At 33.4% G+C, this 72,089-nt stretch overlaps 1 protein-coding gene and 1 long non-coding RNA gene across 2 annotated transcripts; both read right to left on the reverse strand.

The window, feature by feature from the left end:
- Positions 1–6,837: 6,837 nt before the first annotated feature.
- On the reverse strand, positions 6,838–11,418 carry LOC127861426 (uncharacterized). Its single transcript, XR_008040211.1, has 5 exons — positions 11,291–11,418; positions 10,562–10,676; positions 7,643–7,749; positions 7,305–7,427; positions 6,838–6,982 (listed from the first exon to the last, which is right to left on the reverse strand). It is a non-coding gene; the product is annotated as an uncharacterized LOC127861426 (long non-coding RNA).
- Positions 11,419–17,845: 6,427 nt separating this feature from the next.
- On the reverse strand, positions 17,846–29,890 carry LOC127861787 (gamma-aminobutyric acid type B receptor subunit 1-like). Its single transcript, XM_052400468.1, has 6 exons — positions 29,849–29,890; positions 28,779–28,949; positions 28,251–28,352; positions 24,753–24,948; positions 18,857–19,003; positions 17,846–17,940 (listed from the first exon to the last, which is right to left on the reverse strand). The coding sequence occupies exons 1-6, from the start codon at positions 29,888–29,890 to the stop codon at positions 17,846–17,848; spliced, it is 753 nt and encodes a 250-aa protein (XP_052256428.1).
- Between the last annotated feature and the right edge of the window lie 42,199 nt (positions 29,891–72,089).

Raw genomic sequence — 72,089 nt, forward strand, 5'->3', positions numbered from 1 at the left:
AAACGACCATGGCTCATTTAGTGTCCCGTAGTTTTATCGGTCAATCGTCTCATGCAAACGATAAGCCACTACAGTAGAATTAGGTTAGAGTTAGGCACAGGATCAAACCTGCCACCGCTTAGTTTTGGCGCCAGCATGCTATTAATTAGACCACCGATGCACACACATTTCTACAAGTGTACACACGTATCTGAGTGTAATAGGATCCCTTCGAAATACTGGGTAGTTTGATGCGTTAGGCATTGTCGATGTTTCAAGCAGCTTCTTATTTACAACGCTATATAGTAAGAACTATTTTAACAAACAATGCCACACCAACCCAAACGAAATTAATTTAGGCACTTATACAAATAACCGCGTGATTGACACCACTGCCGAAACTGATATATACAACGTAATACACTGTCATGTTATCTTGATTCAATAATTTGAATTGTATCGTCACGTAATATATCCATCTTAAAACATGTCCATGTATTTTACTTTGCTAAAATATTTCATCTATCATGAAATAGCTAATCCGGTTAACAACATACTATGCATACATCATGAAAACCGTCTTAAGCGTGTCGTTAAGTTTGAAATCGAAGTATGTTATCAAAGTAAGTAACGAAAAAGTAAGTACGATTACTCCTGATTAGTTGTAAACACAGTTGCTTTTTCTCTTTCACGTGAACATGTATTTTTCAAACTGCTTTGAAATAAACACATGTAGCGAATACGCTGAAGTTCGCCTAACTAAACGATCCGTTTAATGTAAGTGACCGGCAAGTCCACGGCATTCAGTTTAAACTGTATTTGAATCGAACTTTTTGTCCTTGAAAACGGTTTGCACAAACCCACCTCATATTGTTTTGCAAAAGACACAGCAAAACAGATCTGCCTTGGAACTTTGGAATACATACATTTATTATACATTATTAAATTTAATTAATAAGGGAATTTTGAAATTGTGAATATGTTCATTGGACATTATTATGTATGAATAAAATAATTTAATTTAGAAAATTATTAAAAGATGTTAAATTATGAAGAATAAAATACAATAAAATAAAATAAAATAAAAATGATGAACAAAATCGCAAAACATTAAAAAATAAATACAAAAAGCATACCCTAATATGTTAACTATTTGATTTGTCAACATTCTCCTAAGGCTGTATACATAATAGATGCCAAAACGGCTAGAATATGTAATATATGTCAACATGATTGCTTATCAAATGTAATTTCCTTGCCTCGAGAATTATATTCTTATCGACCATCAAAAACTTCCGTCACGGTTGCCTTAGGTGTATGCCGTACACTGTCCCGCCGATGGCCTGCTCTATCTCTAAAAATATGTGGGGTATGGCGTTTTAGCGCACACATAACAAATAATATCCCGCCTTGTTGAACTGACCTACTTACGATTAAAAAACGGTAATCCTTTGCATGTTTTGTATGTGCATCGTTTAATCTTATCATTTGACTGAATGACCACTATGGTCAAACTTAAATAAAACGCTATAGATAACACAATCCGGGTTCCGAGAGACACTCTTTTTTTCCCTCTCTTAAGCTGTAATCATATGCCGACTACGCGATAAGTCGCAAACGCATACACATGTACGTACTTCCAATCACAAGTGGAAGATGCAAAAAGTGCGAAGACGGGTCCGGATCATCTCCCCACAGTGCTCCCCTAACACAGAGAACGCGTATATAAAGTGTAAATAATGTTTTATTTAAATATCTGATATATTTAAGATTCCGAAAATAGGTACATATATTATATTGTATTGGGTAGAAGGGCAGGTGGCCACTTCCATCACGCCCGCGCACTTTGGCCCTTATGCCATGACCTACTGAATATAACATAAAACGAATGGTTGCGGTTTTCTATTGTCTGTCACATGTTCTCTCGTATTTATATGCCCCCCCCCCTTCGAAGTAGAGTGGATATATTGTTTTGCTCATGTCAGTCCGTATGTCCGTACGTCCGTATGTCTCTATGTCCGTATGTCCGTCCACCAGATGGTTTCCGGATGATAACTCAAGAACGCTTAGGCCGAGGATCATGAAACTTCATAGGTGCATTTATCATGACTCGCAGATGACCCATAATGATTTTGAGATCACTAGATCAAAGGTCAAGGTCACAGTTACCCGAAATATTTAAATGGTTTCCGGATGATAACTCAAAAACGCTTATGCCTAGGATAAGAAACTTCATTGGTACATTGATCATGACTGGCAGATGACCCCTATCGATTTTCAGTTTACTAGGTCAAAGGTCAAGGTGACGGTGACCCGAAATAGTAAAATGGTTTCCGGATGATAACTCAAGAACGCTTAAACATACAATCATGAAACTTCATAGGTACATTGATCATGACTCGCAGATGACCCGTATTGATTTTGAGGTCACTAGGTCAAAGGTCAAGGCCACAGTGCCAAAAACGTATTCACACAATGGCTGCCCCTACAACTGACAGCCCATATGGGGGCATGCATGTTTTACAAACAGCCCTTTTTCTTATTATTTGGTCAACAGTGCATGATGTTTGTTTAATGGGCGACTAGTAAACAGTATAATTAAGTATGGAAACTGTATACCGACTCTTCATGTTTCTCTCAAAAGACAAAGAGCGAGACTTGTTTAATATCATAACATGTCTGCATATAACTGGTTCAATGCCCCCATTGAAATATAAGACTGCATGTCCTTGATTTTATCCGTGTTCGAGTATTGAATTATATTGACGGACACTGACATTAATAATACTCAATTCAATCACATCCTCTAATTACTTCGAAACCGTGACATCTTAGTCTCATCATGCTAGTATGTATTGCAAGGTTTTCGTTCACTACTAATATATATGGTTGTAAGATTTTGTGTGAATTGGTTGAACTAACACTGTAAATACTAACGTAATTGACTAACATGTCTTTCGCGAGGTACATTAAACGGGGATGAAGTGTATCAGTGCTCTACACCGGACACTTAAAAGAACAAGGGACGTCTCTGGAATCGGGGCGATTCCTGAATCCCGCTCGAACCCCCACTAACACCTCTCATGGTGCGGAAAGCACAGTAAAACACAGCCAATTTAATACACAAACTATAAACAATCACTCATAAATAATAATAATGGCGGTAAAACTTATATTAATACTAATAATAATGATAGTGGTGTTGACGGTAATACAGTGTAGTACTAATAATACTACGAATAATAATGATGATGATGATGGTGATGATGGTAGTGAACATTAAGATCTCATTGGCCACCGTGCACTGGTGTATTTGTATAAACAAATATTTTTGTCGTCGAAAACCCGAGAAGACGGCGTAAATTTGACCTACTTTGGCTAAAAATGAAATACTTCTAAATAAATAAACACGTACAAATAACAACTGCAAAATTATTGCACCACATGTCTCGGCTATCATCACGTGGTTGGTTAACACAGCAGGGATCTGATCCGCCATGCTGGTTCGAGTCAAATCTCTGGACGAAGGTTGATTTTAGCCGTGCTACTCACCGTAAATATTCTCTTCGAAAATTATAATCTGTACTTTTGGTATAAAACGTGTTCTTAAGTTGATATATATATAAAACTGCGATCGATTTAGATGACTTACAGATTTCAATAAAATTAAATATTACATATTGTATAAATATTGTCTTGATGGGTAAATATTGACTCACAAAGTACTTCAATGCTTTATAAAGGTGAGTGTTTGAATGTCATGAAATTTAAATGTTTGGGTTGAACCTATTTATTATATTGAAACAATAAAAAAATAATGTTTTTGTTTATTTTACTTTTTACATCAATAAATAAATAAATAAATAAATAAATAATAATATATATATATATATATATATATATATATATATATATATATATATATATATATATATATATATATATATATATATCAACGAGTAGGTATTATGCGTAAATAACCGATAATTCACAATTTAAAAGCGCGTTAGAAGAATATATGATAGTTTTGCCACACAACGTATAAGACCATGATTGCCGCACTGGACATATTTGGTTTGATAAAGTAAAGTATATGATGATAAGCTTATCCGTTTCTTTACTGTTTCAATAACTTTGTATTTAAGGTACAGTGGAGAAAGGAATCCTGTGTTAATAGTTATGCTGTTAATATTTATATAGATAAATAATACTATTTTGCGTGGAACCAGCAGCGACATATATCAAGGTACCAGCCGGTTTCACGATCTATCGATTAAAGGCCATATTTCTGAAATGCTAACCGTTTTCATATGACCCCGTTCAGTGAGAACAATCACAATATTACAAATAGACTGCATTAGCATTAAATCCGCATGCAAATAATTTGATGCACACATACAGTTACTACTGTCCGATAATATATGTGCGTATCGCTGAAGCAATTACTACTGACTGGTAATATATGTGCGTATCGCTAAAGCAATAACTACTGTCCGAGAATATATGTGCGTATCGCTGAGGCAATAACTACTGTCCGATAATATATGTGCGTATCGCAGAAGCAATAACTACTGTCCGATAATATATTTGCGTATCGCTGAAGCAATAACTACTGTCCGATAATATATTTGCGTATCGCTAAAGCAATAACTACTGTCCGATAAGTTTAAATTCAGTGTGAGCCTCGCTCTAGGAGATCGTTGGCCTGTGAAATCCGCGCAGTATAGGGCGACACTAGCCTGTGAAGTCTGCACAGTATATGGGGGCCACTAGCCTGTGAAATCCACGCAGAATGGGGCGACACTAGTCTGTGAAGTCCGCACAGTATGAGGCAACACTTTCCACTTTTATCAAGAAATTCGTACAAACAGATTTTATTATAATTGTTTCACTTCATTTCGTATTAATGTCTGCTCATATCGAGTGCAATTATTTTCGTAAAATGACAATTTCGGCCTTAACTTTATTTTTTGCAGAAGTTACTTCCTGTACAAACAATTCCAAAAAAGAGGAAAGTTTTGTTCTTACTCATGCTGTACGATCTGCAAAGGCCAATCTGGGACGAAACTGTACGCACATGCATTAAGCCCGGTTTTCGCAGAGTGTGTCTCACATTTATCGGGTAACGTGTTCCACGTGTTGTTTCTTAATAAGATAAACACCATTACTGTTGCGAGTCTTGAAAATCCATTCAGTGTTGTCCACACTAATCTACCCGCAATCACAACAAACAGTGGAAGACTCACCAGTGAAAAATAAACTCTAACCAAAAACAGCATTTTACTATTCTAATATACGGAGTCGTGGAAAGTGATGGATTTTTTTGGATTTGTGTGGACACATGATAATGTAAATATAAGAAAGAACTGCATTTGAACATATGGAATATACATTGCTTTATAATCATTTACTTATAGTTTATAGATGGAATTAAAAAGAAAAAAGACACTTGTTTGATATAGAGCCATTTGAACAATATCAATATTTATTATTTAATTGCATTTTTAGTATGTATTTTATACATGTGCATATTATAGACGTGACGGGGCATGCAACTTCAGAACTACATATTTATAATTATTGTTTATACTTACACAGATACTTGATGCTAGCATGTAATACACGTTTATCTTCTTTTTAACGCTGTACTGTTTATAACTATGTAATACGTGTTGTTTTGTTACATGCAGCCATATGTTATTGAGCAAAAGTAAAATAAATAATTTATTTACGCTGTTAAATGTGTATAGAGTGCCATTGAAAAATATTCTATATTGACCTTTCTCATCTTTCAACTGGGAATTACAAATGTATCAGAATTTTAACATTCATATTTAGTTATTTCATTCTTTGACCATGAATAATGTGGTTTCAATGAGCAAAGTAAAGTAATACAAACTTGAAAGCATAATATAAACCAAAGACACAATACATCATCGAACATAAGGAAAGACAATATTTAAAAACGTGTTACATACCCTCACATACGTTTAAAGTGCGGATATCTAACATACAGGCTTAATGATTATCAGTGCAGAATTAACACCAAAACGTTACCTTGGGGACGAAGACCACCATCTCCGTGACAAAGGTGCCTATGATGAGACACCCGGAAGTGACGCCATAGAGCAGAACCACCTGACCATCAAGCAGCAGGGAGAGAGTTAGACCAACCCCGCTCAGAATCACTACGTTGTACAGGCAGAGGCCAATCTGGTAGGAGTCGTTCAGGGCTTCAATTTTTACCTTAAAGATTAACATTCTAACATAAGCCGTAAGTGACATCGTAAATTTAGGATTATCTGAGCTTCCAGCTGCACGGATTTAACTTATTAATCACAGTTGTGCTCATATCGAACATCTGGAGGCAGTGTGCTTTCTTGAACGCTATTTCTTCGTTTTTTAGCATAACAATTTGATACACAAACAAGCGCAATTGTGTATGTATGTTTTATGGTTGCATGACGCAAAATTATTAATACCTAGTATTGCTGCTCCTGTGACTTTCAAATACATTTTAGATGACAATATCTATGTATATTTAAACTAAGCAGCATACACGGCATGTCATGCGATTCAAAAGGTTAACACATGACTCTCGCTCTCGGAACATTGGGCTTCAAGGATGTGCTTACAGTATCGTTTCATATTAACCCATGCAGTCCACACAGTCTATTCAGGGAAAACACTTTTCGGTTTTGTGGTATTTTTTATTTAAAGGAAAAGGAGGTCTCTTGCTAAAAACAGTTTAGGCGGAAAGTGTACTCCTTAACAGGCTTATCTGAGTAGAAATTTACGCACATATTTTCAGCCCCGTATGACAGAGCGAGTCTAATAAACAAACATCAATTCTTACGTGTCTTGTTTCCCAGGCAAGAAATGCCCCAAAGGCAAGAAGAACTCCCTCAATTATGTACAAAGTCCAGTTGAAATATTTGGATTTGGGCGAGAAACAGACGCGCACGTAGCGATGTACCACCTCGTCGTTGCTCATGTCATGCACCTTATAGTTTGAAAAATAAACATATGCATGCTTAGTGCATTAACGAACGATGTAACAGAAACTTCATGTATATGGATTATCTTACGACATTGATGACAATTCAATATACCTATGCTTTTCCTTAATTTTGTATGAAAATAAAAATTAAAATACAAATCATAACCTTGAAAAACAAATTTGAAATTGCTTATTATATCTGATGCAAATGACTCTTACACATAATCTGATGACGGCAGTAAACGTCGCAAAAGCTTGAAATGGTCATTATTGTCATCAATACTTTTGAACAATTTACACCATAAGTTTGTTGGCAGTTCATTACCTTATCTTCCACTTTTTCAATAACGATTTGGTGAGGCGTATAGATTGCCCAGACAGCCAAAACGAACAATACCACAGCCACAACTAAACCAATGATAAGCAGCAATTGGTAGTCTTTAATTGTCTGAAACAGAGCAAATATTACTGAATTAAAAATGCCATCCTTAACGCTGAAGATTCACTCACGATTAAATATTATATAGAAAGGGTTTTTCATCACTACCTCTCGTAAATGTAGATTTTATTGTTGTTCTGTAGAACACTATAAAGCAAAACAAAAACAAACGAACAATGATAAAAATTGAAACATTAAGAAAGAATTACAACAATATGGCATACCATTCTCAGAAGTTTCTTGTTTGTGAAGATCCGGTACACTCTCCATGTTTTGGAAACAAGGAACCGAACGTTAATGTAAAACCCAGACAGAAACAGAAAACCCGTGCCTGTAAAAACATGTGTAAAAGTATTACCGTAATAACTCTATGTTTTCGGACACTTAAAAATAAATTATTTTTTTCGTGTCCGAAAACTTAGATACGAAATATATTAACAAAATACAGGTGTCCGAAAACTAAGAGTCGAAAAAAGAAGTGTCCGAAAATAGCGTCAATTGTATCAACGACTACCGGTAATAGCACGCGCTTGTAAAATACCATGCCGTATAGTATGAATTACAGTTATACATGTTTGCACTGCATTTTAAATAATTGTAAATGCTTAATTTATTTGACAGAAAGTTACTTCAACGTTGTACTTTGACCAACGAGTTCAAAAATGAGCATGTGATGTACCGATACACGCTTGTATGAACCTGTAATTAACGCAATAAAAAAGCAAACTATGAGTTCTTTATCTGTTAATTTCCGATAGTTGTTGTGTAACAACTTCCATTGTTCGTAAAACTTGTAATAGGGTGCATCACAATTTGAAACATTTAGTATTTGCCACAGTTATTTTACTGAGAAGGGGTAGTACCATTGCGGTAGATACTTGAACTGTTAATTGGCATTACCCCTGGTAATTGTCATAACGCCTATGCTATCGAGCGAAACCATTGTTTAATACCGGTTTACAAGGTTATTTACCCAGTAACGCAAATGTAATGGTCCATTGCCCTCAGGCATGCACCCGCAATGTTATATGATGTTAATCTGGTTGTAAAACCCCATTATCGAAGTGTCATTAGATATCGAAAACAGGTTCGAAATTTGGTAAAATAGCGCTGTAAAATATACTGTCCTAAAACTTAGAGACATAAATAACGGACGAAAACAAGTGTGTCCGAAAATAAAGAGTCACGAAAAATAATTATTTTTGCTAAAAAAGGGGGTGTCCGAAAACTTAGAGTGTCCGAAAACTTAGAGTAATTACCGTTGATCTTTTTTCCAACCGTTAACGTTAAAACAAAGACTCTTAATTGGCGAGTTGAACTATTCAGACAAACGTTATTCCCGCTTGAAAAGATAAGCATTATGCTCAATTCTAATGAACATTAAATATTTCATGATTGATAAATGCTCCAATATTAACATTTCAATGTATATGAACGAGATAATACTTATGTGTTAAGTTACAGGCGCGTGACTAAGTGTTCGATTTGCGCCTTGCGCCAATTAAGCCGGTTTTAAGTCGAATGTTGTAGCTTTTATTAACTGATCCAAGATCCCATGAAGCCGGTTATTAATTTGGTCCTTGCCACAAAGAACGGGCCTCGCAGTGATAAATAGATTTATCACCAGTTGATGTAAATATACTTTCAATCTACTTCTATATGAATACCGAAAAACTAGTTGTTTTGTTAATTGATGAGCTGATTTGGTAGACCGATTAATCGCATATACGTTTGCTATAAAGTCCTTATCGCAAAATTCCCTCAACATTTTCGGAATTAATCAAATAACCTTTCATTTTTAAATATAGTGATTTTTACATTTATCTATTCTGCGCTTACTTGTAAGATTGATTTAGTGTTAGAAACTTTGAATCGTGTGCATTAAATATTAAACCAATCCAATCAACCGTTCTAGGTTCGCAGAAAGGTAAAATATTGAAACAAGCTGAAAGTCAATGCAGTTATTCCTTAACGTTAAAAGTCAGTACAGCTTTTAAGACTGGCATTGAATATAAATAACACAATAGATGATGCTTGCTTATACGTTTCAAAGTAGAGCAATTGCGCTTTCCTAATTATCTAAGAAGGTCCAATAATATTGTATCAGGCGACAAAAGCGATTTCATGCAGATTGAAGAAAACTGTCGTGATACGGAATACCCCAGCATCCTGAAACGATTTTGGCTCCGACTATTCGTCGTGATCTGTAAAAGGATTGATGACGCGTGTTTAAATCGTTGTGGATCGGCAGAGTGTACCTACCCGTGTTTGTTTTTGTTTGACGTGATATAGTAGACAATTTAATTAATGAAACTCTATCATGAGATAGTGTCGTTCGTATCCACAACTTTTAAAACATAACAACAACTATAATCATAGAAGGATTTAAACTCCGCCTTGGTACGGTCTTTTCAAAGCATTTAATTGGATAATGAGCTTGCCGACCATAACCCTTAGCCCATAATAAATTACGCGTAATATCTTTGCACGCAATACAAAAACTTAAATTCCAAATCATGATGCGTGAATAAAACATTACACATATTTTTAGTGTCCAAGTGTCGTCATTATTGGCTAGTCTATTAAAATGATTAATGTGTTTATAAAAAGCCGTGGATAAAAAAATCAAACAGTCTATGTCGTAAATTATGAAATTATCGCCACAAATAAAGAAACAAAAAACTATTCTTACACACATTCGGCGAGAAGGGAAACGCACACTGCGGGCTAAATGATACAAATATTGTTTAATTTCATTTAACGATTTGCAGATGCTGCAAATCAGACGGGCGTCTGAACAAGCAATTACATCGTCCACTCATTGAGGAGCAAATCCATCGAAATATCTCAGAATAATCAAAATAAAACATAATTTCGTTTATTAAAATAATTCTCTCACGATATGCAAATACCAGAAGCATCAACAAAACTACTTGTTTAATAAACTTTCGGTGTGGTTGAAAATGCCCTGCTGGCGGAATGAAATATAAATGTTTTCATTTTACACTTCTTAGATTCTGCCAATACGACGAATAATTTTTCGACAAACAAACAGAACATCTATCCTTTACGAATAGCAGATCGTACTCACAGCAGAGAAAACTCACCGAAATACCGCGGAATAGGAAACAAGTAACACATACCTCACATACAGCGGAGTTATCAATTTCCGTGGTCTTGATGAATACAGTTGAGTAACACATGAAGCAGCCTAATAGAAGCACGTTGTTGATGTTTGGCGACGACAGTTTGACAATCCTGAATTTTAGAAAATAAGAGATGGTCTTTGACATGGAATGAAGATTAACTTCAGCCAACTAATATAGGACCAAGATGATCATTTGAACACTATTAACGTCAGCCAACTAATATAGGACCAAGATGATCATTTGAACACTATTAACTTCAGCCAACTAATATAGGACCAAGATGATCATTTGAACACTATTAACTTCAGCCAAGCTAATTATAGGACCAAGATGATCATTTGAACACTCACATTAGTAAATAATATTTAGTAAACCAATCCTGGATACATCACTATAATGTTTTAAGGTAAATGTAAATAATAATAAAGTAAAGACACGCACTTATACACTTTGTATAAGCGAAACGCACCGTGGAGTCTATTGTGCCGTAACCATATTTAGGTTTCGTTATAAGACACCACAAACACCTTTTGCATAATGTTAATATTTTATTAGCGATCTATAAACCTATCAAACATTGGAGTCTTATCAATTGCGTAAATACATCACTTACAAGAATGTAATTTATATTTTGAGTGCTGATCTCATAATAATATACAATGTAATCCACCACAACACAAAATCCAAAGAAAAAGACACCTCGACCGACACAATATAGCGTACTTGTTGTTCCTGTACATGATGTTAAATGTGAAGAAGGCGAGAGTGAACACTATGCCGATTGCGGCCAGGCAGCACATGGTATGTAAAGCGACCAGGGAAGGATCAGCTCTTCGTTCACGAAATGAGTCGAGTCTCGTGGTATAATGTTTTCTGAAGCATCAGGTGAAAGCAATTTAAGTCACACACGCACATCTATCAGAAGATATCGAGCCATAAGTTTCCAAATTGAAGTTACTCAAATTTATAGCAATTGGTTGATTGTTATGAACCCATTTATGCCTAGCGTCTAGAAATAAGGCTCGAGAGGCGTCTCATCAGGGTCTGCGCTGTTTGCTTAAAGGTATTTCTACAAGAAATATTCTAAATATAGAAAAAGATATACTAGACATCCCTTATTTTTATTTATTTTTTATCCAATTTAGAAGGATGGGAGAGTCCACTGGGCAAAAATGGATTAATTGGCAGTCAGCCGCATACACGTACGCTTATTGGATGAAGAAATGTGACATGCACTAGACCCGAGATTAAAAACGTATTAACTGTAAGCATAATATTTGAAGTAAACCATATGCCTACTCGTTAAAATAAAACGATTACGACTAAGAGAATGGGGTTGTCTGAAACACGATTGTAACAATTGATGTTATTTCTTTTAAAATCATAAACTGTTCCTGAGGTTATTACATGATTAACGTTAACGAATATAAATGATACGGCTCATTCACGCTTTTGTCTAATAATGCGAGGGCTTGCACAATAAGTTCGCATCATTGCTAGTAGCTTTTATATACACATTTCTAAAAAAATCCTATCTGGAATAAGATAATCAAAAGACTACATTATTTGTGATTTAAATCTATAGGATTTTAGGCATTATATTGTCTTAAGTATGAAAATGAGATGAAGTACGCTTAAAGTTTAACATTAATGAGTGAGGTTGTGCGTTGCATTGAGATATAAAACACGTTAAGCGGTTGGTGTTTCTTATGGCGACTGTTACACATTAACCTTGAGGGATGATGCAATATTCAAATATTCAAATGGCAGGTCCATGTTTTTTTTATCTTTACGGTTTAGATGATGGATAAATTGAATATAAAGCATCGCTGTTTGCTTTCAAGATAGGGTGTGGAGATATGATGTTGACCTCAGTATCAGAATTGCAAAGAAATTTGGAGACCGTAGTATATTTGGAAGTCAGGGGCATAACATATAAAGATATAAAAAGTGACTGCGCATTAATTTGGCGAGAAAGAGACTTTTATCATTTTTTTAAATAATGAACTACAATTTCATACTCTGTAAATGTCGTTGTCTTAAACAAGAATTAACTCATTAAACTGGTAGCAAATGACACATAAGGTAGATCAAGACGCAAATTAATTCCACTGTAAGTCGAACGAGAACTTGAAACGTTTTGTACGTTTTGTGCACTGGTTAAAGGCAGGATTTCCGTTCGCAGTAGTATCAATAGATCTATGTCGTCCGTATCCCCAAACACTATCTGGCAATAGATATATATCATGCTTTGTAGACAAATATTTTGGGTATGTAGAAGCATTTCCGTGACCTGATAAATGATCTGACAACACAGAACACCTTTAAATGAATTGAATGTATTGCCGACATTCTTGTCCAATCATGATAATTACGGATAACGGTAAAAAAATATACTAGCAAGGCTTTCACGGAAACATTAAAATCAATGAACGTTGACCACATCAAGACAACAATTTATTAACCTGCTGCAAAAGGCATGAATGAGACATTCCACTATAAATAACATTTTGTCTAAAAGAGTTAAAAAAGGGTTAATAATGGACTTGCATTTAAACGTGTCTTTAACAGTAATAAGGTGTAGTACGTCCTGAGACTTCAAAACATACACCGTACTTTTTAATTTGTAATAGAGACACTCTTTTTTTTCTCCAATTGATAATCTGTGAAAACCAAGACGTAAAAAGCACAGTTAGGATAACCATAACATATAATTAGATGAACAACACAAACCATTTAAAACGGTGTGTGCTTAAGAAATCTAAATTTAAACGAGCTGAATGTGCAAACAAAAATGCACAAGACATTTACTTTGGAATAAATGACTAAGAATATCGGCATAACGACAGAAAATCGTCGTCTTCAACCAGAATCCGCCATCTCCAATCTACAACCAAAAGTCACATTATCTCCAACAGGACGTCTCATCTCTAACCCAGAAGTCGCATCGCCTCCAGCAGGAAGTTACAAATAGACACTGTCAATGATGTATTTTCCAAACCAGTGACGAATTTCAGTTCATTGTGATTGACATGAACAATTTATAACAATTCCAACAGTTTTTATTTCAGCAAAAACATTCGTCAAGATTTAATTGTTATTTGCAAACATCCGGTCAACACAGATCGAACGGACAAGGCAATTTAGGCTATTTCAAACCAGGTAGTTCAATTAAAAAATGGTGATTCAACCAATCAACAATTGGCACGTGTAGAGACGAATACTACAGACTTACCAAAAAATTAAAAGAAGGTAATATACTTTTAATCAAAATAACCTGTCATCTAAAAATGTACTGTTTTGTTGAAAAGAAAGACACATAGGTTTAGATGTGAGCGTATCAAGCAAGGCCAATCATGTAGATATGAGACTGTATTTATATATTTGGAATTTGAATTGTATTAGATAATAAATCGGACTGAAATTCGTATATGGCGTTTTTGTAATATATTTCATTCCAAATTATTATACGGATAAATTGACTTGAAAGGAAAGGGACGGACTTGTCATATTCACCATGGAACAAACTGCAGCTAATGCTAATCACGATATAACGGCAATTTGCGCATGACGTGCACTCGAATGATTACGAGACAGAGAGAAAATTCAGCAACTATGGCAAAAATGGAGACACAACAGTAACAAATGAGGACGAAATGAAGCAATATGCAGAGACAGAGATTACGATCAATTGCTACATGCAACAAAACGGATACATGAAAGCCATTAATTTCGCTTTAAATTGGCCAAGTCAAGGGACTGGGTGAGATATCTGCGGAAGCCATCCAGCGGACATCAAGGCATCATATTGTTTTTCTGCAGTGTTTTCATCAACATATTGGGGAAAGAACAGTAACCAACACAATACAAAACAATACATAACAACTTTACCGAAAAGGAGATTTTAAGGGGGTGTGAGAACTACCTAAAACATGCTGCTGCCTATACCGAATAAGTATAGATATGTAAACTATATGGGTTCATTACTAACTACTCACTAATTGTTTCTTCGTTCATCAAACTGGTTTATTGTACGTATATAATTTCTTTAATGATATTGTTGTCTGTAGGTGTTTGCCTTTATACAAATACAAGCGGACAAGAATATATTTCCTATTAATGTTTCGGAATTTGCATTATTTCTATTGATCTATATCGTAGAAAATATATTCACTATTAATGGTAAATATAATAACACATTAGTACTTCATTTATGGAGGATCGTGAACCTTTTAATACGTATTTGTAATAAGATAGAAAGGAATTAAGAAAGTACGTTTGCACAGACCTTTGATCTTAATATTACCAGATTATTTTCATTTGATGATTTCCTGCATGTTTATCTTGCAAGTCGGCTTTGTGCATGCTTTTAGACTTGGCCAATTAGATCCTTACACAAGATAAAGCATTACTTTTAGAAATGGCATTTATGTTCTTTGTTGTAAATTGTTTTTTTTATTTGACGGATGTAGTTTTTATTAATTCTGAACCACTGAAATAAATAACAGGCAATTCAACAAAACTTAAAATTTTATAATATTCAGAAACCTATAACAGAAGTTTTGTATATATAAACCTTATGCTCGTGTTTTTTTCCAGTAGAGATATGTATTGTCATTTAAACGATGTGTGAATATAATAATTTGTTATTTGATCCTTTTAAGCTTTTCAAGATCACTAAAACTAATGGTATGCGAACTCGCGATCAAAGTATGGGAATAATACATGGTCCAATATATTTGTAGAAAATTTTAATAACGGCTTTTTATAGACTTTTTGTTTGACATCTTTCTATATGCACACTCAAAACAGTTTACGCGCATAAAGTTAATTTGTTCATAATATTAAAGGGATCTTCACGTTTTGGTAAATTTACAAAATTGAAAAAAGTTGTTTCAGATTCGCAAATTTTTGTTTAAGTTATGATATTTGTGAGGAAACAGTAATACTGAACATTTTCCATGGTCTAATATAGCCATTATATGCATCTTTTGACGATTTAAAAAACCTAAAAATTATAAAGCGTTGCAACGCGAAACGATTGAATAATTTGAAGAGTTCTGTTGTTGTCGTTTAATTTTGTGAAACTACGAAGATTGCTTATATAAAGTATAAAATAAGGCTCTGATACATACTTTGCAGGATGGTCGAGCGGTCTAAATGGTTTTTACTCCAGGACTCCGGGGATCACTGGTTCGAGCCCTGCTGCGGGCTGCTTTTTTCCTTTTTTAAATTGTATTCTTAATTTTTTATTGGAGCTTTTTAGATCAAATGTTTAGATTTATCAATATTATGCATTTAATGACAAACTTCAAAACATCTCAAAATCTGTGAAAAGGCCCCTTTAAGTGTTAGACTAAACTCCTTTTGATGTATAGACGTCGCGTCAGATGTTGGCGTACAACGCTATCTTGGCATTTTACCGGCTAAATCAGTCTGCTAAAATCGTTCAAGGAAACACAATCTCATCATTCTTACCGGTATATCAAAACAATTTACGCGCTTTAAGTTAATTTGTTCATAATATTAAGTGTTATACTTAACCCATTGTGATGTAAGATTGCGAATAACATGGTCATTTTCATTTATAATTTATGTTAAAGTTTAAAACATATCGTACTTTTATATGTATTTAAAGGGATCTTTTCACGCTTTGGTAAATTGACAAAATTGAAAAAAGTTGTTTCAGATTCGCAAATTTTCGTTTTAGTTATGATATTTGTGAGGAAATAGTAATACTGAACATTTACCATGGTCTAATATAGCCATTATATGCATCTTTTGACGATTTGAAAACCTAAAAATTATAAAGCGTTGCAACGCGAAACGATTGAATAATTTGGAGAGTTCTGTTTTTGTCGTTAAATTTGGTGAAACTACGAAGATTGCTTATATAAGGTAAAACATACATCAACTAGTGTAATCGGCGGAATAGCTCAGTAGGTTAAAGCGTTTTTACTTCAGGACTCTGGCAGGACTCCAGGGGTCACTGGTTCGAAACCTGGTCCGGGCAATGTTCTTTTCCTTTTTTTAATTTTATTCTTGATTTTTTACTGGAGCTTTTACGATCCGATGTTTACATTTATCGATATAAAGCATTTGATGAATTAGTTAAAAAATGCCAAAATCTGTGAAAAGGCCCCTTTAAATGGAAGTTACATGAACCAACTGTGTTAACAAACTAAAATGCAACGATGTCAATTACAACAGTGCTGTATCACTGAAATCATCCTTTAAATCACGTGATATTGAAGAAACTACAACGTATAGCCTCGGTATTCAGTCATGTGAATTAAAGCCCCATAACTACTCAAAATCAACAACAAATTCGGGCAATATTTTGTAAAATAAAGTTCAACAATTAAAAATCAGTGTTCCTTATGGCAATTGCCGAAATTTCAACGCAAGATGTGGTTCGGTAAAATAGATGTTTGTATATACAAAATGCTCGATTTTATTATTGTTTTGCATATTTTATTCCATTTTAATTTCCCGTAACGATATCTTTTCATACGAAACATGAACACCAACATTGGTACTATTTTAGTGTTCGTGTGTCGGTCGTATGAATAGATATATTCGCGAGAAATTTAAATGGAATTGTGTCACAAATAAACAAAAACGAGCAATTTGTATCTACACAAATCTAAGTAATCATACCACATCTAGTGTTGAAATTGTGGCTATTGCTATAAGGAACACTGTTTAGGTTGTTACTTTATTTTTCGAAATACTTTACGAAACGTTCGTTGATTTTGAGAGTTATAGAGAAAATTCACACAATAATCCAGAAGCCTCATTTGAAGATTTCAAATCATTTATTTACTTTATTGAAATGAAATGGTCGGAAATCTTAAATTGAAAAGTGTATATAATTTTGCTCCAGGGTTTGACAGACGATTCCAGTATATCCGGTTCTACATGTTGTTAAAGTAAATATTAATACTTTTATTTGTATGTGTTTTGTTTTGAAAAAAATATCAAAAACAAATACGAAAGAATGATAATTTCATGTGTTAATGAGAATTCAGATAAAATAGGTTGGTTTGCATTTAAAAGAATGTGACTGGTTACAGATGGTGCTTACATGAGCGAGCGACAACCTTAAGTATAATGACGGATATTTAGGTTACGCCTACGGTACTTAAAAGTCTGCGTGATTCATGTTCTTCGTAGAAGTATTGTTGCATAACAAACAAGCATAATTAAGGGCGGTTCCTACGCTATTTAGCTTAGGATTAATCATTTAGAAAGACAACACTGTTTTGAAAAATATGCCTAACCTTTCCAGACGAGGGCACCTTTGATCCACTCAAAGTAAGAATCAGGGGCGAGATCCTGTCGGAAGTAGGCCACCAAGACTCGCTTTCCCCCTTAAACATAATTATGTAAATGTTAGTTAAGTTATTTCACAAACATAAATCTAAAAATAAATGTAAAAACAACAATTTAACTAGTGTATAATAGGCAAACTTAATTTGCAGAAAAAACGTTAACGGCAAAAGAAGAAAACATTGTTTAGATATATAAAAATACAATGTGATGAGGTTAACATGTTTATTTAACGTTTAAAAAACTTTTCAGAATGATATATAACTGATAAAATAAGATAATGAAACTAAAATTTGAACACGATATTGAACAGTATTAAACGTACGCGTTTAGAAAAGGCGGACTTGTTATATAGGAGCGCGAATTTTCGTGGTAAAATGTGATGATTCTATAAAACACAACAATAATCAAAACGAATACCACCTTGTATTCTCTCCACCTTTATGATTTTATTTGGATCTGAGCCATTGTTGAAAGAAACCCGCCCAGCCACACCAACAATGGATGCCTTCCTGGTACAGTCAAAAATAATATCTGCAATGTCCCCATCCGCGTATGTGAACTGGTCCAAGGTTTTAGGATGTCCTTAAACGAATCCGAATACCAATTTGGTTGAAATACCATGTATGTTTGACGACTAGACAGCTTAATGAAAATAATATTGCAATGAAAATCACATTGATATCGTATTCATTTAAGTCTGTAAAATAAACCTTTTAATATTAATTGGTTTGGGCGAAGGTAACACTCATGTTTTAAGAGATAGTGGCATACACAATACAACTAAAGGAATAAAACTACATTGTATATAGCATAGTTTGTTACCAAATAACACGAGTGAGGAACACAGTTGCGTACCAATTACAGGGCGATGGCTTCTGCTGCTTTGGTCGTGTTACAATATGTGAGATAAACATTAAATACAATAAATACAAACAAGCCTATTAACGATATTACCCATGCTTTCCAGAGCACTGACAGTGCAGTTTAGAGCCATCGCACCTAGCCAGATATGGTCGTAGCACTGTCCAGACACTATGTCGTAGCCGCTAGTGGCTTGGTTGTAGGACGGGTGGCTTGTGAACCTTTTTTGGAACTCTGAACCTGCCAAGAGAGAAAGCTTCTCTTTATAATCTTTCTCACGTGTAAATTTAACTTTGTACCAACGAATTTACGCATCGAGTGCAACATAGAAAAAAACTATTCCTATTAATGTTGTACGCCCAATGTCAATTAAAGGGACATTTTCATATTGTAATTGTCCCGTGCCTATATATTTTAATTGATACTAAATGTGCTAAGTTTTGAAGCTGTTTTCGACAGACATCGAAGGCTGGTACCCGAACACAAGATTTTTTACCGAATTAAAAAGTCATTTTAAGTAGATATTTGACGACATACGACATAGACGATACCTCTAAAACGTAATATTTCTAATGTCCCAGGCGTTGGTGATAAAGTGGTAGGGACACACAATATTATTAACTGGTGATTTAGAAAGGGATTTTGTTTGTGAACTGAAGGAAACATAACTGGAAAACATTAAAATATGCAATTGACACTGAAATCATGCTCATTATGTTCACATAACATATTAAATGAGTGTCTTATAAACTACGGCAAGATACGTTAACAAATTTTGGTAACACATAGTTGGTATGAAATTATGTAAATATAGTTTGAATTATATGTATATGACATTGGCAGTGGTCATATTATATGTTTATAATAATAATAAGACTCATCGCTTGAGAATTAAAACAACACAAATTGACGAAATTCGAATTTTTAATTGGTGCGTACAGTTTGTGAAAGATACGTTAACACTCTAACGACTGAATAATCCAAATGAACACAACTATGATATTCCAGGTTAAGTTCCTTTAGTCACCTGAACTATTATGAAAAGATACAGAACATTTATTGTATCCCACTTTTACAGCGAATTCGGTTGATTAAAGCCGTGTTTAGAAAATTTCATCTTTAATCAACGGCAAGGCTATAATCAACGGCACAAAATGACATCATCAACTGCCGAACCGGGACTACTTTTTCCCACGCACCTTGTCACCTGTATTTGCCAAGTGCATCAATAATAAAAACAATCTCAAATGTTTGTCAATCTTAATGACCTTAAAACAAAGAAAAGTAGTAAAAAACGTGTTTGTTGTCATTTTTTGTCATTAAAACCACTTGTATTAGGTACATTTTACACTATGATGCAAATAGGTTCTGCTGTTGTTGCTCCCCTTTGAAGAAGTCAGTTCGAGTTGCTCCTCTTTGACCGTAGAAAACAATCGTCTAGACCAAGAAATCCTGTGTTAATTTACAAGTTGTACTCGGATATGCGTCCATCTGTTTTTTTTCTTCAAGTTAGCATCCTTTCTATCTGGAAATACGCACAAATGACACAGTATCCCAATGGTTCTTGCGTCAACAATTGGGTGTCAACAAGCTAGGTCAGATGCTGAAGGCCAGGGCAAAAGACACCGGCTTTCCCAAGCACAAGAGAATAACGAACCACTCAGTTCGCAAATTCCTGATCCAAAAACTTCGAAATGCAAACATTGCACCCACTGAAACCATGGCCATAACAGGGCACACAAATGTCCAGTCCATATCCAATTGTTCCAACATATCTGTTGAACAGCAGCAAAAGTGTTCTTGCTCAGTCCAGTATATGTAGCAATCCAACAGCTTCCTCTTGTTCACCTTCATGCACAGTAACTATGGCCGAAATGCAGCCTAGACATACCACTGTCTCCTGTCAAACAACTTCAACAAGTTGATCTTGATGTTCGCCCCACCCAGTCACTTCACCAGCAAATGTCTTTCTCTAGTTCGAACAATTTTGCTTCACAATTCTTTGGTGCCACTTTCAACATTTAAAATATTAATGTATAAAATAAGCTTAAATCCAAGTAATCTTTGTTATTTCGTCAAATTCGTAACAAAGAAGCAAATATTGTGCACCTCGTGATCGACTTGATAGTTTGATATCGAAAGTGAATTGTGTGTGGTGTAAGGCAACGTTGTAAACAAATGTAGTTCCTTGTATATAACAACTTAATGTCATATTGATATTATAAAACTTTAAGATTTGCAATTCAATATGATTAAAATTGTAATTATGATTAAAATTGTAATTAATAACGCTCGACTCTTTGTTACAGAACGATATTCTGCTTATTTTTTTTTATTTGATCAGCGGTTATTTTTGGAACGCGGAGTAATACACTGACCTTGGTTACACTACAGTCATTATCAAATTACGTCACACACTCATGAAAACTAGTTGTGTTTAAATAAAAAAAAGTTTACTGAATAAAAAGTGGGATTAATAGAATAATAGATTAGTGCTGATTATAGATCAGGTGTATCATGCTCGGCACGAAAACGAAAAAGCAAAGGCTCGTGCTTTTTGTTTTCTAAGCCTCGCATGATAAACCCGATCTATAATCAACACTAACCTATTATTCTCCATGTAATTCGAACGACAAAAAGTATGATGGTAATACAAAACTAAAAATGCTGGTAAGATCCGTTATGTTAGATACGTTAATATGCTTTTATGTTATCAGTTTCCTATTTGTCAAAATCCTATATTTAGATTCTTTAAACCACACACGAGCAAAGCTAACATTAGATAGACTCGACAGAACCATGTTCTTTGTTTATGACTATGGTTCTGTAGGCATGTTCATTATAACTTGATATAAAGTTTGATTTTGGACCCTTGGTTAATTTAATACGTTATTGCTGGGATAGGTTACCGTTATAGAATAATTTGTTTTGTGTTTTACATGATATTATACTTTAATCTTAATATTTAAAGGTCTTGTTAATGAATAAATGTGCTGTTTAGTACATAAAACGTAACACACTGGCTTAACGTATCTTACATAAAGTTAACGTATTTTACACGCTCTATGGTATGTTTAGGGCACAATATTTATAAGATGAATTTTATGCTGTCAGTAAATGCATGCTTGGATGATATAACAAGGTTCAACATTTCATACATTAAAATATAAATACGTATATAATTTGCCAATACCAATACTTATTAGGCCTTGTGTTTTTGATAGTGTATTTAACGTATCTTACAATTTTGCTAAGGTATCTTACATTTCTATCCGAACTCCACCATGGGTGTATCAGAAAGAATACAGTGATAGGGAAATAATTTGAATGTGAATGACCTGTGCAGGCACATGATAAATTTAATAATTTGACATGTTACAGTAGTAGATGACCTAGATACCTCCATGAAATTCGCAATGGCAAAACGCAGTTTGTTTACAATAAACTGCACAATCTGTGTTTCATGGAGAATGTAGACTAATAAACGTATAATAATTACATTAATAAAAATCGCTGTCTTTTTTTAATTTACCTTATCTAATAGCTGTCACTTGGTTAGTGCATGATCTTTTCTTGGCGCTGTATACAGTTAAGATGATACAAATAATCACACAAATAATACTTTAAAAGAACTTGTCAACGAGTGCTCGTACTGTTAGATTTCATACGACTTTTATATTCATCACATTTATTTAAAATAAAGTGTGATCTTACTTGATTATACCGGTATATGACTACCAATACGCTACTAATAATGTTAGACTTCTGGCATAAATAGTTTGGTCATGATATAACTTGATTCTTTAACAGAATGAACAATGAACTAAAGCGATTTGTTAATAAGCACATGTAGCACTTTGCATAATGTCTCTTTTTCATTGACACTGTAGACTTTATATTTGTATAATGAAATTATATATATATAGCCACTCCAATAATAAAACATTGACTAATTAATAGTTTAAACGGATATTTAGCAACAGACTATGCACGAAGTTGTTTTCTAAGACAAATTCACACTGTAAGATACGTTAACTTTTGTAGTGGCATAAAATGCCAAAATATCAGTCCAGCATGGCTTACATCGGATGATTTTAAACTCATAATGCATGATGTATATATACAAATATTGTTTCATTTTAAACTAGCAAACATCTTAAACAAGGAGTTAAGTTGACACTATATAAGGTTAAATGTAAGATACGCTAACAATTTCATGTTTTTGCAGTTATTTCAGCAAGTGGTTCTGTTTAGGCTTTTAAAACGATTTTATTACTAGAGAAAGGAATGCCAGTCATTCATTGATATGTTTTTTCTAAAATGTGCTTTCTGCAAAGCATGATATACTTTTGTAAGATAAGTTAAAAAGACAGTACTATTCATTTTACCAAAATACATACCATTCTCTCCACACATAAACTGCAAATTATTTCACTGTAAATGAGATACTAATAATTATTTCACTGTAAATGAGATACTAATAGACTGATGTTATGACAGCAATATCTTGGAAGAATATGTTTGTCTTACACATACACTATACATGACAGGAAGACATCCTTGAACTTGTGTATTATATATATATATATTTATTTTAACTGTTATGATAAAAAGCCATACGGAAATAACTTATCATGATTATTATAATATTTCATTCCTTCATTCAAATGAATAATATATCTTGGGATAGTTGTCAATTGTGTAGTTTTAATTTGAAAAGATATAATGTATAACGTATCTTACAGAGTATATTATATATTCGATTTTGTAGTAACTGTCATGTTTATTGAGAGCACACGCAATGCACCCATATCAAATTTTTCATCATTCAAAGTTTCAATTGGTTGTATTAAAATTTTGCTAACTACAAGTTGGTTTTTAACTACTTTTAAAAATGAAAATGTCCCTTTTATTGACAATGGGCGTGTAAAAAGCTAATTAATCAATCCTTTTCAAACACTAAGTACGTCTTTCGTAATTGAACAGTATGTTTAATATTATCAGAAAAATAAGAAGGCTGTCGTTCTTGTTTCTACGAATGGGTTAGTGAACATTGGCCCGAGAGGGATTTATAAGCGGATGGCTGCAAATATTGTTTAATCGAAAGTTCCAGTGCATTCTTTGCAATTATATACAAAAGGAATGACGTAAAGATTATGCTTAGGCCGATTCGAAGCGGTTAATACACTGCATTAAACATTTGTTAAAACCATGTGTAATTCTCTTCAAATGTACAAACCAGTGACAAACCAAACACCATTACACTAAATCCGTGTTGCAAAAATATTTAACGGCTAGTTAATGAAACAGTTTAGTAACAGTAGAAATCACTACACTAAGTAATACCTAACATCCTACATTTGACCATTAGCTTTTCATGATTATTTGTACAGTATTGTTGGGATTTTGTAACGTTGGCATATAACGCGCCATTTGTTACGTGACGTTCACGCACGCTTGCCCATCGTGACCTCACGCCCGTTATGATTTGTTGTTGATTTGATGAGTTGCAAGTAAAAGGTTGAACCTGGATTTCGCTCCTTATATTTTCTATCACAACGCGTATTCCGCCAACATAAGTATTTATGAGCCTCGCACTGTGGAAATTGTACTTAATGCATGTATGTAAAGGATCGTCCTCGATAAGCCTCTTCAGTCAGGACAACATTATCCTAGACTTTATTATCGTTAACAGGATACTTTTTTTAACGAAATAATACGTAAAGCAAAAACGTGTCGTCCGGCCCAGGTTTATCCTGGCTGACACTTTACGCACATGTATCAGGCCCGGTTTTAATAGAGCGTGGCTTAATTTATTTAATTTCCTTCGAATAACATGAACACATTATTTTATACAAACATCAATTTATATTAGCTTAAACATCCGTTAAGTTTTGAGGTTCTTACCCAAGTAAGAACAAATTTGAAGGCGGTGGCTTTAACGGTTTTATTCAAAACGCACCATAAGACTCTATAACGTCCTACGTACTTGTTATATTTGCGATTCCCCTCTCCTCTATAGGGTTGTAGAAAATAGCGCTTGTGAGGAAAGAACCCTCGACTGCGGCATTCATTTGTTCTGAAGTACAGCCGATGTCATTCTGATGAGTTTGCCAGAAGTTCTCGGCGTACCAACCGGGGAATATCCACACGATCTTCAGCCCATACATGCCTAGCTTGTACGCCTGATCGTTATAAAACGCATGCATGAAAAATTCCAACATGCCTTGTTGTTGTATAAACAATTGGCATTGACTTTGAAATTCCAAGAAAAGCAGATATTCTATGTACACAAATTGCATGTGTATACAAATTGCTTCCACACGCCAGAGATGCATGGTTTGTCTAGTTGTTGTAAATCAAGGTGTTATCTTTAGACTTTTCGTGTTTTGTTAAACTAAAAACAAGAGTGAACATCCGTACAGTGTTTTGATACAGATATTTTAAATAAAAAATATGTTTTAAATTATCAAACATTGCGTACATTAAATGACCTCTAAATGGCCAGCGCGCTCTACTTTTCTTGTTCTTTTCAGAGTTGTTTGCGATTATTTTCTAAATATGATTTCTTGTTAATTAGTTAATAGTTAAGTTTATAAGATATTTAAGCTTATGAATAGTTCAGTTTTTTTTTTATTTTGCAAAAAAACTCATAATATTGCAAAAGATTACACTCTAGCGAATATATAAAGAAAGAAATTCTCGTTCTTTAATTACTCTAACTTTAGCTACTTTAAAAGAATATTAGGTACATAAGCATATATTTAGTGTTGAAACCATTTCCATGTTTACTTAAATAGACCTTGACAGTTGACCTTCATCCAATATGGACCGTATGAAAAAATGAAGTTCTTGTACAATGTATATATGCATAATCATTATATGCATAATCATAGCTCAATAAGTTATTAAGATTATAAACCAAAATCATGATTATATCAAGCTCATATGTACTGCCAGGATATGGTAAGGCATGTATGTACGAACTTCAAATACAATAGCTAAGGAAATTATCGATTTATAAAGCGGAAAACATATGTCCATAGTAAGGCATTTACGTATGTTCTTCACAAACACTAGCTCACATTTTATCGATTTAAAAAGCGGAAAACATGTATCCATAGTAAGTATCTAAAGTATGATATTGACCATATATGCACTATCAAGCGAAGTGTTGATGGAATGTATGCAGTTTCATGACGATTGCTTTATTTGTTTGCTTTAGTTTTTAAGCGGATTTCATGTGATATATATATATGTATATACATATCACATGAAACACCTTGTCCTCAAGATTTCAAATGCAACCCTCGCGATTTCTGGATATTAGGAATTCACATATTTAAGTTCATGACTACGCTATTAATGAGTTATTCCGTATAAACGATTGTTATCAATTACTTACGATGAACTCGACCTTGACCCAACCCGCACAATATCTGATGCAAAAATAAGTTTAAATACAAATATAAGATGTCTAAGTTTCAAAAGCTGTACCTTGTTGAGTTGTACCATGTCTATAACTCTTTTGTGTAAAGATTGTTAGTGTGAAAAGGCTCTTAATGAAAAGAAACTGTATACAATATGGTCATAATTCCGATATAAAGTATATGTTTGAATGATAGACCTCAATCCGATTCTGAGAAACTAGCATGCCGATTAACGTGTGTTCGCCTAATTTGTACATATGCAGATTTCTAAGTATATACAAACGCTTTATTTGGACGAATTCCGGAATAGTTTTACCAAAATTAGTTTAAAGGGCCATTACAATATGGAAAACAAAACATGTGTAAAGTGAGCGTGAAATCTTTCCAACCACTCTTAAGATAAAAGCTTACAGATACGCATATCTACTGTATTGTTATATTTTAATTGAGAAGGATAAAATGGGACCTTATTTTGACAACTTTCGAAAAAAAAACTTTGTAAGAAGTCCGTCAAACATTCCTTGAGAGAATTACTTCTGGAAAATCTAAACCTGCTTTCGCAGTTTTCAGTCATGCATCTTATAATCGCCTTTTGTTTTGTTGTATTTAATAGGCAACATACCAGAGGAGAATAAACTGAAACTCAATACGTTTGTTAATATATTTCATATTTGCATGAATGCAAAATAACGTACATTACACAGTATCGTTCTTGCTTTGTCTTCGTAGGTGTGTGCAAAAATAATACGTGCATCGTGATCCTGGAACAAAACATACATAATAATTTGAAAACATACTTAAAACGTCTGAATTTCAGCTTTTGTTGAACAATAATAAAATACGAAGTCGATGATCTTTTTATCTGGATATGTTTTTTTATCACAGCTATAAATTTATTCTACCTGTTACTGCTGCCAACACGTTTTGCAATTACTTAAGAGAGTGACATTGACCTGTGCGCAAGGGGCAAAAGGCTCAGGCATATCACACCTACCCCGAACGGTGAACATTTGTGTTATTTTTTTTTATATCGCATGATGGTTGATGGCATTACCTGTATAAAATTATTATAAACAGTCTGGAGTTTGAATCAATATGTCAATTACCAGCACAGCCATTTTAAATATTTTGATTTGGATAGACAAACCAAACTAATATATGCAATTTACGAAGTATAAGTGATATAAGTTAAGTAAAATCCTGTGTAAATTATTCGTGTGATACAACTATATTGTTCAACAACTGTTTAAGTACATTCGTTATCCGCATATCTGAACTCGTTTGCAACAAACGATTAAGCTTTTTTTCCATTGAATGAGATGGGATTTCATATGTTGTTGTACTAAGTGCTGAATGGGGACATTTTAAAAACTAAAACCACGGTTCAATGTTTACTTATCACTGCTGTTAATCTCGTGTAACAATGTTTTGATTTTCCTTATCTTGCGGTTTTTCAATATCTTGTCATAATGATTTGCTAAATGGTGTAAATTCCGTTTTTATGTTATTCTACAGGTACTCATCAGTTTATGATTCTTGACCAAATGAACAATCTGTTCCGAGCTGGCAGATATTCGTGAAGCAACAGATCCTCTGTCTCAAGTATTTTTGCTTTCGTTTGTGAGATCCATCAAAACGTGTATGAACAACATTCAGTAAATGTCGTTATTAAATAATTATGTAAGTTTACCTTTAAAACAATGAGTTTCTACATGGGCTTCTGAATAATGCTGTTTGCATATTATATAATTTTATCAATTGCGAAGTATTATCTGGAATTTTGTATACATTATATTATTGCATATTATTCTCATATTCTCATAGGGAATGTTCATTACTATTCATTCTCGACTAGGCTCGTGATTTTAAGATCACTTTGATATTCATCAGTCGTAAAACGAGTTTAGTCATCGTTTTTGTTTTTGTGATTAAGTCAGAATAATTAAATATAATATTTTAGTAAGATCGGTTAACCTTGCTTATTTAAAGCAAAACAGTTTGCCTACGTTATTTTCAGTCCGAAAAAATCTTGATTTAAAAAAGAAAGAAACAAATACCTTGATATTCCACAGTCTTGCGACCGGATCTTGGATGAAAACTTCTTGGGAGATTATTTCTATATCAGCTTCCTTAAGGGCCCCCACAAGCTCGTTAATTGACTGAAACGTACATTAGAACATATTATGACTTATAATAAGAAGACGTCAATGATTCAGCTAATTCAACCATTAAATTAACACAACTCTTATGATTTCAGGAAATCACTCAGACTAGCGAACACACAGGCACAACTGTCCGTTCTAGTATCGTTTGGAATCTCAACTGCGTTTCTTACGACACATTAAATAAGTCGGTGAAATAGTTTCAATTGTTCCGAGAATACGTACTTAAGCTTTACAAAGCATCATTTTTCCTAAGATTTTTTTGTATTATGTTTTTTATTCAGAATTATGTACATGTATCTTGCATAAAGACAAAAAACAAGTTTTCCATTGTCCTGCTTCTAACATGTTGAACAATAAGAACTTCTTTGTTCAATATATGTCAATTATGTCATAGGAATATGCCAAAGCCAGAAAAAGTACCACAGAAAAGAACTCAAGGGCCTCGTGTATTATTGCCACCCGTTTCCAGTTGAAGGCCCGCAAGAGGCTGACGCGGGTAGGGTTCATAGACTGATCCGGGGCACTCAACCGGAAGAGGCGTTTGAACCGAGCGCGGTCCGAAAGGATTGGCGATGTGGCACCGTAACTGAGCTGGAAACACAAACAACTACAAAACTGCAAAGAATAAAAATTGTTTCGTTATATATTTTATTCCAATAAATGATGCTTGAATTTTAATTAAATTTCTTAAAAGTATATTGTAAACATGCATTCCATTTGTGTAACAATATTGCGAGCTATGGCAACTGACATTGGCCATTAGGCCAAATTTTTGTAAAAGATATTACATAACAGAGACAGTTTGCATTGACACCGTTCGGTGTGATCATGCTATATACATACGTTGTGTTTTGTAAACAAAAATTGTGTACACATACACATAACTCTTCGCGCGCAAATTCTATCTGGCCAATTTAACGTTATATATCGCGACGATAGCCTGACGTTTCTACAGATCAGAAAATCAAAGCCCTGAAGGCATTAAAGTCGTTCGCTATTGCATAATTTAAGACGCAACTCATTTTTCAAAATAAATCGCAAGTTTGAAATGAACATACGCCAATTAAATTTGTAAAGAGTATGCCATAACGCACGGGTCGATTTTTGTGTGCTCTTTTTATCATCCTATTTATTTTATAGATATAACTTAGACAAAATAACACCAACACGGCCCTTTTTGGTAGTTCTGAAAGCATAGAAAGTATGATAAAAATGATAATGAGAACTGAATATAAAGACACTTTGCAATCACCATCATATCAAATGAATATTGTTGGAATATCAAATACCTCACTAAGAATATAATTTCATGATGAACATTTCCTGTACTTAACTTTTGATTTTTGACACAATATACAATTTCAACATATACACTATGATAATTGATAAAAATAAAAAAAATAAAAATCTGCGAGCAATACTTGTTACTCACGAATTAGGTAGTCATAAAGACAGCCCTGTTGACCCGCACTTTGTTGTTACTGCATTACTTGTTTCCCTAGCAGTTCAAACGGTGTCAACAACTCTGACATATTCGGCATAGCTGTTTTACCCATCGAATATTTCATATGCTGATTCGAGATAAAGCCTCTGAACTTGGCATCATCGCGATGTCTGTGTTCAGCGCAAAGGATGTAGCACTGTTCAGTGTAAGGAATTCCGGACTACGATCTGTATGTTCAAACTACACAAATTGTGGCCCAGTTACAATTACGCGTTAAAACCCATCTCGCAGAATTTCAGGGTCAGTACTCGTTCACTAAATCGTCCGGTGTGTCACGATAAGAGGGAAATCGTTTAACAATCCAACCACAATGTTTGCCGTACTCGGTCAGCACGTCTGAAAATCGTTCCTGAACGCCTTGATAGGCTGCCCTTATTTACAAATTTGCTATTTTGAATTCAATTTTGTATCGAACAAATTGTTCTAAATGTGCCATTTACAATACGCAATGAGATTTATAATGACCCTCGTCATGCGAAAATGGGTCTAATTCCATATGCGCCCTTCATATATATAGCCCATTCAGCTTGCGCATCTCTAAGTTTGGTCAAGAGATACATAATAAGACCATAACACATTGATTGATTTTGTAACGTACAGCATTGCCTCTGACCAGACTCCACAAATGCACATGTTGGGTTTAAGATACGCTGGCCGAGACGCATAAGCCCTATTTTCGCAGAACGCGGCTATGAAAGTGTGATTCAAATGTATGTCGAAAGAAAACTGCGTTTAAATAAAATATTAGCATACGATTTATTTCGATAGTGAAGAAATATACTCATAATAAGGCATATGAGGACACATATGATATGCACTCACGTAGTATAATTTTTATCTACTTACACTAATTTGTGGTTGACAATGATAAAACACATTTCAGACGGTTAATATGCGACTAACACATAAAAAACACAATAGTTAAACTTTTGTTTTCTGTTTATTTATTTAGAAACGTAAATTGCAAACATTTTTTCAAAGTAAGCTTTTACGCCGACTACCTTTTTAAAACGTATTTCTTCTCATATTAAGTTGTTTTTTAATATCCGGTTTTAGACATTAAAAAAAGGCATTTTTTGAGGTTGTCTTTAGCATGCCTGTAATAATTGGTGAACTCATGTTCAAAGTTTTATAAATTGAGAACTGTGAATATAAACTATTACGTTGTTATCACCCGTAAATACAAAAGCTATCTGTTGAGAACAAATGAACGTTTCCCAGAAATATTAAATTAAACCCCACTGTAGAAGCATGAATGGGATTACGAAACAGATAAATCTTGTTTTATTTAATTGTTTTTATATTCGGTTTAAGCGATTATGAACCATTGTTGTTGTTGTCTATCGTATACCTGGAGTTATTGTTGAACTCTTGTTCAACGTTTCATAGAGAATATAAACAACCATATACTATTACGTTGTTTCCCTAATCTATTAATTAACTCTGAATATGAATGACCTATACCACGTCATTAAGATGCAGCAGATAGTGAACTATTTTAATCATTCATAAATAATTTCTTCTGCGACACGTATAATACAAACATTGTTAATTGATTCTTTTCTATATAAGCTCCGTTCCGTTAAAAAATATTAAATTTAACACGAAATTCACATAATGTTTCCATTTGTAAATGAATATTGTTGGAGAACTCAAATCTCTTGCATATATTATAAAACTCTTTCTAGCGCGGATACGGCAGGTGTGGCAGGTAGTAGGCTTTCCGTATATAACGCGAACTGCTTTGAAATGTTCAGTAACAAAATTAGCTGTTCGCTACGCGAACAACTATAAACAAGAAATACAGTTTGCTTTTTTTCTGACTTCTTAATGTCAGGTTTAGATTTTTATAAATTTTGGTTGACAGTTCAATGGGGTGGCCCTTGTTCATTCATGCGTGGACGTATGTGCCTTTAATGACGCCGTTATTTTCTTGATTTCTGCCACTCGTCATAAATGAAACATATCGTCGTGAACATAAAAAGTATTTTAACTGCTGTTCCAACTGAATTTTCAAGTCGTAAGAATAATCAATAAAAATAATTAACATGTATTTTTTGCACGGATATAGAAACAAACGCACTTCATTAAGTATATTTGTGGGAACACCAAGTAGATCTTATACGCCTTAAACGGACACAATGTATGTGCAGTCAGAAAGCAATAAGAGTGCGTTCTGAATTAACGCCACGCTGAAAAAAATGTTTTCGGGCTTCCTACCAAATCACCACCATCTACTATATGATGAAGTTATATTGACATCATATTACTCAGTCCATACCTGGATATTATTTTAGCAATAATTACATCAAAATACTTAATCCTTTGTAATGCTGTAGTTATAACTTCCGCATATTACTAAATGGCAAACTACAACTAGGTAAATAATATAATTATATAACTCCATTTTCTACCTGTGTTTTTATTGTAATAATAATGACATTTTACTACACAATAGCATTTTACCTTAGCAATGCTTTAGTAATAATATCATTATATGTGTTAAAGTCGTCTACTACCTTGCTTATGCGTTGGTAAGAATGACATCATATTATCAAATGGCCTTCTACCTAAGTAATACAGTAGTAATTATTAAAAGCAATATTCCATAGCCTACTCACTGTATAAAATTGTATTAATATCGACATCATATTATTCCATGGCCAACTACCTTGTTATTGTTATAGTAGTAATGACATCATTTTACTGAATAATCTCAATCCTCGGTAATATTGTGATAATAATGACACCATATTACTTAATGACCTACTTGCTGGGTCATATTATACTTATTATGCTAATATAATACCCAATCGCCTACTACACGGTATATATTGCACAATAATTACTAAATGACCTACTGAAAGGGAAGATATTTCAGTAATAATTACTGCACGACCTTCTACCTGGACAATATTTTAGTAAAAATTATACAATATTATTTAATGCCCTACTTCCCTGAGATATTGTAGTTATATTGACACAATATAACTTACTGCTCTACTATACGGGTAAATTTGTAGTAATAATGGCATAATATTACTAAATGACCTTCTACTTAGTTAATAATGTAGAAAGAAGTAGTAATGTAGGGAGAGTCCAATAGGCATAAATGGGATAACGTACTGCCTTGCTACCTGGGTAATATTGTAGTAATATGAGGCTTCTGCCGTCGACTCGGTGCATGGTGAACACGCGTCTCCTAGGAGCATCATGTAACTGGGATACTCGTTAAGGGCCTTGAACGTCTCATAGACGCAAATACCACGTGTACACTGCAACATGCAAACAAAACGTACACATTTTTTTTTATTTAATATAATACATACAATGTATACATGAATATATACAACATAGTGATTGTACAAAGCAATAAAGTTCAGACATGTTATACAAGATATGCTAATATGTATTTTTTTTAAAGAGAAAAGAAAAAAATAATAGAAGAATTGTTATGAAAAATGATGAGTTGTATAAAGTCGGAAGAAAGCATACTGGACTTGTGTGTTTCGTTGTATATTCAAAATGATCTTATAAGATTGAAAAAAAAAACATACAAAAATATTTTAGGAAGATAACTTACATTAGAGTGAAATGTATATAAGTGGACAAGCATCATGAGAATTTTATCCGATTCCATTTTTGTTCAAAGTTGTGTAATGTGTCATTACTGAGGGCTATTTCTTTCTCAATCTGGACTTTAAGTTTAAGACTATGGATAAAACAATTAAAATTTGGTACTTGTTTTTTGAACTTCATGTTAAAGATGAACAATTTCATCATTATAAGAATAAAATTCACAATATTATTACAATCTTTTGATTTCTTTGAGTAAATTCCGAAACTTACATTTAAGAAAGAAAGTTTAACGTTTAGTTGCTGTTGTTCAAGAAAAGATGTTAAATGATTCCAAATAGGCTGGATGTGTTTGCACTCCCAAAACAGGTGTTCTATAGTTTCGATGTTTTCACTGCAGAAGTCACACAGATTTGAGTTAGATAATTTGCATTTAAAGAGGTATTTATTTGTAGCTATTATTCTATGTATGTATTTATATTTAAAATTTCTCAGAGTGCTTTCAATAGTTGCTTTATATGGCATGGTAAATATGTGTTTCCAATTAAGTTCATGTTCTCCGAAAAGGACTTGCCATTTATTTTGGGTTTTTGAGTTTTCTGTATGGTTTATAATTTGTAGTGTGTAAAATATTTTATTTGTTTTGTTTTTTCTTCCAAGTATATTTTCTACGAATGTTGTTTGAGTACATGGTGTATTATTTGTATTGATTTCAGATTTAATATGTATGGGTATGCTTTTGATTAATGGGTAGTACTTCAGAAAATTATTTGAAGGTATTCCGTATATGTAGCATATATCATTAAAAGAGTAGAAATCCTTAATTCTGTAGTCATATAATTGGTCGACATATTTAATGCTTCGTTCAAACCAATCTTTATAGAAAAACGTCTTATTGTTTGAAGTTATGTCTTTATTGTTCCATAGAATAGTTTTACTGCTTGTTTGGGTTTCTAGGTTATGCGTGACATCACTCCACGCTGATAAAACATCAGACAGAAATATGTTTTCGTTTGCAATTTCATGTAAGATAGATTTGCTGATGTTACATTCAAAGAGTAAGGAGTCACCATATTTTTTTAGGATTTTCTGATAGAATAATTTCCATTTACCTGTATTGGCATTATCTAGGTATCTTTTAACCAGCTGCATTTGATTGCATTCAAGAATGAGTCAATGTTCGTTAATTGGATACCTCCATTTTCTACAGATTGAATAAACTGAGTTCGTTTTATTTTATCAGGCTTACCGTCCCATATGAAATTAAATATTGCTGCTTTTATATCGTTAATAATATCATTTGGTGGATTTGGGAGGACTGTTAATACATAAATTAATTTAGGTAGTGCAAACGTTTTCAATACTGTGTTTTTTCCGATAAGTGTAAGTTTACGGTGATGCCATGATTTTAAGCAGTTTTTAAAATTCTGTAATTTAGGTAGTATGTTTTTAAGAACTGTATCTTTTTCATTATTTGTGAAAGTAATTCCTTACGTTGTGGCTTCATCGGATGTCCAATTAAATTTCATTTCTTTTTTATATAGGACATTACTTTGTTTTAATTTACCTGCTCGTAGCACAGTACATTTACTTTTGTTTAGTTTCAGACCCGATGTCATTCCGTAAAGGGTTAGCGATTCTATTAGGTTATGGAAAGAATCGTAATTGTCGTTTAAAAAATAAGTTGCATCGTCAGCAAATAGGGACTGTTTGATTTCTTCGTCAGGTTCTAGGGATATGCCTTTTATGTGTTTATTTGATTGGATGTGATGTGATAGATACTCGATGCAGATAATAAATAGCGATGATGAGAGTGGACATCCTTGTCGAACCCCTCGTTCGATGTTAAAACTGTTTGAAAAGAAGCCATTGTTAATGATTAAACTGTTAATATCGGTATAGAATAGTTTGACCCATTGAATGAGACTTTCACCAAAGTTCATATTTTCTAAGCAAGAGAACATAAATGAATGATCAAGCGAATCGAATGCCTTTTCGAAGTCTGCAAAGAATATTAGACCAGGATTATTTGAATTGTTGAAATAGTTTATGCATTCTTGGATAAGACGAACGTTTTCACCAATGTAACGTCCCTTTATGAAACCAGATTGAGATCTTGAAATGATTGCTGGTAATACTTTTTTTATTCTGTTTGCTATACTTTTAGTTGCAATTTTATAATCATTGTTTAGTAAACTAATCGGGCGCCAGTTTGATAAGGATTCTAAGTTTTTTCCAGGTTTTGGAATAAGTGATACAATACATTTTTTTTTGTAGCGTAGTTATGTTTTCGTTGTTAAATGAATAGTTTAGTGAATTAATTAGATGTGCTTTTATATCATTCCAGAATATTTTATAAAATTCGATTGTGATGCCATCAGATCCTGGGCTTTTGTTATTTTGCATATCTTTTAGGGCTAATCCACATTCATATTCATTAAGCAATCCGTCGCACAGTTGTTTTTCCTCTTCGTTTAAAGCATGATGTGTATTTTTAAAAAGGGTGTTATTTTCAACATGTTTTCGTTTATAGAGGGTTTCGAAAAATAAACGTTGTTCTTCTAGTATTTGAGTCATGTTTGTTATATCTTTGCCATTGACTACTAATTTGTGTATAGTTTTTTGTTAACTTCTACGTTTTTCAATGTTTGCGAAGTATTTTGTATTTTTTTCATTGTGTTCAACATGCTGTGCACGCGCTCTTAGTATTATTCCATTGAGACGTGTATGATAGATTCCATCTAATATTTGTTTTTTAAATGTTATTTCATTTTCAATGTCGGTGGTATCATTTGTGTTTGTTTGATGCAATTGTTTTTCAAGTGTTTCAATGGTTTTGATGGTTTCAGTTTCAAGTTTGTGTGTTTCTTTTTGTTTAAAGGATGTGTATCTAATTGTTGTGTTACGTATATTTACTTTAATTACTTCCCATAAGGTGTTTGGGTTTGCATCTTTATTATTTTGAACTGTAATTAATATTTCCTGTTTAATTTGTGTTTGATATTGTGTATCCAATAAGATGCTGTTGTTAATTTTAAAGTATCCTGGGCCTCTTTCAGGTTGTATATTATGCAGTTTAAGTTCAACTAGAGAGTGATCAGTCATAAATCCTGGTTTTATGTTACATGTGTCAATAATGTTGCAAAGAGATTCAGATATTAAAAAATAGTCTAGTCTACAAAATATTGTTGGTTTTGTGTTTGAGTGCCAGGTGAATTTGCTTTCGTTTGGGTGTACTGTACGCCAGATATCTATCATATTGTAGTTTTCAATTATGTTATTTAACATATTTCTATTTTTAGGATGAGTATAAAGGTTTCCATTCTTTTTATCTAATACTGGGTTCAGGACAGTATTGAAATCACCACCGATTATAATATTTTTATCTTGGTTATTAATTATAATGGATTGTAATGTTTCGTAAAATGTGGAGTCATCTATGTTAGGACCGTAAACGTTGATTAATGTTAGTTGTGTTTCATGTATTTTGATATCTATACTTGCTAGTCTGCCAATTATTATTTCGTTAAGGTTATCAACTGTGATCCCTATGTTCCTTTTTATCAGAAAGGCAATGCCTTGTTTATTAGTATGTTGTCCACTGAGATAGATTTCTCCGTCCCATTCGTCTTTTAAGGTTTGTGCTAAAGTATGTGTCAAGTGACTTTCCTGTATTAGGCATATACTGTATTTTTTTTCGTCTAACCATTTGAAGATTTTTATGCGTTTATCTTTATTGTTTAGCCCTTTTACATTCAAAGTACATAATTTAATCATTTAAAATGGTGAAGGGTGTTGTAAATGATAATGTGTGTGTGCTTGTCCGGTTGATCTTTATTTTTTTTTAAAGTCCAGTTGCTTTCTATTATAAGAGATAAGATATCCATACATACAAACAACGAAAAAAAGAAAACACAAATTATGGAAACAAAAAGATGAATATTCCATAGAAATGCAGAAATAAAAAAAATAATCACAAGAGTAAGAGAAAAATAATAAACGACTATATTCACTAAAGTGAACATTTTAGGGTATCCTTTCGACATCTAAAATGAACTGAATAAAAATAAAAATAGCATATACAAGTCAGTAAATATAATCATAAATCACTATTTCACGATAATATTTAATGCAAACAACTGAAAGAAACAAAATACTTAATTATTTCCTTTTAGTCATATGTGGAGTTTTAATAATTGAATTAATCATAGTGCATTTATTATGTTCGTGTGTGTATGCATGTGTTCATAATTTTATTTCATTCATAAAAAGTTCCCGTACATTGTGGCAACCTAGTGCACGCTAAATTGCCGCTACGGTTTACCAAGCAAAACTAGAATATAATTTTAAACTGTTTAGTATGTATTAAGAGACGCCACTCTATGGCAGTCTAAAACACGAAAATCGAAAGTTTAGACAGCCGTAATGGCCTTTTTTTTAATGAAGTGTCTATGTATGTAACAAAAATATTTTCAGTGGATGTGTGTATGTATTTAACAAAAATAGCAGCGTATAGCGTGTATGTGTCTGCGCGCGTGTGTGTGCTCTTAATTGTGTATGACTGTGTTTATTATAGCATGAAAACGACCAATAGCATATTGTCAGCTCATGAAAAACTTATATATCTAATAGCATTGCATTACACAGTATACTATTAAACTTGACGTGACTACTGTAGACCTACATAAAACATAATCTTCAAACGCAAAAAAATGTGTTCTTACAAAGTAATAATACGTACAAGGCGTAACAACAACAATGTGTGCACATATACAGTACTCATGTATACAATCGCAGCAATTAAAGTAAGAACACGTACAAGGTGTAACAGCAACAATGTGTACATATATTCAGTACTCATGTATACGATCACAACAATTAAGTAAGAACACGTACAAGGCGTAACAACAACTATGTGTGCATATATATAGTACTCATGTATACAATCGCAGCAATTAAAGTAAGAACACGTACAAGGTGTAACAGCAACAATGTGTGCATATATTCAGTACACATGTATACAATCACGGCAATTAAAGTAAGAACACGTACAAGGCGTAACAACAACTATGTGTACATATATACAGTTCTCATGTATTCATAAAGCCTGAGTAGTGCATTCGCTTAAGATACAATTAAGGTATTTATTATTAACAAATAAATACCAATTAAATACATTTTTTCATGTAACGATTGTTCGAAAACTTTATGTAGTACTTATATAACGTACACATGCTCTTACTTATACAAACTCAATATTTGAAGACATGTTTGTTGATCAATTTACTTAATGCTAAATTTAATAGTTTAAACCTATTTATTTTAGCTTGATTGCATCTGAAGCCTCTTGCTTATTGAAACGCAATCGAGTCCGTTACCTGGGCTTTATTTCCTGGGTTATAGAACTATTACTTGTTTCTTTTGGGGGAGATCTCAAGAACGCTCCAATAGTGGGGATCGAACCCATGACCTCCCGTTCGCTAGGCTAACACCATATCCAATACACCACAGCGGCTATTCAGCTGATATATTCAAAACTTAACAAGTAATCTATGTGTTCCATCATTTCTCTCTGTCTTTGTTTCAAGGGTAGGTTAGTTGTATTTTACTGGCTTACATATGTGCACTTATATTTGGTAAGTCAGCTCATCAAAAAAAGTATTAGCTGTTAAACTTACCGGCATTATATGTCTGCTATATTGAAGAGAACGTCGATAAACAACTAAATATGTTATTATTTAGTACGCAAACAAAAGAAATGGCTTAAAACAACACTTATACATTAAAGGGTAGTGAACAAACACACAATTACGTAACTATATTCCTCATGTTTACTGTCTCAACCGTGTTGAATGCACCAGCATACCTAATGAAAATATGAGGCGTTCTATTCAAATCGCTCACTGCTTAAAACCGCAGTAGATGATACGATTAAGTCAGCTTATTGAATCCAAAGTACAGAAACCAAATACAAGGTCCTTTAAAAACTTTATTGTGTTCCGTGCACCGAGTATGACATATAGGCCGCGTTGTATGCAAGGTTGTCTAAGACAGGGCAACTCACTGATTTAATTTTTTAGATGATGTGCCATAAAGGACATACATGTTAAGTGTAAAAAGGACACAATTACAGATAGGGGCGAATATAGGCATTACAGAAAAGGAAAAATATGTATGTCCTCTCCAGGGACGACGGGACATAGACTAGCATGTAATTCATTAACATTTTAATTATTTGATTAGACACTGCGACTCTGAAACTAATTAGAAGTTGATACGTATTATGTCAATGTCACTGATTAGCTTCACTTAACACACAACCTGTATGTTTCGAGTGTACAGGATATTAAACCAATCCATCATGTAGACAATCCCAGAAATCGATTACTCCCGGATTACCGCCCCTGAATACTCGCGCGCTCCGCCATCTTTGTACTGAGAAACAATTCAGTGACCTATATGTTTGTATAGGTCCCTGAACAATAAAACGAAGTGACGCGATTTTATTAAATATATTTGAAGATTTAGATCGCCTCTGCTATTGATACAATAATCAAATAAAAGTTCGTATTTTTTAAATAAATATTTGTATGATGTCTATCTGCATTGTTGAGTCATAAAACCAGACACGAAGATCTACGACTCTTATAAAACTCAGCATGAATTAGGCCTTTATTGTAATTTGACATGCTATTAGAAGGTGACGCATGCTATTTTATCTTAATAACAGCATCTACACATGTGGAGATATATGGTGTCACAGACATACCAATTAACCCTTTTAATCCCCAATTGGGACATCGTCTCCCACTTAGGGAATGCTTTTGTTCCTCAAGTGCAGATGGTGTTTCTTTTACCATTAATTGATTTAATAAAATTGACAATCCGTAATAACCGAAGAAAAACATTACTGCGTTCATCTTTAATAGGTTATTTTAAATCTTAACTGTATAGTGAATATTTAAGAAAGCAATTAATACGTTGATGAAATGTAACGACATTATTGGGACTATTTAAGTTTACGTATAACAACATATGTGTCATGTTGAGCATTTTATGGTACATTTAGAGTGTATTAAGAAATTAAATAAAGCAAGCAAACACATAAGTAACTATTTATAACAAGATAAACACAGTTTGTTCAGGCTGCATACTTAAATTCTAACATTAGAATAGAAGCAAAAGCAGATATTCACTTTTCAATTAAAAAACCTGCCATGTCCTGACATCTTACACATTTTCGCCAAGACTCGTACATTTTAAATCACAAAAATATTTTCCGGCTGTATATTTTTGTTTGAAAGCGATTTTTAAATAAAACATTTAAATAAAAAGCAACAAAGTTTTAGACTAAACCATATACTTTTTAATAAGAAAAATTTGCCACTGCATGAAACCTTACAGAGTTTCGCTTATAAATATTTCTGGACCTATTTAATGAAAAAACAACATATTTTATTTCGGCTGGAGCGTTTACATTATCTTAAACATGATACTTTAAAAAGAAGTATTAGTAAAGAATAAATAAAACTTTAGAAAAACTAAGATATGTTCTATTCAATAAAAAAGTCTGCCTCGATATCGAATCATATACATTGTCTTAATGAGTATATCTTGAATTATATACTTTTTTTATGAAGAAATAATATTGTTTTAATCAAAGGCAGATATCTGATTTTCAAAGAAATTGTATATCTCGGTCATACATCTTTTAAAATTTCGCTAATTAACATCTCCGGAATTCTTAATTTTAAAAATCACAAAGTTTACATATATACATATAGTCTTTATATGCGGAAATAACCTTTATTCGAATAATAAAATTCAATAAAGAAATATTTGTGTTTCAATAAAAAGGCATACCTGACAGGTTTTCTTAAAAAAATACAGCATATTCGGCCTTAAACATTACGTGAAGAATTTGACAGATAACAGCGTTCTACATGTCACCCATGTAGAACGCTGCTTTTTGTCAAATTCTTCAGTACCAAGATGGCGGCGGGGTCACGTAATAGCCAATATGGCGGCGGTCAATTTGTCGATTATGGGATTGTCTATTGATATCCCATTAATATTTACAAAGCTTGAATATCGTCGTTTTAATACAGCTAGAACAGTACAGCATTGCCTGTCAAAGCATTCAATGATTTGACATAGCAAAATAAACAAAACTAGAGCTTCTATATCTTTAAAAGATCATACCTAGATTTAAAAAAAACACACATATGATTAAAACAGAAATCGTGAGAATTTACGAAAACTGAACGAAATCATAATTCAATCAGATTTTTAAACAATTACGTTTTATTTATGAATGTAAATAAAATATGTTGTTTTATTATATTGAATATTATTGGTTATTGTTGTTGTCTTGTTTATTTTTCAATGTATCAAATAGCAATTAATTTCTTATTATGCCGTTTTGTTATATTGTTCATTATAATTTATAATCAATTGTAATAAACATAAAAAATGAATATAACAAATAAAAAAGCTTAAGTTCAAAAATCACAATATTTTACTTCCTTCTTTAAGCGGCTTACATGTAATATGGACTTACACACAGTAAAAAACAAACGTAATCTTTAAATAATTATAAACAATATTTAACATGAAAAAATACAACAGTAGTGAAATTGCTGTAAATCAAAACAATGAAGTATTGTAAAAGAACGATCTTTCGAATACAAATATACGCTGTTGAATGTGTTTGGTGTTGATAAATCATAAAGAGCTATATCAATGAGATCACAGATAGCTATATAATGCCATTTTTCTGTTCAGTTCAAAATATATCAACCGCAAATTATTTCGCATTATTAGATATGATTATTATTAGAATCATCTTTACATATTTGAAATATGTATACTCGCCTTCTTCGAACACATCAGTTTTGGTGGTTTGTCGGACATTGTTTAACATCGTGCACATGCTTAATATATTAGTTAATGTTGTTGACTAATTTTGATTAAATTAAACACAATTTTGTACTTATCATAGAAATGATGAAAATTGATCACAAACCATAATAATATCGCCAAAAGTCTTAATGAAAGTTATTTCTTGTCAAAATAAAATTCAATTTGACCAAGTTAACGCGATAGCGTTTATATAACGATTCTTTTTCTGACCCCGAACTGAACTTGATACATTGCGGGATGGAAAACATTAAAAGTGAGAGTCACAACTACATTGTTAGAACGACGGCTTGTTAAAAGCTAAATGCTGTCAATTGTTTAACGGTCAATGTCGAAAACAATTTAAATTTTTTGGTAATCACGAATATCAGGATAGTGAACAACACTTCTCGTATGATCTAACATATACTAGTGCACAGAATGCGATAAAGTAGTAATTACTAAATATGAGAACGTAGCCTTTAAGTACGAACGCTCTGTTAATCTTCTAAATAAAATGGGGTACACCCAAACGGTATCGATGTTGAGAGTTGAGTATAAAACTGTTATATCACTGAATCCTTTTTATAAGAAATAAAACTATTTCCTGCTTAACACGCATTTAATATCGTTGCAAAACGCACTGTAGTATCCCTTTTCATACCATTTACGTCACAAAATAGAAAGTCAAGTGAAATTACTATTAATGTAAGTTTGGTAACTGTTTGTAGATTGCATGTTTTCCATTTGAATATTTTCCGGGCTTCTAGAGGGCAATTTTATTAAAATTTTGTCGGACTTAAACAAAGGTTAGCTAAGGTGAAAATCTGGTTTATACAGCTACGCCAAAAACAAATCACAACAGCTAACACATTTTATGAACAAACAAAAAGAAATAAATACATTACATATGTAAGTTGTCCTACCATGGAGTCGATGTACTCGTAGGTGAGATTGTATCCGTAAAGTAGGCCCGGATATGCGTTGACATCCTCCAAGGCCATCTGAACCGGTACAAGGCACGAGCTGCCTCCTGGCCAAGTAGTTCCTGTCATCGGTAGCATCCCAAGAAGGCGAAGCTCCTTCGGTTTACCATCCAGTGCGTAACATCCGGCAACGTGTGCTAAGAATATTGCCACCAGCATGCCAGGCTAAAGCTTTTGCCTCGATGAATAATTAAGATTTATGTATGTTTAAATAGTAAAGAGGTTAACAGTTGATATAGTCAACTCAAGTGTTATCAAAGAACATATTTTTACACACTAACATATCGTTGAGATAACTCATGTGAAATACTTATATTTCTGTACCAAGATATTTATATACAGTATTCCTTCTACACGACGTAATCAAGACAAATGGCAATTCTTTGCGATGAACGAATTCATGTTGTCGCTAAGCGAAGAAAAGCAACGAGTGAACGATATCTTTTTATAGTAAACGTTCGATCGAGATGGGCGTCTAAATAAATTATGTCATGTTGAAATTTTATTTTATGCGCATGAGTGTGGATAATTGACAGATAATCGCGCCAATAAATGATTATCGACAAAATGTTATAAAATCGTCTATCAAGACGGCAGTTATCAGTCAATTTCGTAAAAAGAAATAAGCTTTTCTTAGATAAATACTTAGATTAAAATGGGTCGAAACCAACATGCAGCTCCATTCGTTATACGGGATTTGATAAAAGATATCTTGTATAGGTTTTCTACCTTGATATTTAAATCTAAATCTAGATATATATAGAAAATAAGAAGAGTACGAACATATAGAATATAAACGAATTAATACATATGTATTTATTCGTTTATATCCTATATGTTCGTACTCTTTTTATTTGTTATTGTTGTTACATTTAATTTGTTCTCACGCCACTTCATTCGCTATGTAAATGATTTGTATACAGCCGTGTTATTCTCACACTTGGCAATCTGTACTGCTTTCATTATGTAATATTGACGGTGTACGTTGTGCAAGTCGATACAAGACTGTATGTCCGTCTATTATTAACTAGTTTAACAAATTATGCAATTAATATATAAGTTTCATATGTAAAATCTTCAAAAACAAGTAATGAGTGTTATTTTATTTAAAAACTAATATGTTATAACTGATGATTATTTTATTATTCTGTTTTAGGCCAATGTGCCTTATACAAATTTGAAGTGTCTGTTATACAACATAATGCGTGGAGAAAAAAGTGATAAGCTTAAGCAAAATGGCAATACCAGAATATTTAAGATGTTTCTTTTCTTAAACCATGCCTCTAAACTATTCCTGATAAGGGACTAAACATACAAACATACATATAAGAGAGGTTTCACTGTATAATGTCATCAAAATATTGATTTAAAACATCCTAATCAAGTTACTTATTTTCTTCTGTAAAAACTTAATGACTACGCTAACGACTCAATACTTTTAGTAATGAACCACATAATGAAGCAAATTAGTGATACCTAGATATAAAATGATATGAAACCATCCGAATAATTGGGGATCGTTTGCAATTGAGATAAGGTGTCTCGAAAGTGTGTGTCACGTTTACGCGTTGCTAATAATACGTTTGGACAAATGGCTTTTTAACTCGTTATTTTTCCAGTCAGGTAAATGATTATCAGATATTATTCTTATCTGATTCGTAATTTCATAATTATGCTAGTTTATGCTTGTATATATTTTTTATTCTTTTTTGGATATCATCACTTAAAGTAAACGAACATATTCCGTTGGTATGTTGTAACTTAGTGGACGTTTAGTCTTCCATATGCCAATGAGCCAAGATAGCTTCTATTGTTTCAACCGTATTTTTTTTCAGGGAAACATTTGTTTCATGCGTGTGCAAAACCCTGCACATAACATAACACCAACAAAAAAATAAAGAACCGTATACATGTGCATATAACTATTGTTTCGAAACAAAATTAACTAAATATCAGCACATTAATTAATGAACTACAATTAACAGAGACGTATTAGTTACTGTTCTATAATATTATATAACACAAAAACTTCATAGTGGCTTGCCGAGAAATTGCAAATTCACTTTTTATTATTTGTAAAATATTATGTGTTTTTTATTGTTACTATTTGCGTTTAAAATCCATTGCGAGAGTTTAATGAATTGTTCATGAATCATTCATGAATCATTCTTGCATCATTCATGAACAATATTCATGAACTATTCATGAACTCTTCATGAAGGTTAAATGGCCGCTTTCTGAAATAGTTCTTGAAATATAAGTTCATGAACAATTCATGAATCAATTTGTTCATGAATCATTCATGAACATTGAATCATTCATGAACCTTCATAAACTTGCATATTTCATGATCACTTTATGAAGCGGCGATTTAACCTTCATGAAGAGTTCATGAATAGTTCATGATTGGAATTTCATGAAAAGAGCAAGATTAATTCATGAATTTAATGTTCTAGAACTATTTATGAACCAAGTGATGTTGGAACTCACTCACTTCATGAATACTTCAAGAACAATGAATGCAAGATGTTAATGCATTCCATTTAAAATCAAGCTTATAATTATTATTGACCCTCCTTCCATGGGAAGTGGCACATTTCTCAATATCAAACCATTAAACATGACACTTTATAATTTATTTGACAGAGTAAAATGTAAGAGCAAGTCAGATATCAACTGAGTCTGCTGATACCTGATCGGTTCTTACATTTTTATGCTTTAGTTACTGAAAAAAACTGCAGACAAGAATTGCCCTATCTTCTGGTAATAAATACTAAACTCAGTCATATAGGATAAATTCTAAGTTAGAATCTGGTTGTTTACAAAGGATTTGAAGTAAAATGCTGTATGCAAGCATATGCTTTCCAACAGAAAAAAAGTATTTGTTATTTTAAGATGTCAAAAGTGACCATATATTCGGATATTAACTATTTTGGATGACATGTTAATTTCATTCTTTTGTCTTCTGTTTAAATCAGCCTGATAATTTATGATTAATTTTTTATGAAAATGGTTACACTGACAGTTCCAAGGAAGTTGTAATTGAACCAGTGGCTGATCAGTTTAGCCAGTAATTTATTAAAGACTTACATTTCCAAATTTAATATAAACCATGATGTGTCTTCATTTTGCTGCCGTTTCAAGTTCCTGTGTCAACAATATTCTTCCTTTGTAAAAACAGCAATTCATGAAAAGTTCTTCATTAGTTCTAAATAAAAGGCAAAAATATACAATATACCTTTTTTGAACCACATACTAAGTTCAAGTTCATGAAAAGTTCTAGATCAATTATTTAACCAAATGGGGAATCATTTTCACAATTTTGTTGTTGAATCATTACCATTTTTCAGATTCATGAAAAAAACCTCATTAGTTCTTTAAAACATAGTCAAGAATGTCTTATGAACAATTCATAAACCACATAATCTGTTAAGGTGCATGAATCGTTCATCATTAGTTAATGAACTAAATCATGAATACTTCTTGATTTAAAGGTGCATGAATCATTCATCATTAGCTCATGAACTAAATCATGAATCTTTCTTTAATAAATTATTAAACCGTCTTGTTCATGAACCATTCTTCAATGGTTCATGAATGCGTGTTCATGAACCATTCACGAACTTTAGTTCATGAACTTGCTCTCATCAATTTCACGAACTTATCATGAGCTGTTCATGAACTGTTTGTAAAGTTTATGAATCATTCATGAATTCATGAACATCCACTCGCAGGGGATGCACTGCGTCTTGGTATCAAATTGTTTACTTTGTTCAATTCGATTTTTTTTTAACTGAAAATCATATCGTTTCTTAAAAGCAACATAACTTATATCAATTGTTTCTTGAATTGTTATGTTAGGCGTTCATGTTTATTTATATATCCATTTAAAAACATGTGTTGTGTGACTTCTTGAAGAGGTGACCATCGCTGATACGTGTAGACTGTTCTTTATTAAACTAAGTTTACGCGACAATACTAATAATTGCAACCATGTTATAGATTTAATTGTGAAAGTGTTGTTTTGTGTCTGTGTTTTGTGGTACCACTAGATTGATATCGACCATCAGGGGTCACATAAAATGTTTATATAATGATAGTTGTCGTTTGAATCGACATTGTTTAGAGGTATGTCATGGTACTCGAAATAATCTATTACGGCATGCATATCTACTTAAAGACGTTTACCGGTTCTAAATGGGCCTTTGACTTCTTTATATTGCACATATTTTTCTGTGTCGAATCTGGAGGAGTAAACTTAAGGTCAAATGTCCAATTTAGAGTTGCGCGAGCCCTCAATAGAATGTTGAAGAGACTATATGTGGTCATAAATAATTGCATTTATTCTCCGATGTGTGTATGTTGTTTCGTATTGTGCTGTTACGTACTGTTTTGGCAGTTGGTCACTTGCCTTATATAAAAGAACAACTAATTGTATATAATGAGAATTGAATACTGCTCCAGGAGCTGGAGTTTCACTTCTTTATATGTGCAAGATGCAAATAATTTTCATAAATGTATTAGACAAATGCATTTTTACCAACAGAAACGATAAGATAGCGTTCCATGCTTCAGCAGATTGTCGTTGAACCATGGTTTCATGTCAATAAAAATTTAAGGTTACCAATTCAGGACTCGCTTTTCTTGTGATCATTTTACAAAACAACAACAACAACAACTACATCAACAAGACCATTGGGCATGTTTGTTGAAATGGTTATGCAATTACAATAATGTTAACTAAACATGTATTTATTAATAATATATTATAATTATTTCTGATCATTCATATTCAAAATAGATGTAGATATTATAATGATACTAATCATTAATCTGAATATATGCATATGTATGTATATTTATTTTTTATTTAAATTTATATTTATATTGATAATTATATTGATATCTTTATTTATTAATGTATGTTTTTTATTCATTGTATTCCTTATAAATTTGTCATGTACAGCTGCTCACAATAAATCTAACAAACCATACAACTTTGTACATAAATATGAAAACAAATAAAACTATCATAGGCAAATTTTAATGATATTTATATCAGTCGCTGCTCTCATATAGCATCTCGAATACGATATATTAGATTTTTAAATTTATATTTTCGTACGAATGTGGTAGAATTATGAGAACATTTCCGATTTACATACGTGACCATACTGTTTTATTCTCAAATTAAAGAGTACATTCCATTTAATTAACCCATTCCAGTTCATAAGAATCTATATTATCACATATTATTTGAACAATTTGCATTTCTTATCACAGTTAATGATGTATTCTACCACGGCACGTGACTTGTTTTCTATATACAAAGAAGGAAAACTACTGTTGGTTATTACCCCGATATACCAACGGTTGTTTAAAGTGACGTACGGTGGCACTAAGGTGACATCACCGCTCAAAACAAAAAAAAAGTCGGTAGAAGATATGTTTTCCCGTCGTCAAAAAAAAATATATAACTCGGGGAAACACAAAATAAGTCTGTTTTCAGGAAAAAAATTTGGGCGACGGGAAAACAAAAGTTCTGTTTTCACGTCTTTTTTTTTGGAGCGGAAAACACAAGTTTTGTTTTTCCCGTCTCTTTTTTTTTGAGACTTGAAAACACAATCGCTATAGTGTGCGCACAAGATAATCGGCCAATCACAGACGCGGATTATATGGAGGGAACATTTGAAAACGTCCTAAAGGCAAGTTTTGATATAACAAAACATACGACTACTACTACTACTACTACTACTACTACTACTACTACTACCACTACTACTACTACTACAACTACTACTACTACAACGACTACTACTACTACTACTACTACTACTACTACTACTACTACTACTACTACTACTACTACTACTACTACTACTACTACTACTACTACTACTACTACTACTACTACTATTACTACTGCTACTAATACTGCTGCTGCTGTTGTTGCTGCTGCTGTTACTACTACTACTACTACTACTACTACTACTACTACTACTACTTCTATTACTGCTACTACTACTACTACAACTGCTGCTGCTGTTGTTGCTGCTTCTGCTGCTGCTACTGCTACTACTACTACTATTACTACTACTACTACTACTTCTACTACTACTACTACTACTAATACTACTACAACTACTACTATCGCTACTGCTACTGCTGTTACTGCTCCTCCTCCTCCTCCTACTACTACTGCTACTGCTACTGCTGCTGTAGTAGTAATTAGAGACATGCGCTCAAAACATTCCTTAGCACTAAATCCACCTGCTCGTAGACGTTTTGCACCAGAAAACCTTTCTTTGGTCAATTGATCGCCACCATTATGTTTCTTTATGGTACCTCTATCCACACCAGCTGAATTGTAGCATTCTGTGAGGAAGTCTTCATAAAGGCCAGAATATCTACAACTTCATCATATTTCTGTTCATTTCTGTGTAGTTCAGGCAAGGGAATTACATGATTATTTTGGTTTAACCCAGCAGGCGTTAATTTATTCCAAACATTTTCTGGAACCACATCTTGATAGTTTTTAAAGAAGGGAATATGATTAGCTGCCACTTTTATCAATGAAATTGTAAAGTCTTTTTGCATGTGGTCATACTCTTGATTAGTTGGTAAAAAGTTCCTGGAATTAAGATGTTGGATGGGAACCTGTGGTTTAATGTCTGGCAAATGCTCAAAAGAAGTATTCTGGATTATATCTTGCGGATCCGATGCATGGTGCATCTCTCCATGGTGATCTTTCCTTTTGTCACGCACACTTGTTCTCCAATTGATATTGTCACCAACCAATCTCAATCTTTTCCCTTTTCTCAATACATCAATGACTTCTTTATTGAAATATCCAGCATATTTTTCTATTAACTGGATTCCTCCACTATATGATAAGCAGACCCCAAGAGGCTGTAGTCTGTCAAAGACCAAGGAGAAATTTAAAGTGAAACAGATCAGTTGCTTAAATTCAATTAAAAAGTACACACGAGATCAAAGTCTTTGAAATTTTAAAATTGTCTTAACCTGTTATCAAAAAATAGCAGATTTTGTAAATGTCTTCTTCTGACAGTTTGAAACAATTGTAGGAAAAGGTTAGGTGTTTTTAATGATTATTTTTTGTCTTTTTTTTTATAATGATGACTACTTCATCAGAGAAATACCGTTAAATAAAAAAAAGCATTAGACCATTATATACCTGCTTAACCCATTCAAGGTGTTCGAGACAACTCTATAAATTATATAGTTACAAGTTGAAATTGCTCATCTCGAGCATGGAAGTTCTTTTTTTACCAAAATGCTTTATACACATATATAACTTCAAAACTAATATCAAAACAAACTGTTGTTTAAACACTCTTTGATTTTAAAAAGGTTCAAAACGTGTTGTCTTGATAAAGTGTTATCACATAATTAACAACAGACAATTTGATTTGTAAGTTTTTAACTTTTTCCCTGTTTATGTTGCAGACAAGTTGGAATTAATCACAACAATGAATGCAACCTTTAAAAGAGCCATTTTCTTTAAGAAAAAGAAAAACAGAAATAAAAAAAATAAGAAAAAATAATCAGCTCATCTTGAGAAAATGACCTGTTTTCATTAAATAAGTGTGCTGTAAAGGTGAATCTGTACAAATAACAATGTATTATGTGAATTGGGAATAAGACATAAAACTGGGAATGGACATCATTTTGGTGATTTTCTCAAACAAAACTATTCATTTCATGATCTACATTTATTTTTGTAATGTATTATCTATAATTTAAGCTTAAAAAGCAATATTCCATGACTTTAAGGATTATAGTTCAAACAATTATAAGTACAATCACAAATGAACCTGACATTGTAATAAAATATACAGCCTCTTTGGGTGTGGTTGGGGTGGAGAAGGAGTTATAATGTGGGGGTGTGGTCATTTATTAAATAATCTTTAAAAAAGAGGAAAAGCTTTTCACTTTTTTTCTTTTTTTTGGGGGGGGGGGGTGGATTCTGGGATGTGAGTGGGGGATGGTTTGGGTAAAGTCCATTGTGGTATGTCAGGCAAGTGTTGTTATGTAAAAGTATGAATCAAATCTGATCATCAAAAAAAATTTTTTTTGCAATTTAATGAAAATTTATTAATTTGACCTTAAAAGAAATATGACAAGGAACATAGAGAATATTTTAACATACTTTAATAAAGATTTATCAATTGTATGCATATGCAAAGTGAAAAAAGGGCCATAATTCTTACACAATTCTTGATACAGTTGTCTGCTCTTGTTAATATGTTCGAGTCATGTTGATAAAGAAGTATGCAAAATATAAAAGAAATACATGTGTATGTCAAGAGACATAGGAAATATTTGAGTTGGTACGCAAACTTTAACAATTCAAACACTCGCAGGAACAGGAACGTGAGAAGGATAGCTCCACTAGATATATTTCATATATAATAGTAGAGCTAAAACTGAAAATAAATGTTTATGAAATTTCTTCTGACAAAATGCTCTCAGAGTCTTTTTGTAATACAAATCAGATAGGGCTCTATATAATAGGAATATAAGGGCCTTTACAAGACAGTAACATGATAATTGTTCATTAAATCCTACTTTGTTGACTCTCATTAGAATCATCTCAACAACATAGAATTTTTATCAAAAATTAAAAAGTTAACGGTTGGAAAAGCCCTTTATCTAACTTCAGAGCTCTGGATCAGAATAATGGTGCATTGCGTAAATACACAAATTATTTTACATCAAGACAAAAGAGTAATAAATTACCTTTTGATCACAGATGTTGTCAAATAAGACAGTACTAACGATTCGTTGCACCTGGCTAAGCATCGTATTGCGTCCCTGTGCTAACATGGATTAAATCATTCCAATTCTTGGAATGTGACCGGCAGTTCTACCTACTTTCTGTTCATCCGAGATACTGTCAGGTACAAGAACCCCTAATATCACTTAAAGGAGAAATGGACAACTTGACTTCAGTTCTTGTACAACATCAATCCATTTGAAGTTCTTGAGGTTTTTATAGTATTTAGACATAAGCACTAACGTGTCCATGCTTCCTGTTTTTTTTAAAGTCACAATCATTTGTTATTTGCTTAATGACTGCATTTTCTATGCAGCATTTCACGCCATCATGACTTAATAGACACTAAACTAACTGCTGTCTTGACCGTAAAGGTAGCTGGCTCATTAAGTCATTAAATTCGTTGTTCATAAAGTCATCATTTTTTTAAAGTCATTGCTGAAACTTTGGAGTATATGAGATTCTTTTTGGTATTTCTTATATTTCTTTGATCTCGATCTGATGTTTGTTTGTCTGTTTTCAGTTTCTTTGCAATAATCATGCTCTTGCAAAATACTACTACACTCACTTTTTTTGAAAAAGGAATAGTGTCATCACATATCTTGATTACAGGCGAAAGATATTGTAAATCAATGTTCTTCTTGACAATTGGTGTTGATGTTGTAATAAATTTATCTACAGAAATTCCGGAGTCTGCAAAGGAAGAACATCAAAGCTATCTTTGAAAACTGGGGAAAGTTCAGGAAATTGAAACATCGGTTTTGAACATGATAAAGGAAAAGAACAGGTGTTTTCTCCTGAAACCGAAAATAAGGATTTTTTCAAATGTTTTCTATTTTCATCCGTGTCGAAGGAATCACTTGAACCACGTTTTGAACATAATCTATATTAATCTGTTTGACACGCTCTCCGGATGTCTGACACACTCTTATCGAGGTGAATTACTCTTTTTTCACAAGCGCGACAAATCAAGCCATCAAAAATATCAATTTCACTATATTTCAACAACAAACTAGATAGATTTTTCTTTTTGCCGGATGCCGAATTCAACCGCCTGCCATTACCGTTTTTAATTTCATCCTTACACACAGCACAGATCTCACGTTTATTAACTTTCCTTGGCGTTACCTCACTATGTGTATACATCGACCAATATCTATAAATCTTATTTAACTAGAACGAGCTTTTATCCTTATCTGTCAGCTGTCAAAAAGTTCGGGAAATGTTTTGTTTCCGGTTTGGAAATGGTACACGGATTACTTCCCCTGAACCTCGTATAATCTCGCGATATGTTTAAAAAAATAACCGGTCCAAATTTGGACCGTTAAAATAAGCTTGTACCGATCCCTATAAAGAGAGTAACGATAGATAAGGGGAGGTAACCAATCTATATAGCTATTGTGTTTTCACGGCTCAAAAAAAGACGGGAAAACAGAACTTGTGTTTATCGCTCCAAAAAAAAAAGACGTGAAAACAGAACTTTTGTTTCCCCGTCGCAAAAAAAATAATAACTCCTGAAAACAGACTTATTTTGTGTTTCCCCGAGTTATGTTTTCCCGACTTTTTTTTGGAGCGGTGATGTCACCTTAGTGCCACCGTAGTGACGTCACTTTGATTGTCCGCGCCATGTTTTTGAATGAAGAATTTTAATTGTTGTGGTGACGTCACATTTTCGCGGAAAAGTGGAGGACGTTCGGTTAATATAATTATCATTTATAACCTTTAAATCGCGGATAATTTATTTATGAAATCGTGTTAGAATCGTAATAATCGACGGGTAACCGTTGGTTATTGCGGTAATAACCAACGGTATGTCGTTCCGATGCTTGTTATCAAACCACTCGGGCTACGCCCTCGTGATTTAATTCCTACGCATCGGAACTCCATACCGTTGGTTATTACCGTCGATTATTTCTTAATTAAATGACTGTCAGATGAGATGGCATTAAAGCTCATTTTACCTCGCAGTGAAACTTATCGTTTAGTCTAGATAGGACATGAGTAACGCACATGAACCAATAGTACCATTTGAACATCTCGCACTTAACTGTGAAGAGTGGCATGCAAGCAGAGGATATTTTATTATTAGTGCATTTCCAGTAACAGCAAATCAAAGTCGTCTGCCTCGATAAGATTATGTTTCTTACGCAATTGAACCGATATCATCTATATGCACCGTTATAAACCAACAATTAAGCGTTGTTATAAAGCCAAAGGTATTATTTGGAGATATTGTTAATATTGTATGATTTTTTTTGTTTTCTTTTAATATTAAGAAGTGAAACTCCAGCTGCTGGAGCAGTATTGAGTTCTTATTATATACGATTAGTTGGTCCTTTATTTATGGCAAGTGACCGATTGCCAAAACAGTACAAAACGGCACAAAACAGCACAATACAAAACAACATAAACACATATAAGAATAAAGATGGGGTCTCGGAGAGCACACGTGTTATCTTCAAGGAAACATATAACAAAAATCGATTTTTGAGGTTCTCCTAAATTCTCCACATGCTCGCATTGTAACAGCATTATCCTGGCCCTCAATCGTTGAAAAAATAATGAGAATTCTCGATTCTTATTGTGGGCTTGTATAAGGGACGACTGGCAACAACTGTTGAGGATGTAAGTTTTCTCGAGACGCACTTTTATGTTGTAGACACTAGACTTGAGTTTTAAACGTCCGTTTATCCGAAATGGAACCTTACATCACATTATCCCATTTGCATAATCTTGTTGTTCAACATATTTAAGGCAAAACTTTTATTGAAATATGCAATGAAATTTAGTAACTTTTGTAGATGTTTATACACGTGAAAGTTTAAAAGAACTTTGTTTCAATTACAACGAAGAAAATTTCAATACAAAACAATACACTAAACAATGCACGAACAAATACACAAGCCAATAGTGAAGATTAACTGTCACACAAATTAGATGATTCAACATCCATTATCTACTTATTTGATCGGAAACAAAGGTGTGTTTAATTCCGGTTGTGGGTGCGATGATATGCTTTTGAAACTGTTAGTTATGAGGTTTGCACTTCAGTCAGAAACGACGTTGTTCTGAAATTATGCCTGAGATTTAATTGAATGGAATTGTTAGATATATTTTGTGTCTTATATGGTAAAACACGTACATAAAAATCACAGTTACAACTTCATAAAAACATTACACAATCTATACATAAAATTAAATTTCTTACTGTCTTTGGTGAGCGACTTATGGTGTCGAGGTCCTCACGCTTTTATGACATTACTTTTTAAAGGCACTTCATATGTAGTCGTATTGGGTTTCTTTTAAAGCATAATAAATATTTTTACAACAACATAATATAATGTTACAATTTAACGCTAAGAAAAAGGTAAATGAAATATTCAATCGCAATATCATAGATGCTTGTTATAGATACAAGCAGGTAAGGTAACACATGGTTGCAAGGTTGCCTTAACGATTGACGCCCCCATGGCATTAAATCACTCGAGCTGGATGCATTGACAAAATTCAACTACATGGTATTTTAGTGTCTTTTTTGTGTTTTTATTGCAGGGTACCGTTTCAATGCGTCATTCGCTATGTGGGCATCGTTTTGAAGTTGTCACATTTTATATATGGCTTCAACAATTTCGCGCATTAAAGTGGACATTAAGTTGAATGTTGAACTTTTAATGTTTGTATATTTTGACAAAGGGTTTATTTGAAAATGTTAATTTCGGCCCCTTCTACTTAGCAATGGTCTGGTTAGATAGGTGTCACGAGTTCACCATGTCGGCACCCTTCTACTTATCAATGGTCTGGTTAGATAGGTGCCACGAGTTCACCATGTCGGCACCCTTCTACTTATCAATGGTCTGGTTAGATAGGTGCCACGAGTTCACCATGTCGGCACCCTTCTACTTATCAATGGTCTGGTTAGATAGGTGTCACGAGTTCACCATGTCGGCATCCTTCTACTTTTCAATGGTCTGGTATGATAGGTGTCACGAGTTCACCATGTCGGCACCCTTCTACTTATCAATGGTCTGGTTAGATAGGTGTCACGAGTTCACCATGTCGGCACCCTTCTACTTATCAATGGTCTGGTTAGATAGGTGTCACGAGTTTACCATGTCGGCACCCTTCTACTTATCAATGGTCTGGTTAGATAGGTGTCACGAGTTCACCATGTCGGCACCCTTCTACTTATCAATGGTCTGGTTAGATAGGTGTCACGAGTTCACCATGTCGGCACCCTTCTACTTATCAATGGTCTGGTATGATAGGTGTCACGAGTTCACCATGTCGGCACCCTTCTACTTATCAATGGTCTGGTATGATAGGTGTCACGAGTTCACCATGTCGGCACCCTTCTACTTATCAATGGTCTGGTTAGATAGGTGTCACGAGTTCACCATGTCGGCACCCTTCTACTTAGCAATGGTCTGGTTAGATAGGTGCCACGAGTTCACCATGTCGGCACCCTTCTACTTATCAATGGTCTGGTATGATAGGTGCCACGAGTTCACCATGTCGGCACCCTTCTACTTATCAATGGTCTGGTATGATAGGTGTCACGAGTTCACTATGTCGGCACCCTTCTACTTATCAATGGTCTGGTATGATAGGTGTCACGAGTTCACCATGTCGGCACCCTTCTACTTTTTCATGGGCTCGGTTTGATAGGAGTCATAAGTGCAACAACCTCATAGCTCCGTTTCAATGGATATGGACCATATAACAATGGCTATGGTCCATACCACGGCGACAAGGCCATAATAGATACCAGGGTGAAGAATCAACGGGGGTTCCCGTGCTTTACACACGGGCGGACAGAATGCAAACACACAGTTAACACTTTTATGTTGGCATATATCTCAAGTTATTTAAATTACATTTGAAAAAATCTTAAGTGCATATAATAAGTTTCTCTTGCAGTTTGTGCCGATATCTTAAGGTATAAGAACAAACCCTTGAATACGTCAGAAATACTTGGAGCCTCGTCTAACTGACCCGGATGGTCGTGTTTGTTTCAAAACCAATGCCTATGATCAACAAACGGTTCCCTTGCAACTCGGGGACAGTTTATTCAAAATAATATAGTGCCCGAGTTGAATTAAATGATGTCTGTTTTTACTTATTCAACCGTTGAATACTTATTTTTTTTATTAATAATTTATCCAAAAGCGATAAAACGTATACCGAACTATAGGTACTAATTTCAGACGTACCTATAAACGTTTTATGCTACAATAAATGTGTTTATGAAACCAAGTTTGTTGCAATTTGAAATAAATAATTTTCGTCTTATGTTGTTATGAGTTTATATTCATTATTAAGCGAGAAGTATGTCTTATTTTGAAATTGTTTTCTTATTAACATCCCAATATATTATTATTAAAGAAATACTAAATGGAAGGCAACTCTTCTTCATACAATTTATTCCCCATGCAGAGTAGATGTTCGTATTAGTGTTCCAATATTTATTTCACTTCTGAAATTTAAATATTGAATTTAAATACTAAATATGTTGCAACAAAGCTATAAAACTCTTTCTGTATGATAATATAACTATTGTTAATGAGAAGTTTGATTTATACTTCTTCAATTCATGTTAAACGATTGAACTTTTTCAATCCAAAAGGGCACCATTCAAAGCTACATTCCATGTTACCGTAATTACTCTATGTTTTCGGAGACTTAGAAATAATTATTTTTTTTCGTGTACGAAAAATATTCACAAAAAACAGGTGTCCGAAAACTAAGAGTCGAAAACTGAAGTGTCCGAAAATAGAGTCAGTTGTATCAACGACTACCGGTAATAGCGCGCGCTTGTAAAATACCATGCCGTAAAGTATAAATTACAGTTATGCATTTTAAATGCTTAATTTATTGGACAGAAAATTACTACAAGGTTTTATTTTTGACCAACGAGTTCAAAGATGAGCATGTGATGTACCGATACTCGCTATTATGAACCTGTAATTAACGCAATAAAAAAGCAAGCTATGAATTCTTTGTTTGTTCATTTCCGATAGTTGTAGTCTAACACCTTCTATTGTTCGTAAAACATGCAATAGGGTGCATCACACTTTGAAGCGTTTAGTATTTTCCACAGTTATTTTACTGATAATGGGTAGTACCATTGCGGTCGATAATTGAACTGTTAATTGGCATTACCCCTGGTTATTGTCATAACGCTTTTGCTATCGGGCGAAACCATTGTTTAACACCGGTTAACAAGGTTATTTACCCAATAACGCAAATGTAATGGTCCGTTGTCCTCAGGCATTCGTTCTATATATAGATGGTGACGTCACTGCATTATTTTCACCTCTATACTAAAACGCTTCACAATCCTCTGGTTTTGGGAATAAAGCTTCCGCCTAAGTAGTTCTGCGAAAGAATGAAAATGTTAAGAATGAGATTATTATATTATTGTGTTTCAGTTTCAAAACTGAATGTTGTTTAAAAAAAATGTTATTAAGTTATGTTTAAATGTGATTTTGAATCTCTTTTAAGACTGATAGCGATTATCCGAGGCAAGATTACCTGACCTAATTTCGCTATCATTTTTCACTCGTAAAAGAAGTGCTACCCACACTTCTTTTCGCGTTTGTACACAGGTCAGTAAGACCGGTGTGTTCACAATGCTCAGGCATGCACCTGAGTGTTTTACGATTTTAATCTGGTAGTAAAACCCCATGATCGAATCGTCATTAGATATCGAAAACAGGAACGAAATTTGGTAAAATTAGCGCTGTAAAATATACTGTCCGAAAACTTAAGGACATTAATTATTGACGAAAACTCGTGTGTCCAAAAATTAAGAGTCAAGTAAAATTATTATTTAGGCTAAAAAGGGGGTGTCCGAAAACTTAGAGTTTCCGAAAACATAGAGTAATTACGGTAATTGAATTTTTAAATACTGTTTGTAAGGTTGATGTTCCTTACCATTACCACCATAAAATAATAAAATGATTAGAATTTTGGACTATTATTATGGCTAATATCACCAGTGGCTTGTATAACATCCCAATTGCAGTTCAAATGCATCTTAAAAACACCTGTTTTTGTGCATTTTACCTAACCTTAATGATAGACGACCAATCTGCCAATACATGTGATCATAGAGCCAAGAGCTGCTTTTGTTACTTATTAAACATTAAATTTAATTGTGTACAATATCTGATGTACATATTGATGTCAACAGTTAAATTACATTTTGATTGCAGATATGTATGCATTAATAGAACTTTCTTCTGGGGCACATACTATACTAATTTCAGTGTTGAATTTCTTCAAATGATACCACGTAATTTGACAGAGGGCATTAAGTGCACGCATCTAGTTAATTGCCTTTTGAGGAGCGTGGTTGTACGAATATTGAAGAAATTTTATCCAAATTATACCTTAAACAGAGGCATTTGATTGGATGTTATGAATAATAGATCGATAACGTTTTCTTCCTTTCAAACACATTAGCTATTTGTCACTTCAAACAGTCTTAAAACTTATGTTGAAGACTTTGTTATATACCAGATTCAAAATAATAGAGCACATGCTTTTACTTCAATGCATATTCAATCCGCTATCAACGCTTTGCAATCACAAACACACAACTGTAGTTCGCAATATCGCCTACCGAATTCTGTTTTATTCCCAGACTAGCACTAAAGCATCAGGAAACAAGATTAACGGATTTTGAATTTTTTAGTTCTTATCTTGTATAATATTGTCGCTTAGAGCCCAAGATATCTGTGCGTGTGAGATACGATCTAATGTACATGTATATATGGGAAACTGATGAAACGTTTTGATATTTGTGAATCATAATTTTCACATAAAAAGTCTCCTGCAAAAAGACGGTTAAGTTTTAGATTTTTTCCATGTTTGATGGGTTGTTTCTTACTAAAGTAGTATTAACATCAACAGATGATAAGCGTGTTTTTAAAATAGTACATAGAGGACATTGATCTACGGTTTCGGTAAATTTTCGATCATTTTTTAGTCAATAGTGAAACAAATATTTTCACGAGTGGCTGCGCCAGTCGTGAATAAATTGTTTGCATGATCCAGTGTTGTATATAAAACTATAAACTGTCGAAAATCAACACATTTTTTAAATTAAATACTTTTCCCGCCGTTTCCGTACATTTAAAATGAGTCAAACTCAGGAATTGTTCTGAAATAATGACGTCGAGACATCAAAAACGGCGTCTTTCCACAGTACTTCTCAATGATGAAAGAGGGGCTTATTTAGGGCAACAGTGGATTTCCGTCAGGGATGGCTGCTTTCCCCGTTCTGTTGAACCGTTTTTTAAGACGATTATGCAAGAGACTGCTCAAGGCCACCACACTTCTATCTACATCTTCAACTTGAAATTTGCTGATGACATTGCCCTCATGGATGGCACCAGCATAAATCTTACTTACAAATTAAATGAAAAATGAGGAGCATACGGGATTGAGGTTAGCACGGAAAAGATTATGGTAAACAGCACTACCAACGCCAGTGCAAACACCGAGAACAAATGTTTCAAGTACTTGATAGCAACCCTGTTCAAGGATGGTACCAGTAATGATGAGGTCCGTAAAGAATGGCCATGGCGACTGAGCAGATAATGAACAAGCAGCCACATTAGCTTTCACAACAAGCACATGCTCTACAAGTCCCTTGTAGTATCCATCCTACTGTAAGGCTTTGAGTCATTTGACGCAGGATACAGGCTTTGAAAGAAAAGTCTCTCAAAAGACTGCTCCGCATCTCCTACATGGACCACAAAACCAACGAGTAAGTTCTGACCATGACTGCAACCCTTGTTTGCTCACATGAGCCCCTGCTGGCAACGACGAAAACTAGGCTCGACTCTATGTGCAGGACTGTGCGTCAAGGCACGCTAGAGGGAGGTCGCCGATGGGGCATTCAGAAGAAAAGCAGAATAGACAACGTGAAAGAGTGGAGATCATAATCAAATCAATCATTTATATAATAATTACGCCAATGTATGTTTGGTTCCAGCACAACAGCAGCGATACACCAGATCATTATACACAATATGTCTATTCTTATTTTTAGTCACAAATAAAAAATACATTAACATTAAGTTTGAATGTTTTAATTAGATTATGATATTGCTGGTTTCATAATACCAAATATCGTTTTATTGTAAGATGTGCAAGTGTCTGTTGCAGACTAGCACCATTGTTTCAAAATAGCAAAATGATGATATAATGGTGTTCCCGGACTGGGAAGGTCGACCGCTCATACATTTTAATTACTTTGTCACATCTAAAGCTTAACAGTTCTTTGAAGTTTCGACACTCCAAATATGATGATGGCATTTCCGGAAGTCTCAAATTTGGTAAGGGGTATATTTAGAACTTGTTGCTGGGGCTAATACTAGAATTCGATTGGTCAAAATGATGTTTTATTTAGAATTATGTTAGGTCTGATTTGAACGACGCTCGAAGCCCTCAGAAAACATTAGGTCTCTGAAACAAGTGGGTAGTGGTTTCTAATTAACGAAATATAAACTTGGGGGATTGAGAAAGAATTGTACAGTAAGTTAATAGTGTAATTCTATGGTTATTTTTTAATTAATATTTTTGCATTTTTCTAAAAGTGTAAATTAATTGATACATTTAGTTAAGTGAATATTACAGTCTGATTTATTAACTCTGTTATAAGGGTAAAGGAAAACCACACATTCATTTGTAAATGGAATATAGTTTTCATTTCAATTATATGTTATTGTATCAATTGAGAGCAATGTTATGTATATTAAATAATAGTATATGCGATTATTACGAGCATGTATTTACATCCTGAATGAAAGAATGCCATTTGCATATTATACTTTTCATTCATTTTGTTAATTACATATAACCGTCACAAACATTGTGCCATAACCGTCGTAGACGTCATTGGCGACGTAGTGCTTGTTCACGTCAGCGTCGTCGGTGGCATTGTTTACGTAGACGAAATAAACTTGTAAACGTTACGTGTGTATTGCAGTGTTTTCCCCCAAAAAGGTGTATATTGTCGGACTATGACCTAGTCGGGTCCGACTGGCTCGCCACAGAGTAAGACTGATTCATCACATGCATTCAGTAAACACCTTTGTGATTGTATATTGTTCTCCTGCTGCTGTATCTGATATTTCACTTTGTTTATATTTAACAAGGATCCAAATGACATGCACTGTACATAAACAGAAAAGCTACACATATAATGTATACAATCTTTTGGGGGAAAAAACATGCATCAGTCTGCATTCTGGTTTAACGGTCAGACATCCAGATAAACATTTATTGTGAGATCCTTGATCAAGTGTTCCCCTCACTCTCAGATAACTTTGTTTACAAAAGTAATTAATCTTCAAAGGGTTTGTTTTGAAAACTTTTAGCATTGTTTTTTTTGTTTTCTACAAGACAATAGCTTTTAAGTATTCCACGTTCTTCTTGATAATTTACTCCATGAAGCCGTTGATTGATCGCTATCTGGACTCACATTGATTTAATTAGAGGAGAAGGGAAATCTAGAGTTATCTATTGAACAACTTGAAATGTGTAAGTGCAGAAAGTCATCAAATTCAAGTAATTATGTATTACAAAACCTTTTCACAAAAAAATGATGTTGACATTCAAAAAAGATATGGAATAAGTCTATCGGCGGTAAAATAGTTTATTGAAAATTGTCGTATCATTTTTTCCAAGATGTGCACTTTGGAAAACAATAGGCAACGTTTGTTAACATTTAAAGATTCAGTTTGTCAAAAAATTTAACTTGAGTCAAACAATGCCTGTTCCTGTTGTATGTCTGAAATCGAAGAATGTGTCATGGTCTTCTATTTAGCAGTAGCTAACATCATGCCAATTAATCGCGTTATAGTTTAAACAAATTGAAGATTGTATTTACTTTTGTGATGGATACTTGGATAATTATTGTACGTTATTGTTTCGTTATTTAATTTCTGTTTACTGAAACGCTGTTGTTGTGTTTTTTTAATATATTAAGATTGCAGCAATATATTGAGATTTTTAACTTCACTGACAGTATGGCCGAGTGGTTATGATGTTGATGCTACACACATATCAGGTTCGAACACCGATGGGAGTAATGAGCATTTTTTCCAAGTGGATGTCTGTGATATTACAATTCAAATATTAAGTTCATATACATATAAATGTCACTATATGATTTGCAATATTTGCAATAAAACCATTGTCAGTGTCCTTCTCATAATTGCACCACATCCAATGTTAGTTGAATGCTGCTTATGAATACATGTACATCACTTTAATGGCATATAGGCATAATTGCCTATAAAGGATAGCATATAAAGCATATGTATACTAGCGCATTGCCGAAACATTCAGGTTAATATTCGTACACGCAAATATAAATATTTGAGTGTGATGAAAGTTATATCCTAACAAACAAATCATAACTGTAACGCGACTATCGGTAATGAGACTTAAAACAGATGTACCAACTCGTCAATTTAATTAGTTTGAAACAATGGTTATTAATTTCTCAATTTCAAAACGAACAAAATGTGTTTGTGAAACACTATATTCCACCATATATTTGACCTTTGACCTTGAATGATGACCTTTACCTTTCACAACTCAAAATGTGAAAGCTCATGAGATACACATGCATGCATGCCGAATGTCAAGCTGCAAAAGTAATGGCCAATGTTAAAGTTTGACGCAAACAAACCAACAAACCAACAAGCAAACAAACAGAAAGGGTAAAATATAAATATGTCCCCCAGTATAGACTGGGAGACATAAGAATAAAGACTAAGCACGAATGTGTACATTATTTGTTCAAACTCCTTTATATTTTATATTGTAGCACGATTACATTTCAAATACGAACTACTTATTTGAATCATGTTTCCTGTGTCTTGAACCAGTACTTAGTGTCTTTTGGGGAGATATAAAGAACGCTCCCACCGTGCCGATCGAACCCGAGACCCTCCCCCCCCCCCGGTCGCTAATCGGACACCATATCCATTTCACAAGCTTTATGACGCATACAGCTTCATGACCAGCAGAATGATTAAAATGTGTCAGGTGGATAATTTTGACAATATACTCCCTTGGTGATTGAAACGTTCTTTAATGAGGTAAAGTACACAACTATCGGTTACGCTTTTTTCCGTACATAAATATTTAGCGAATGTCATACCAAACGATGCGGCTTCAATCATTCCAGTTCTTTTCCGGTAAAAAAGGTACATTACATCTCGGCGCTTTTACGAAACAACAAATATATTGCTGAAAGATGACACTGCGGCATTTTTATCGTTTCCGGCATTCATGGCATAGATTTGATGTGATGAATGTCTTATTTACCATATGTGCAACCATCCACCCGTGATAGCGAACGATGAAACGAGGACTTATTACGCGTATGCTGGTTAACGCGAGGATACATCACTTGCGCACAATGCTTCACAAGGCCCTTTTCCATATCTTTCCTTTAGACTTTACTTTTGCAAATTAATTAATTATTCATGTTATTCTTATAAACTGTATGTGTAACTGTTGTGGAACAAATGCTGATCAAAGATGACAAAATGTGATTTATATTTATTAAGTTAAAAACATTTGCAACAATTCTTCTATTAAAAAATTCTCAGCACATGTCATTCTTACATATATTCTTATGGAAGGTGAAATAAGTTCAGTTAATCATAAAGTGTAAAGTATGAAAATCAATTTTAAACATGATCAACATATATTTTGCCTTAACATTGTAATCTGTAATAACCAATTGTCTTATACTATACATTTATGAATAGGATGACGATGGTGTTGCTGTTTATCATGAAGGTTAGTTGCAATTATAATGTTATTAAGATGGACTTTAAAATACTCTCCTATGGATGTGTGTATACTAGAACAAAACATCATTAATTTAGCCAATTTCTTGGAAAACTGGACTTAATGCATGTTGAGTTAAGTGTCATCGCAATTATGCCTGTGACGCCCGCAAAGCTAATCGTAAATGTATTTAGTATACACCAGTATGGTGTTTTATATATGTTGTCTCGTAAAACAAATTATTTTTAGCGTTCAAGATCACAACATTTACATAACAGTTTTAATAACTTTCGCAGCCAAGGACGGAACAATTAAACTTTGTCTTTAAAGGTTTCAAGTTTGACGTTACTTTCACTCTCTGACTAATTGAGCATTCTAGTCTGGTTTAATACCTTTGCTCACGACAATTTAGATGCAGAATTAATGGCGATTACAGATAAGTCTGCATAGAAAGTGTTGGATAAAAAAAGCTACAAGTTTAAACTCTGTTGGAGATGAGAAAGAAAAATAAGCAGAATATACCCTGACTAGGTGGTTTTTCAATCAAGAAGAAGTCTGAAACAATCAATCACATCTGTAGATACTGTAATGCCATTTTGCGGATATGCCAAAGTTCTTGTTGTCAAGCCAAGACTGGTCACATGCAGCGTGACTGCAACCAATTTCGACTGTCTAGGTCAAAGGTCATGTCAAGGTATACGATTGAAGGTCAACTTTTTCCTGTTGTCAGATAATAGTCGAGACATGCATGAAACATTGTATAATTATAAACGTGATGAGTTCCCCTTCAATGTGATGTTGTTTGGATATTGTAAGGTCACACGCATTTAAAAACAAGCATCAGTAATTAAGCCTTTACGAACTACATGATTGGCATCGAGCTTTGAATGCACACTTGTTTCGTTGTGTGACCACATTTATTGTTTCGGCGTTAAGACATTGTTCAGTACCGTAATATACCTGCTTGTCTAAGAGAAGCCACCAATTACAACTACTGTTAGTGTCTGCCTTATATTATGTCCACAGTTACCTTGCATTACTCTAGCCTGGGAAATGACCAACGGCAGTAGCTGTGCTTTATATTAAAAATTCACACTCGTTCATGCGTGTGTATCCATTTGATTGCTTTTGTTGATAAATTCAATGAATCATTGACTTACTGAAGTCAATCTTGTTAGAACTGTGCGTTTGAGAAACCAGCTTGGAAAAGCATTAAACAAACATTCCTGTAAAAATAAACATTTTCGTTATTTTACATTTACTATTCAAATTCTTTGATTAAATAAGTCACATTAGTAACTTTTATGGAAACAATATGTTTCAGCTTTTTCCACTGCATCATGTCAAATTGCAGTGCTATGTATTGAATGTTTCTTATGATGCTATGTTGAACATAGAGTCGCAATTATCACACCTGCTATGTGAGTTTACACTTCTGCTGATTGCATAACAAAGATGTGTTGCTAATGGCTTATTAAAAAAAACACCAAAGACTCTGGGATTGCAATCTCTTCTTGAAAATCGCAAGGCATTCTTGCATTACATGAATGCCATGCATGTCATTCCGAACGATGCGACATGAAGAGAATGTAAAGGGAGCATAACAATTAGGACTAGTATATTTTGAAGATTTGCAATGTTATGGGGAAAGTCTTATGCGATTTGCAGAATACTTACCAGCATTGCACAGTCTTCTTTTTAACAAATGTGTATATTTATGCATCGTTGCAAGTAATAATGGTTCAGAAATGGATTTTGTTATAAGAATAATTTGCCTTATGATAAACTAGAATAATTCATTGTACTCCTATTAAATAAATACCATTTTATAAACAAATATGTTCTTCTTCTGTTTAATGGATTAATAAAATGCGTATTCCACAACTATCCATACGTTGACGAGGAAAGTGCTGCTATGTTTTACATATTACAATGGTTAAAAATAAGATGGTACCATGAACGGCAAAAAAATTTGAAATGTATAACCACAAAGCGAGCATTTTTACTGAATGATTAATTGATTTGTCGATTGGTATATAATGTTGTCGACGTGTAGGTGACGAGGATGAACTTTGTACTCGTTTTTTTTACAAATTCAATCGCATCATATCGCGAAGGGACGTCGCCAACGTTCAATGAGTCAGACCCTCCATACGTTTAAACAAAGTATACTTTGTTCATTACATTTAAAGCTTAAAAGCTTTTTTGTTTTTTAAACGCATTTGATTTGTCTAATCTGACAAAAATCCACACACAATTTAGTATCTTTAAAGGGGCCGTCTAACTAATAAAGCGTCGTTTCGACGCGTACCGATATTTTGGGAAACTACGAGGATTGCTTATATAGGACACAAATGCAATCGCTCTAAACATGAGCTTGGATGGTCGAGTGGTCTAGTCAGATGCCTTTTTACTCCAGGACTCCAGCAGGAATCCAGTGGTCAGTGTTTCGAGCCCTGTTGAATATTACTGTTTCTCCTTTTTTTAAATTGTATTCTTGTGTTGTTTTTTTATTGCAGATTTTTAGTTCTGTTTTTATGTTAAAAACATGAAAGATGCAGAGAGCTAGAACATTGATACCAGTTTCTTAATTACCATCACAGACCATGAATGAAACTGTGTCTTGATATATTGAAGCTCAATTTTAATTGTTGTATATAGAAATCAAGCATGTGAAGCATTGTTTTAATCCATTCACCAAAATGAATGATTAATATTATACTATTGCGCATTCGAATGTGCACGGGATTAAGATTGACAATGCCTTAAAATGTGTACTTCGTAGTTGTCATTATCTCAGCAATGCCTGTGCATGTATTGTTAACTCAACGGCTGGTCGCGACAATCCTAATTTGATCGACGAAATTACTTGCTTATAACAAAAAAACGTATAACTAGTCGACTGAACTGGGGCACTAGACTAAATATAAAACCTATTACCGTTCGTCTTTCATATTTTGGTCTTCTAGTCAATTCATTACAACGCTTGTTTTTTTTTTATTAAATCACGCATGCAAATAAGTCATATTTATAATAATTCATATTGAACCAATCCTTGTTCGTACATTGATGACTATATATGCAGTTTAGTAATTGTGTCATTTTATGATAATAGTCAGCGCTTTCTTTATATTTAAGATCATAAAATAATTACGTATTAATTTAACCTAAACATGCACAGGCAGCTCCATGCTGTAAGATATATTGTGTTGCCACTTCCCTAAGAAGTTAATATGTTTATGTAAATAAGAGGAACAATACCTGGTACACACATATGTCATGCTAAGGTAGCTGGAAAAGCTGAAAAAATGGGAAGTGTATATGTTTATACCCTTGATTTATTTAAAGACATGCTCTACTACACCCATTTTGTAAGCTTTTTTGCAGAATAAAGCAAAATGATCCATAAAATGTGGTACATTCTTATTTTCCATTACAAATTTACTCAGAGTAGACACCAACGAGCTTAAGCTAATCTACAATAGTGTTAATATTTTGTTCAGTGTTAAAGACAAGTACCACTAAACTTGAAAGCATAATGTTATGTCTTTGTGTGTATTTTTTGTTCTTTGCTGTTAATACGTTGTCTCGAGTTGTCAGTTCTCGATCCAAAGCTGCTGATGAACCATTTATTTATAATACATTTGTCTTGTTAGCAGACTGTTTCAAATGCTGATTTTTTGTATACCTCTTTTTGTTCGTTCAATGTTGATCAAAGGATGAAGAAGTACACTTCTTGATACGTTTCACCACTGCATAAGTATAAGAATAAACCTATTATAAGATAACAAACTAGTACATTTTATCAGGGACAAATGATAGAATACAATTATACATTTTTTCAATACAGTTGGTGAAGTTCTATCATTTTCGAAAACAATCTAAGAATATAATAATAGATCTATATTATCATGAAAATTTTACAATATGTTATTTTTATTTACAGAGTTTACTATATATATGACGAACTGTACTTCTAAAAACGTGAACGATTGGTAAAGACATGCATTTTTTTAACTCTACGATACTCATAATTCAATGAACAACACGATTTGCTCACCAATGCGTTCAGTTATGTGGGATTCGAAATATTTTTCAGAAGGGCAAGTGTTATTTACTGTCTTGCCAATGGTTATTGCATTAAGGATTTTTCAAAGAAGAGGGGCCATTGAAAACAATTTTGAAGACACCTTTAGTTGTGTAATAAAAGTAATATAAATCATACATGCTCTCTGTTAAAAAAAATCACATTAAACCCTTATTTACCTCAATGCGCATTTACATTTTGTATAGCTTTCTCTTACTAAATAATAAATGTTTATTTCCACGTTACTGTTTATCAAGTGTTTCAAGTAAACCATAATAGAACCTCTCACAAAGCATATAATTTTTTTTTCAACACATGTTTGATAAAATTAATTATAAACCAGCTAGTGCTTATCAGCCTCTCTGGTTTATCTTCCTTTATCACGAGCTTAAATAGACTCATACAGGCTACTGTTACATTATGATTCTGAACAACATTAAGACAGGGAACCATCATGGACGTAATGTACTTACTAAACTATTTTAACTAAACAAAAAAATCAGTCGCCGAAACATTTAAGACATTATCAATAGAAAGGAAGGGCGAATAGTAGCTTTATATGTTAAAATATCGTATAAATATGCATGTTATTATACTGAGCAATAGTTTAAATGTATTCACTATCCAAATTGACTTTTAAATAGTTTTACAATTAATATGGGCAACATTAATACACATGTTATATTATGTTAGATAAATTCATGTCAGGCACGAAGTGGGCAATCTAATTGATATTCTACAAATTCCAGTTTTGTTATACACATCTATAGATCATTGCTTGTTTCTGTCTATTCATGAAAAAAGAAATTCATTATCGTATGTCATTTTGAAAAATAATTCGCCAGGGAAAATATTTGTCACACATTGCAAGCAAGTTCAATTGTACTAAGTTGTTTGTGATACACCATGAAAGAATAAAAATTGCAAAATTTAAGGAATATGCACGGATAAACCAGTTATATCAATATAAAGTTACCAAAATTAAAGATAATTGGCTAAATAAACCGTTTGATAATGCTTCTTATACTTATCAATCTGATAAAGTACCAGGTAGAATACTATTTTGATTTCCCATTCCTATAACCAAACAAAACGAAACTATGCAACAAAACACTTATCTCATTTGTAGATAGCCAAATAGCAAACCAGTAGAACAAATTATAAGGTGTCCATATCCTGTATTGTTTTTCATTAATGAGACATTTCAGGTGGCTAATTCTTGAAAACTTGAGTGTAAGATAAGGGCACAAAGTTATAATTGGAGTGAATTTGAAAAACATATTGCTTTCCGTGGTTCTGGTTTATGTTTATAAGGCCGCCTCTTTGTAAGTACATCGAATAGGTTTTGGCATTAACAATTAGCTATGAATATGTAATATCAATATTTTCAACAGCCTTCGGGTACCAACTGACATTTATAGGACTGTTCTATGTAACGTTTTTCATCACTAACATCAATACAGCTTGATTTTGTTATATAAATGCATTTGTTTCATACAGCGTTATGTCATCTATTAACTGATTAAAAAAAACTGGACTGTTGTTGAATATATTGTAAAAATGCTTTTAAAATGAGAACTGATAACTGGAAATGTTTAAGTTATATGAATGAACTTTCTGTTCTGTTGAAGAAGAAAAAAACTATTTTGAAAACAGTTTCGGTGATGAATGAAAAATGATTGACATTTAGTCAGGCAAGCAAATGAAACAAAGCGCAATCCCAAAAAAAAACGCATTTGTTTATTCGCTTTTAATAATCTAACCCGAAATGTAGTTTATATGTATGCAAAGCCAAAAATCAGTAAATAAATATTTATTTCAGTAATGTGTTAATATTGTATCGTATGCATGCGTACATAAAAATGGTTTACGAGTAATTAAGACACAAAGAAGGACCATTATACATTCGTGCAATTACTAAGAAACTTTTTATTCTTACAGATGGTCTGACAACTACAGTTAAACATATGCATACAAGGCACAATTTAAAGAAGAGGGAAACTCACGTTGCTGGAGCAGTATTGCATTCTCATTATAAACAATTAGTTGGTCCTTTATATAAGACAAAACAGTACGAACCAGCACATTACGCAACAACATACACACATAGCAGAATAATGCTGGGGTCACAGCCTTTGAACGTTCAATGCAAAGCATTGGGGGTTTAAACCGGTTTTAGTGCTCTCAACCTCACACTTGGCCCAGCAATATTCATGATACATATAAGTGTAAATAAAATTAAACCTCATAGCAAATTAAACAGTAATAAAAGGGAATTAAAACGCATTCAATTAAGTTACCATTTAATAACTTAATCGTAGGAAGGAGACGAGAGCAACAGAGTAACAACATTTTGAGGAATGATTAAATGAAATTATGAACAAGTGTCAACTATAACCCTTCTTTTTAGATAAAGATTTAAGAACATAGCATCATATAGTTAATATTTCAGATTCTTATATACTAAACATAGTAAAATCAATAAACTGTAGATTAATTTACCAGAGTGTATTAAACATTTCTGAGCTACACATTCTCACATCACCCATTTTGTCATAAACTCAAGTCTTAAACCAACGAATGAAAAGGACGTCGGAACTCGGAAATTTCCGATAAAATATCCTTTGATCCAATATCATTTCCTAAATTTGCAGTCCTCTTATCCGAAACAATGTTTAAATTATTTTTTGTTGTTAGAAATGATAATAAACTTTTTAATTGGTTAAAATAAATATTGACTGGTAAATGTATATTTATATTCGATACATGTTTTTACGACACAATCAAACGGTTTATTATCAACCAGCAAAGCGAACTTGCTATTTATCTGTGCAACAATATCAAAATCAGTGCTTTCTTCAGAATCGATCAAATCCTGAGCGGAGGCTCGAGGCGTAAACTAACAGTTTTTAATTGGTTGAACTGAAGTCTACTCGTCTCAATATATGATCGTGATCGAAACAGAGAAACCATACGACATTCAGTTATTCTTATTCGAACGTTTCACGCAGCCTAAAAGTTAAACCGTTTGCATATGCGTTTATAACATTAAGCATGCACCATG

Source organism: Dreissena polymorpha, chromosome 16 (assembly GCF_020536995.1).
Source record: "Dreissena polymorpha isolate Duluth1 chromosome 16, UMN_Dpol_1.0, whole genome shotgun sequence".
In the NCBI taxonomy this organism is placed as follows: Eukaryota; Metazoa; Mollusca; class Bivalvia; order Myida; family Dreissenidae; genus Dreissena; species Dreissena polymorpha.

Excerpts from the sequence above, each read along its gene's own strand:
- LOC127861787 (XM_052400468.1), bottom strand. The coding sequence starts at position 29,890 with ATGTCAGAGTTGTTGACACCGTTTGAACTGCTAGGGAAACAA. Across the intron at positions 28,353-28,778 it reads CCCTTGAGTTCTTTTCTGTG|TCAATTAACGAGCTTGTGGG; the intron begins GTACTTTTTCTG and ends TGTACGTTTCAG. Across the intron at positions 17,941-18,856 it reads CAGTGCTCTGGAAAGCATGG|GGGGAAAGCGAGTCTTGGTG; the intron begins GTAATATCGTTA and ends ATTATGTTTAAG.